Raw genomic sequence first — 72,089 nt, forward strand, 5'->3', positions numbered from 1 at the left:
CAGGTTTGGGCCCACAGTGATGAGACATGTTGGGCCTCACGGGATGGAGGTGGAGCTGGGCCTGTCCTCCCTGTGCCAATGACACCTCAAGTTATTGCCCATGAACGGCCTCTCTGGCTCCTGATCAGGCTGCTTAACCACCATGATCCCAGAGACTCAGGAGCAAATCTCAGAACCCAGCAGGTTTTGGCAGATATCCCTCCAGATTTAAGTGTTAAAATTTTGAAATTTGAAAATTGTGCGGCCACTACTGCAGCCACGCGACATCATATGTTATTCATAACCAGCAATAGAAAACAAATTATATACTGTTGCCTTTTCAGCAGATCTGAGTGTTGGGGTAAAATATCAAATAATAATGGTGGGTCTGGTGTCAAAATATTGAATGTGATCAAAGTAGAGAGAGAGAGTAATGTGGAAATCATCTGCCCCACAGGTAGGGGGAGGGTGTGGGATGGAGGTATAATAGGGTTGTGGTGGAGAATGGGCACTGGTGAAATTACGGGTGTTTCATTGTATGACCGAGACGTGGACCCAAAAGCTTTGTAACTGCTCTCACGGTGATTCAATAAATAAAATTATAAAAAATGGAAAAAAAAGTAAGGTGGAGTTCATGCACAATATAATCAGCTAATCAGTGGCTGAAAAAATAGCAGTACTCCTACATTAAAAAAAAAGGTTAGAAAGGACAGCGAAGTATATTTTCTCTTCCTCAAGGGATATATACAACATGAAGAAATCACACTCTTAAATCTGTACGCACCTAATGAGGGGAGAGCTAAATACTTAAAACAACTGCTAATAGATTTTAAGGAGGACATTGCTAGCAACATAATAGTAGTTGGAGACTTCAACATCGCCTTATCACCTCTGGATAGATAAACAAGAACAAAACTCAACAAGGAATCATTGGCTTTGAAAGAAGTAATAGAAGAGAAAGGGTTTATAGACCTATACAGGGCTTTACACCCCAAAAAGAAAGAATACACATTCTTCTCCAGTGCGCACGGAACATTTTCCAATATAGACCATGTGATAGGCCACAAAACATACCCAAATAGAATCAGGAAGATAGAAATAATATCAACCATCTATTCAAATCACGATGCACTGAGGATAGAAGTGAATCACCACAGACATGGAGAACGAAATCAAACACCTGGAAATTAAACAACTCAATGCCGACAATGAGTGGGTCAGGAAGGAAGTCAAGGACGAAATCAAAAGATATCTGGAAACAAATGAGAATGAAGACATGAGCTACCAGAACTTATGGGATGCAGGGGGAAATTTATAGCTCTGCAAGCATTTCTCAGGATGGAAGAAAGGATGCACATAAACAACTTGACTTCACAGCTTAAGACCTTAGAAAATGATCAACAGAAAGAGTCCAAATTAGGCAGAAGGAAAGAGACCATAAAACTTAGAGCAGAAATCAACGACATGGAAACCGAAGAAACAATCCAAAAGATCAATGAAACCAAAAGCTGGTTCTTTGAGAAAATAAACAAGATAGATAGACCACTAGCCACACTAATAGAGAAACAGAGAGAGAGAGAGCCCTAATAAACAAAATCATAAATGAGAAGGGGGATATCACAACAGAAACCAAAGAAATTCAAAAGATCATCATAGACTACTTTGAAAGTCTCTATGCCACAAAACAAGAGAACCTAGAAGAAATGGATAAATTCCTGGATTCCTATCATCTCCCAAAGCTGAATCAAGAAGATCTAGAGTATCTGAATAGACCTATTAACATCAAGGAAATTGAAACTGTAATCAAGTCTTCCCAAAAACAAAAGCCCAGGTCCAGATGTATTCACTAGCGAATTTTTCCAAACATTTAAAGAGGACCTACTGACAGTCCTTCTCAAGCTTTTCCAGGAAACTGAAAAAACAGAAACTCTCCCAAACAGTTTCTATGAAGCCCATATCTCTCTAATACCAAAAGGAAACAAAGACACCAAAAGAAAAGAAAACTACAGGCCGATATCCCTGATGAACACAGATGCGAAGATTCTCAACAAAATACTAGCAAATAGAATTTAACAGCTCAACAAAAAGATCATACACCATGACCAAGTGGGATTCATCACAGGGATGCAAGGATGGTTTAACATTCGGAAATCAATCAACATAATGCATCACATCAACAAAATCAAAGACTAAAACCATATGATCATATCAATAGATGCAGAGAGAGCATTTGACAAGATCCAGCACCCGTTTATTATGAAAACCCTTGCAAAAATGGGGATAGCGGGGACTTTCCTCAATATAGTTAAAGCCATCTACCACAAGCCTACAGCAAGCATCATCCTCAATGGGGAAAAACTGAAAATCTTCCCCCTAAGATCAGGGACGAGACAAGGATGTCCACTCTCTTCACTGCTCTTGAATATAGTACTGGAAGTACTTGCAATAGCGATTAGGTAAGAAAAAGATATTAAGGGCATCCAGGTAGGAAAGGAAAAAAATCAAGCTCTCATTATTCACAGATGATATGATGCTATACTTAGAGAACCCTAAAATCTCTACCAAAAAACTCCTAGAAACAATAGACTTGTATAGTAAAGTGGCACGCTATAAATTCAATACCCAAAAGTCCATGGCTTTCCTATATGCAAATAGTGAAACAGAAGAAAGTGACATTAAGAAAACAATCCCGTTCACCACTGTGCCCCAGAAAATCACCTAGGAATCAGCTTATCTAAGGAAGTAAAGGACCTGTACAAAGAAAACTACAAAACGCTACTTCAGGAAATAAAAGAGGACACGAGGAAATGGAAACATATTCCCTGTTCAAGTATGGGGAGAATTAACATTGTCAAAATATCAATACTTCCCAAAGCACTGTACAAATTCAATGCGATCCCTATTACAATACCCATGACATTCTTCAAAGAAATGGAACAAACACTCCTGAAATTTATATGGAACAATAAGCCCCAACGAACAGCTAAGGCAATTCTTGGGAAAAAGAAAATGGGAGGAATCAACCTCCCTAACTTCAAACTCTACTACAAAGCTGTAATAATTAAAACAGCATGGTACTGGAACAAAGGCAGTGCTGTAGACCAATGGAACAGGGTTAAATATACGGACATCTCCTCCCAAGCATATGACCATCTAATCTTTGATAAGGGGGCAAGACAAGTGAAGTGAAGCAGGAAAAGCCTCTTTACCAAATTGTGCTGGCAAAACTGGACGGCTACATGCAAAAAAGTGGCCTCAGATCTCTGCCTATCACCATGTACAAAAGTAAGATCAAAGTGGATTAAAGACCTCAACATCAGACTGGATTCCATAAGGTACATTGAAAAAAAATGTTGGAAAAACCCTCCATGACATTGAAGCTTATGGTATCTTCAAAGATGTCACACCACTGGCCAAGTAAGTGAAAACAGAAATAGAGAAATGGGACTATTTTAAACTAAGAAGCTTCTGCACTTCATAAGAAACAGTGACCAAAGTACAAAGACAGTCTACAGAATGGGAAAGGATATTTGCCCAATACACATCCGATAAGGGGTTGATATCAAGGATATATAAAGTACTGGTTGAACTCCATAAGAAGAAAACATCCAACCCCATCAAAAAATGGGGCAATGACATGAACAGAAACTTTCTCAATGAAGAAATCTGAATGGCAAAAAAAGCACGTGAGAAAATGCTCTAATCATTAATCATTAGGGAGATGCAGATAAAAACCACAATGAGATATCATCTCATACCACAGAGACTGGTCCACTTCCACAAGAACAAAAGCAACTCGTGCTGGTGCAGTTGTAGCGAGAAAGGGACCTTCCTTCACTGCTGGTGGGAATGCCGACTGGTTCAGCCCTTTTGGAAAACAGTATGGATGATTCTCAAAAAATTAGAACTTGAGCTCCCATTTGACCCAGCAATACCACTCCTGGGAATATATCCCAGAGAGGCAAAAAAGTATAGTCGAAGTGACATCTGCAATTGTTGGTTCATTGCAGCACTCTTTACAATAGCCAGAATCTGGAAAAAAACAGAGTGCCCGAGAACAGATGACTGGTTAAGGAAATTTTGGTACATTTACACAATGGGGTACTATGTTCTGGTTAGAAAAGATGAAGTCATAAAATTTACATACAAGTGGTACTACATGGAAAGTATCATGTTAAGTTATATGAATCAGAAAGAGAGGGATAGACATAGAAATGTTGCATTCATCTGGGGAACACAAAGCAACAAAATGGGAGACTAACACCCAGGAGTGGCTGAGATTAGTACCAGGAATTTTGCTTCATTGCTTGGAGGCCAGCTACATGATTGCCACTCAATGCCTCTTTTGCAAACCACAAGACCCAAAAGGAGAGAGAGAATTTAAAAAAAAATTTATTAGTGAGACACCATGAGGTACAGTTGTAGACTTACAAATTTTTATGTTTGTGTTTCAATTATACAAAGATCGAATACCCATCCCTCCACCAGTGCCCATTTCCCACCACCATGGATCCCAGTATCCCTCCCAACCCCCATGTCCCCCATCCCACCCTGCCTCTGTGGCAGGGCATACCCTTTTGTTCTCTCTCTCCTTTTGGGTGTTCTCACTAATAAAATTTTTTTAAAAAATAAATAAACAAATAAACTTTAAAAATAAAACATTTAGTTACACAAAAAAATTAATTAAAATTTTAAAAACTACAGTAAACTCCAAGTACAAGGTGCTTCTGAACATATATCCTGCCAGAAACCATAGATTATAAGCCCATAAAGCTACTTTGCTCATTACTTAATACCCTAAGAAAGGCTTGCATATGTGATTGATCCTGATATGCCATATGAGTTTTAAAAACAAATAAGAATTAGTGATGTAGTCAAGTTGTAGAGGCTTCTGAGTTCTTTCTCTGATGTGCACACATTTGTTCTCTCTCTATCTTATTCATTAAAGTAAGTTTAAAGTTTAGTTAATCAATCAGATGAGTTTCTCAAAAAATTGAATCAAAAATAAATAAATAAACAAACAAACAAATAAATAAATAAATTATGGGGTCTGGAGTGAGAGTACAGCGGGTAGGGCATTTGCCTTGCACGCGGCCAACCTAGGTTCAATTCCCAGCATCCTATATGGTCCCCTGAGCACCACCAGGAGTAACTCCTGAGTGCAAAGCCACGAGTAATCCCTGCGCATTGCTGGGTGTGACCCCCCCAAAAAAGGAAAAAAAAACAAAAATTGTGACCTCCTATCATTCAGGCCCAATTTAATTTCCCCTTACTCTAAGAAAGTTTTGTCATTGCAGTAATCTATACATTCCTGTGAGTGGAAGTTCTCCAAGAAGTTTTCTTGTTCCCTGTGTTAATCTGTGCTTTAAATCTAAGCCAGTCATATCTATTCAGTACATCATAAGCCTTAGGAGAGAAGTCTCATCTGTTTGTTTGCCATTTATAATACCTAGCATATAGCAAATAAATTTGAGTCAAACTAAGTTTTCTAGAAGGTAAATGCATTTAATTTATTGTAAGTAAATTTTCTAGTTACTGTTTCTCTTTCAAATTTGGTTGCACTTATTTATTTATTTTACTTTATTTATTTATTTATTTTGCTTTTTGGGTGACACCCGGCGATGCTCAGGGGTTACTCCTGGCTCTTCACTTAGACATTACTCCTGGCGGTGCTCGGGGGACCATATGGGATACTGGGAATTGAACCTAGGTCGGCCGCTTACAAGGTAAGCACCCTACCCGCTGTGCTATAGCTCCAGCCCCCTTGGCTGCACATTTTTTAAGTAACATAGTATCATTAAGTGACCTAGAAACAGGAAAAAGGAAAAAGCTAAAGCTCTAAAAAGAATTTAATTGAGTACTATTTGAGATTTTAGGGGAATGTTCTGTCCTCACTCCATTCCTAAAAAAATCTTAATAAATGAAAAATTAGCAATATTTTTAAAAATGTCAGTTTTAACTCTGAAAACTCAAAACACCAAATGATAATTAAATTATTAAATTATAAGACTTTATTGATTTGTTATCTAGATAAGACATATCTGTTCAAGCACACCTATAATACTCTAAAAGAAAAATGTGGGCCTGAGAAATAGTACAGTGGATAGGGTTCTTGCCTTGCATGTGGCCAATCAAAATTTGATCTCCAGCACCCCACATAATCTCTGGTACCCCATATGATTCCTGAAATTCCATATGGTCCCACTCCTGCCCGGAGTAAGCCGTTTGCATCACTGGGTGTGACACTCAAAACCTTGCACACACACACACACACACACACACACACACACACACACACACACAAATGATACTTAAAAAGATCCAGAAATACAAAAAAAAAAGGTTTGATTTTATAGTATGCTGGGGTTGCAGAGAATTATTCCTTCTGTTTAATCTTAATTATTCAATACACATAAAATAAACTAAAATACAGTACTTCTACTCCTACTGTCACTTACTGTACTCCTTAAATAGCTGTTTTAATAATACTGGTCTCAAAGGAAAGTCTTTGTTTTGACCAATCAAAAGTAGTCACATTTCAAAAGTCCTCTACAAAATTATTTCTGAATATTCTTAAAACTAATTAATTTCTAAGACTGAATGAATTTCTTGATAATGTAGGACGTCTGATATTCCCATAAATGTTTACTCCTTTTTAAAAAACACAACTTTGTCATTTTATTCAAATTCCACACATTACCCCATGCCTCAGGAGATCGTTTCTCAAGAATTGCTTTCCTGGAGCTTATCTCCTGCCAAAAATGAGTATAAATTTTAGTGTTTCTTAAATATATGGTTTGACATTGTATCATGAACACTTCTTGCAGTGTTGCTTTGGATGATTTTGTTTAAGCAAGGACCAGCCATTTGTAAATAGCCGTTAACTAATTTATCTCAGATAAGTTTATTATTTCAGCCACCAAGATTAAGAAGTAGATTTTCTTATGTGCCAAAAACGCTTTTTGTACTTTGAGAATTTTTTGGCTTATATTATTTGTGGTCTCTGCTCCTATGAAGTTTTGGCAATCCTTGTTTTAGAAGGAAAAAAAAACTCACAAGAAACCCACATCTGGATTCAATTGATTGGAACTTTAAACAATCTCCATTGCAATATGCAAATAATAGTCCTTCTCAGTGTAAACTTCATGGCTGATAAAACTGAGGTGTCTTATTCTCAGAAACTCCCCCCAAACTTTTTTCCATCTCCTTCCTTCCTCCTTTGATAGAAGACTTTTTCAGTAGGCAGATGTCTCATCTAGAATGCATTCTAATGCTTGCCTATATAGGCCCTAAAAGTGACAATGTTGCACTGCACAGCATGAACCAAATAAATGTAAGATTTTGTCAACAAATTTGCTTCACTGTAAAGTAAAATAACTTGCTCCAACCATTTCCATTCACAAATGAAGAACAGACTTGAATCATGGACACAACTCTCTAAACATACATTTTCCTCACTGAATTCCTCTGTTTTTTACTGACGCATGCTTTCTCTTCCAAGCACTCACCTGTTCAGAACATCAAAAAGTGTGCTTGGTTTTGCAAATCTAGAGGTCATTCATCTCTTTCTTTTAGCTCTTCGTGCATTCTATGTTTCACTTCAAAGACTTGCTTGCTTTTTGCGATCTCTCTTAAGATGTCTAAAACTTTGGGATTGTTTTAATACTAGAAAAGCAACCCAGAATACCAAAACTAAGGTTAAAACCCTTTTCTTATTTCTGGCATGCCAAAATTTCCCCAAATGCCTGGTAATCTGAGTCTATAGAGCCAGATGCTTCTATCCATAAATGAGAACTTGAGGACAGCTCATCAGCATGATTATGTCTTTAATTTTAGCTCTAGATACGAAAGAATACGCCTTACAGAAATATTCCTGTCGATGGTCTCTACATTGGATGCTAGTCCATTTGTGAATTCAGACTCAGATATATCATCCTATTAGTTTTGCTGACATTTATTCCCACCCCCACCCCCAATTTTAGTCCCAAGTGAATTTAACACAGGTGCAGACTCAGGCTTAACATAAGGGAACAATTTTCTGATTCATTCGTGTAAGACCCTGAGGGAAAGAAAGAACAAGATGTACCAAGGTAATATTGCATTGTTAAAAAAAATTAACTTATTTTTCTACAGAGGCAAGAATACCCATATTTAAATGTTTAGATGCACAAATCCGACCTCAAATACAATTATTATCTTAATCTCTCTTTAGTCACTGTAGGAAAGTATATTTTAAAACTATCTTTTTCTTGACTTTTGGGCCACACCCAGCAGTGTTTAGGGCTTACTCCTGGCTCCGTGCTCCAGAAACACTTCTGGCAGTGCTCAGGGGACCATATCCAGTGCCAGGGATGGAAGTAGGATAGGCTAAGTTCAAGGCAAGCAGGCACCTTAACCCCTATACTATCTCTCTGCACTGTAGCACTGCAGCACTGTCCTCCCATCAATTTGTTCGAGCAGGCACCAGTAACATCTCCATTGTGAGACTTGTTGTTACTGTTTTTGGCATATCGAATACACCATGGGAAGCTTGCCAGGCTCTGCCGTGCGGGCGGGATACTCCCGGTAGCTTGCCGGGGCTCTCCGAGAGGGACGAAGGAATCAAACCCCGGTCAGCTGCATGCAAGGCAAATGCCCTACCCGCTGTGCTATCACTCCAGCCCTCAAAAAGAAAACTCATTCTTAAAGAGTTTAAAGAAATACAGATACACAGATGATTATTTTGAACCTTCTTGGGGTAAAGGAAATCAGTCCATATTGCTGTTTCGATTCCAGTGGGAATGGGGATGCAGCAGAAAAAAAATAGAGTGATCATCTTCTCCCCTCACCCTCCACCCCAGGCAAAGTATCCTGCTAAAACCATTCTTATTGTGAGAGGAAATGGCATGTTGAAACACATTTATTCTTATTTTAAAAAAAAAAAAACTTCGAGTTTTATTAGCTTAGGGCTCCGCTAGTCTCCCAGCTGAACTGTATAGTTTATTCAATGCCTAGAAGCAGAATAGTGATAGAAACTAATTATCATTGTCCTTACATCACCGCTAGAAATTCTTCATTTGCCCTCAGGATCCACATTGCAGTGTCTGCTCAATGCTGTTAAATATGACAAGGTCAGTAACCCTGTTTGAGTAACAATGAATGCTAACAAACCAGGGCCTCACACACATTGTCATTGTTTAGCAGGGTCAGCTGAGTTAACTGAGAACATTATGCATATAGAGTGCCAAAAAGACCCCATCAACAGTCAAACATACAATGTTATCATATTAGCATAAGTAGTGGAGCAACAGATGACCCAGCTGTGAGCAAAGCAGATTTACCCAAACATTCTATACCCACAGTTGAGTTTTAAGAATTTATTCATGGCACAGGGAACACAGGACAAGGAAATGGGAGATATCTCACCTTTTTCACTTCCTCTCAGTTACTGAGAATAAGAGGAAAAATCAGACCGTATGAAACTGACAGAACCCTCATGGTCACAAGCCATGATTCTAAGGCAGAATATAGGAAAAACACATCACCAGCATGAATTTAAACGGAAACATTTTAAAGATGGCATGTATCCTACTGAATTTCAGTTTTTAGGTCTTTGGCATTTGGCAGACAGGTAAAGAAAACTGAATTTCATGGGCCAAAGCAATAGTACAGTGATTGCCTTGAATGCAGCAGACCCAGGTGCTGTTCCTGGTATCCCATATGGTTCCTTGAGCCTGCCAGGTGTAATTCCTGAGCACAGAGTCATGAAAAACCGTGAGCATTGCCCTGTGTGGCACAAAAACAAAAACACACACACAAAAAAGAAAACTCTATTTCAGCAAAGCTTGTTAACTCAGGTAATGTGTGCAGAAATTCAGAAGTCTATACAAGTTGAATAAAGTGAGAATTACAATGCATTCCTTAGTCTTACAACATCATTGATACTCTAATACAATCTCTCATCATTTTTCTTCTGAGAAACAGTTTAGATTTCCAATGGGAGTTTGTGGCACTTTTTACAATAAATTCAACCCATTTTTTCAATTTGAGAAATGGAATCACTTCTACTTAAGTCAATATTAACATCATTTAAAAACTTGACCAAATTGGCTTTTCCATTTATGCTATTAAATTTAATCCCTATCATCATGTACACACAAGAATAATTCATAAACAAAAGAATACTATTGGAGGATAGAACTATAACAATTGCCTAGAAAGACACCCAATCTTCTATAAACATAAAACAAATTTCTTTGGTGGGAGGAGAGGAAATAAGGATAAAAGAAACAGTGTCTAATGGAAAAGTACTACAAAGTATTGAAGATTGGCATATAAATAAGACAAAAAGTATGAGTGAAGGAATATGGCTTTTAAATCCATTTTAGTATAAATAGACATCTTAGAAAACAATTTATTTTTAATGCAAATTGTCCTAATGTTATAGTACAAATTTTCTTTACATATCATATTGGTTAAACTATGTCTTTTCAACCTTAATTTTTTTTGTATTAAATTGTAAATGTTTGTAATGGGCTTTTTAAATGCTTGATGCAGTGCTATTCTGCAACAAAACATTTCTTAGATGTGCAACATTATTTTAAAATAAATCCCTCAAGATGAACATAGTTGCAGGAGTCCCTTGAAATTTATGGCATTTAAGAATAGATGTGTTTCTTCAATGCGGAAGCTCTTCAAGGAAATTTTTGGCTGCTGATGCAAACTTTAGTAAGCAATGCACTTGTTTGGTTAAGACTTTTAGCCTTGACCTCCGGCTTTAAACCCTTGTCCTTTATTAATCACGTGTTTCCTGAATCAAAGAGAATATTTTTGGAGGGGGAAAATTGTTCTGGGACTGAAGGAGTGTTATATACCAAACAGACATGCCCAGATGACAAATAACCCCTGCATGATAGCCAGGGTTCATCCAGCTGGTCGGCCCCATATTTTGTGATTGATGGTGTTGATGTTCTAAATAGGCCTAAGATGTGCCAAGTATAAGAGCCATAACAAAGTCCTTCAGATTTATACTGCAGATAGAAGGAGGAAGCAAGACGGCATGTTCCCAGCACATGGCAATTCTAAGAATGGTGTCATGATTACAAGTAACCTTGCAGGGTTTGTCTGGTTTCTTTCGAACTTAAACAAAAACTATTTGCTGGTCAGGAATGAATAGGGTCACATAAGGTCTGTCTGAACCTTACGATTACTAAAATGTTTCTCTGTAACTGGACACCTTCTAAAGCTAGAATAACATTGGAATCCATTGTAGGGATCAATATACTGATTTTTTTTCTTTACCTTTTGAGCCTTCTGACAAAATAAGAATGGCTATTCGCTTTAAAAACAGAAAAGAAAGTGACATCGTGACATATATTGAAGCTATTAAATGTTCAAAGAAAAAAACCTTAAGGGTTATTTAATCTAACCCAACTCTCTTTGCATTCAAAAATGTGGTTATTTTAATCAAGAAGAGTCACAAAAATTCTGTTTTTTTTTTTTGCAAGACACTTATAAATAGCTCTTTGAAAGTAACAGGAAAAAGTAAAAAAAATTGTATGAGTTTAACAATAATAATAATAATACTGCTTTCAATTTTTAAATAAACATTAATTGTAAAATATACACAAGAAGCTGTTATTTTATGGGACTTTCGTTTGTTCATGAGTTCATATCCTTATGTTTATATAGCATTTTTTTGAGCTCTGCAGCACTGAAGAAGTAGACCATGGTAAATTAACCTTCATTTCTCATCTTCACTATAAAATTGTTTTTACTAAATTGATTCCATTGGGTTCTTCAAGTACAGTCCTGGGAAATTTGCCCCTGGAATTGATGAAGCATGTTGTATAGGAAAATGCAGACACTTTGAGAATTTCCAAGTCTTCATATAAGGAAATAGTTCTGATTTTCTAAAAATATATATTTGCCTTTATGATAAATACCCTGAAAACATGACTGAGGGCATTTCTTCTTTATATTGGTCACATAAGACTATGGGATCATGAGATAAAGCCGATAGAATTATGATCTGAAGATGCCAAATGGGGGGGTGAGGAAGCAGGGAAAGGAAGGACTTTGGGACAATGGTACTGGAAGAATCTTGGTACCTGGTGGTGGTCATGGACTAGAAATATTGCAAGTATAAAATAATAATATTGATGCTATTAAGAAAATAATAAATTTTTTTAAACTGTGGGATTGAGTTTGAAGCCCATCTTTCAAAATTAAATAGGATTAAAATGTTCAATTTTTTGTTTTGCATTTTTTTCTGTACCATTAACTGTTTTGTCTTCTCAGTGTATTATCTTGCTATGTATATCTTGTATCCTGAAGTTTTCTGCAAACAAATGAAGGATGTTAATTCATTAACTGTGTTAATATTTTCCCCATCATCTTTAAAAAATTTTAGAGAACTTTATAGCTGAAAAAAAGGCAAATTTTGTTGAATAGCAAATAACACTTTGGCTAAACTTAAAACTTATCAGATCCTGTAAAATTTATTTTATTAATACTGATATTAGATTTCTACTTTCCAATGACAATGGATTTAATAGTCAAGGAAGTCACTTATATTCTTCATTCTCTAATATTTATATTTAATGTACTACAAAAGAGTATGATGATACCTAGAAAACTAAATTTGGTAAGTCTATAAAAAAGTGGGGAAAATCATTATATTATTACATTTCTATGACACATAGTAACAGCATTTGCAGTGATATTAGCAAAAACATTCAAGGGACTAGTTAAGTTATAATTGTTTATTATTAAATTGGAAACCAACTGCTATGACAAAGCACATTTAAATTACCCAATTCTGAAACATATTTATCAGATATGTGTAGAATATCCTAACTTGCAAAGATCAATCTTTAATTTTTTTTTTGTTCTGGAGACTTACCCAGCAGTGGTTAGATTATTACTACTGGCTGTGTGATCAGAGATTTTTCCTAGCAGTGCTCGGGAAACCAGGCAGTGCCAGGAATCAAACCCAGGTCTTCCACATGTAAAGCATGTACTCTAACCCTTTGAGCTATCGCTGTGCCTCCCCAAATTCCACTTTTGATGAATTCTGGTTACTATTGCTAATATAATAATTTAGGACACCTTTAAACTTGCAAGTCAAGGAACAGCCTCTCATGGAAAACGTCAAGTTCTATGAACATTCTCCTCCTCTCTTAAAAAAATAAAACTGAATGTTTTATCTCGTAGTTTTGAAAATATAATGTTGCAGTACTCTTTTTTTTTGGTTTTTGGCACCTTGCTGTGTCTGTCATCATTTTATGTTTGAAAATGCTTTACATTTTCCCATTAGCCTTAACTGTGTCTTTTCAGGGTTTATATTTTCATGTCTCATATGTAGCTAAAAATACATAAAGTAAAGGATATATTAAGATTCTTATTCAGCTATTACATACCAACTATGTAGTAGAGCAAAAAGTAAAGTCTGTGATCACGTGATTCAAAATGATTGTCTGCAACCATAGGCTCAGGTTTGGCAATGATGATCAGTTACATCTTGCAAAGTGAAGATAAGTGATGTAACCAATAGCAGAATTTTACTACAGGCTCTAATCTGACTTGGTAAATCATCTCCAGAAAATTTTAATACAGATAAAAGTGAAAATAAAACCCCAAAGAAACCTGTGCTATCTTTAAGCTTTAAAAATTATCTTCCTAAAAGCAAGATGGTGGGTTTTGTCATGATATGAAACAGTGACCTATGGTTCCACTCTATACAGTTCAAAACTTTTCTATGTCTATATATTAGAATTTTGACTGTGGCCAGAATTTTGAGTTTGAACAGTTAAGAGACTTATTTTCAGCCGCATGGCTCTGTTATAAAACACTAAGGAATGAAAATTATATATATATATGATATATATGTTGTGTAATGTAGTTATGAAAAAATTCTTTTCAAATGAGATTCAAAAGAATTCAAAAATTCTTTTCAAGTGAGATTCTGGTCAGTCCTGTGTTTCTCTCTCCATGGCAAGGTGATAAAATTTTTAGCTAGGTTTACACTAAGGGGCTGCTTTGAGAAATGAAATCTATTTCTCTTTCCCTCTGGATTCTGCTGATTTCTTTCCTAACACAGTTGCTGGGTTTCATCACTCATTGAAGTTGCAGTTGCTCCATCCTGAAGAAGGAGTTACTTATTAATAGTATTCTTAAGTACTTTTATTTCTTCCCAGCTTCCTCAGAAAAATTCTCTCCAGGAGCATACTGGGAATGCTTACTTTATTTGTTCCCTTGAGTTTGTTCTGAGTACTACTCTAACCATTTCCCGAGGTGTTATTCCTCTGCAAAATAGACAAGTTCCTAATTTTTTTGTATTTTGAGGAGTGGGAATAGGAGAGCAGTTTTGTAGAATAAAATTAAATTCCATCCATACACATATGATCCCACTCCCCTATCATTTAAAATGAACACTGTCATGATCCACCCTCTTTAAAATACTAAATATGCATGGTGTAGCTAATTAGAGAACTCACCAATATTCCATATTAAAAATTATTTGTCAATGTTGATGAATCTACCCACTTAAGAGTTTCACAAAGACACCCATGACACCACAATCCTCTAGTTCTTACCCTTGACTCAGGCCTCCTCCTCTGTTCCTTTTATTTGTTTTCACTTCCATTATAGTGAGTGTACACTGCTTCCTGGAGCACTTTACTCAGAGGCTCTCAACTACTATTTCAAAGGGCTGAAACTTCTATTCTGCCAGAAATGGTTAATACATGAGTATTAACGTCCCATTTTTTTATACAGTAATTGAAAGGTTGCCTGCTGTGCACGAGACTCTGCAGCCTGGAACCCTACTAGACACAGCATTTGCCAACCACCTGCTGGGAGCAACTTCGCGCTGAGCGCTGAGATAGAAAGTGAACTCCCTCACCTAGCAGAATTTCCAGGCTCTGATTTCTGCGATTCAGGCATGCACTTTTTAAAGGCTCTTCATCCAACTGCAAATCTTCCCTTCACTCATCCACTTGTTTGGATTTAAGAGATAGCACTTGCCACAAAGAGACATATTCCCTAATAGCATTTTATTCTTTTCTGTCAACCACCCTCTCTTTAATTCCCTGCATGGGGTGAGCTTACTTGAAGTCCCCTGACTACATACCCCAAGCCCATATCCTTGAAGCTTTGTGTCCCTCTCACCATTATCACTCCAGAGAGATTTTCTTTGTAATCTTGGTCAGCTCTACAGACTCGTCCTTTGTAATGGTCTTTATTAATATCTTTTCCTTTCTATAGCATCCTGTAGGGTTTTCAAAACCTTTTGATTTTTTACCTTTTCTTCTGTGATTTTCTTATGGTTCCATTTTGCACTTGTTTAGATACTTCCAATATGACTGACACATCTGTCAAGATCAATTTTTTTACCCACCTTCTGCTCAGTTTCTAGGATTAATTTCAGCTTTTTTCCTGGTTTATTCCTCTTTTCTTCACTTTTCCTACAGTCTAGACTACTCGTCGATTAGTGTCGCTTTCTCAGCATGGTTTTCAAAGCCATCATTTGGCTTAAGAACTCTAGCAAAAGTCTCTCTTTTTTTTGCATCTGACATTTAACAGCCTTAAGGAATTTATAAGGGGGCTCTCTTTTTGACAGTGAATAAACTTCTCTTTTCCTTTAAAGGAAATATCCTAATACTTTCCATGTTATTTCTTGACTTTTAAAAATTGATTTATACTAACAAGTCAATATATTTGGCGCCTATTTTAACTATATTACTCTGTGTCTCTTTTCATCAGACTTTAAAAAATTCCATTGGTGTTGAGCTCATATATATTCTTTCTCCAGACTGGAATTTTTGTCAATAAAGGTCTATTTGTTGAAATAAGTAGTATATGTATGCATTGTAAATAAACCTAAACATTCTTTGTATTGTATGCATTGAAAACATCCAACCCTAAATGTGCTTCTTCTAATTTTGCCAATTATATTGGAGTGCTATAGGGATTTTTTTCACATTATATAGAAAACAATTGTTTTTAAATATTGATTTTTTTCTAAAACTGAAGTCCATTATTGATTAATGAAGGTAATTGGAATCTCTTGTTTAACATCTTTATATCACTATATCACTTTATCACTGTATCACTGTCATCCCATTGTTCATAGATTTCCTCGAGCAGGACCATTTGTCCTAGCCCTGAGATTTTAGCAAGTGCCACATTGGAGGCTCTTTCAGGGTCAGGGGAATGAGACCCATCATTGTTACTGGGTTCTGGCATATCAAATATGCCACGGGGAGCTTGCCAGACTCTGTCATGTGGGCAGGATACTCTCAGTAGCCTGCCAGGTTCTCTGAGAGCGAGAACTAGACAATAAGAAGTCGGGAGCTTGGTTTTATAGTCTCTGGGTCTTGGCCATTAATGGAATTACACGGTGCCGGGGGCAGTTGGTGGATGTAATGCCTAGCTACTGGAAGATGTGGAGGGATCACGCTCTGACGAGTCTCAGCATGAAGGCACCGGCAGAGGAACTCAGGTGTACTGAACCTGGGGCTGAGATCTCCAAAGCTGCTCAGATCAGGACTGGGCCTCCTCCATCCAGATTCTCCAACTTCTAGTAGCTAGGCATTACATGCACCAACTGCCCCTGGCGCTCTGTAATCCCATCAACGGCCAAGACCCAGAGACTATAAAACCAAGCTCCCAGAAGAGAACAACGCAGTCTCCTGCTCCCACGCCTCACTGGGGCCCCTTAGAGGGGGGTGGGTTGAGTTTCCCTCCCCGCCCCCCAGCAGAGCCCCGGCAGCTGGAGACCTCCAGAACCAGCCACAGCCATGCTTAAGATAACTCTCCACATGCTCAGACGAGCCTCACACATAAAGGAACCGGCAGAGGAACCCAGGTGTGCCGGACCTGGGGCTGAGATTTCCAAGGCTGCTCACATCCCTCCACCAGTGCCCATTCTCTACCACCACTAATCCCAGTTTCCCCCCACTCCCCATCCCCCCATCCCACCCTGCCTTTGTGGCAGGGCACTCCCTTTTTTTCTCTCTCTTCTTTGTCAAAAAGCATCGTGTTTTGTAAACCACAGCATGATGCTCTTTGACAAAGGTATTTTTTAACATGCTACTTCTTTGCAAGGGGGCAGGTATCTGAATATTCAACCCTCCATAGAACTTTGGTACTGAAGAATTCATACTTCCCTTTACAACTAACAATAAAAGAATCGTATGCCTACTAAGAGGGAAACAAAATAAGATAGTTTTAGTAAATGATTTCTTAATCAGCTCTATGGTCACATGGGTTGGCATATGAGATCAAGCTGGAAGTATCATTTTTACCAAACCCTGTTCAGTCAACTTAATCGCTCTGTCTCTCTACTGTCTCTTTTCTTAGGGCCTCAGAGAGTTAGTTTGGATAACAATTTTTTAAATATTATCTGTTTTTTCAGTACACAAGGAAAATAGATAAAACAATGAAAGTGGGAACATATAGAATATAGAAAAGTTAAAAGAAGATGAGTATAAATCAAATATAGTTATGAATTCCAACTAATAATCTAAAGAAGTTCAATGATTAAGTAAATGGTATAATCTATAAACCCTCATTTTTAAATAAAAGTTTTAATAAATAAATTTTTAAATAAAAGTTTTAAATAAAATTTAAATAAATAATAAATAAATTAAAAAAGTTTTAAATAAAAGTTTTAATAAAACTTAATTTTTCATAAAACCACTAAGATAATTCTTTTTTTTACTGGGGGGGAGTGGTGTCAGGGAACAGGCATCCAGTGGTGCTCTGGGCTTATTCCTGGCCCTGTGCTGAAGGATCACCCCTGGAGGGGCTCAGAGGAACATATGTGGTGCCGGGTTCAAACTAGGGTCAACCATGTGCAAGACAAGAGTCCTTTCTACTATGCAATCTCCAGCCCCAAATTCTTTCTCTATCAAGAGAACATTTTTAGAAAGAAGTTACAAATATTCTCTGCCAAACAATAGAATTTATAATGATATGAAATTCAAATTATTTTGTTGACTTTGATAAGCCAATCCTAATCTTTTATTGTTACCCGGAAAAATATGATTCATGAAAACTTGTATAGTTTGAATAACATTGAATTTTAAATTCCTGGTAATGCTGTTAACAATGATACTGAAGACTATATCACCTGGATTAGTAAAGGAATTGATACAGATCTCCAAACAAATGCAACTTTAAGCCACACTTGAAATAGTCTGGGTGTGGCTCAGTGGTAGGGCACTTGACTCACACAAGTGAGGCCCTGGGTTCAGTTCTGGCACCATCAATAAAGAACACAAAAGCAATCAAGTGAAAAGGAACCCGAATGAAACTTTTTAAACAAGAAAAATGACTAAAATACCAGAACACCAAAACATATTTATCAGAATGACTAAAATAAAAAAGTGGAGAAGCACCAAATTCTAACAGCAAAATGAAGAAATTCATAATCATTCATTACTGCTGATTAAATAAGTAAATATAACATCTATTCTAGAAAGCAGTTTGGCAATTTCTTTGTTTGCTTGGGGAGCAGGGAGGAGAATACACACCCTGAGTTTCTCCTAGCTCTGTTCAGTGATCACTCTTGGCAGGACTCAGGGGACCATATGAAGTGCCAGCAATCAAACTCAGGGTAGCCATGTGCAAGACAAGTACTACCAACTGTCCAGCTCTGCCCTGGCAGTTTCTTTTAAAACCAGATAATGCATGCATAATGCTACCCATCAGTGGTACTTATCTCAGAGAGATAAAAACTTTAAAAAATCAGAAATATTCATAAAAGCTTCGCTTATAATATATAAAAACTGAAAAACAATCTAGATTTCCTTAGTAGGTAAAAAGTTAAGCAAATTATGGCATTTATATATTATAGAATACTACTCAGTAGAGAAAAGAAACAAGTGGTTGATATACACAATAGCCTGGATGAATGTATATGGACTTGTATAAATTGAAAAGAATAAATCCTAAAAGATACACAGATGATAATTCTATTTATATGACATTAAAAAACAAAAAATCATGAAATATAAAACAGCTTAATATTTGTGATGGTTAAGGAGAAGGTAGTAACGAAAAAGAAGGAAGTGCTACATAGAATACAGTAAGAGATTCTGTGATGATAGAAAGGCTCTCTTGACTATTTTAGTATCAATATTCTGGTGGCTTACTGTACAATGATTTTTCTAGATATTAACATTGAAAGATAGTAAGTTAAGAGACTATGAGATTCTTCTGTATATTTCATAAAACTGTGTATCAATATACAATTATCTCCAGGTTAAAATGATTCTAAAACACTTTTGCTCTGTGAAAGGTAAGAGAATGAAAAGATATGCTGGAGACTGGAAGAAAAATAGGTTCAAAATATATTTGTCAAAGATTTGTGTCCAAAATGTGTAATGAATTCTCAAAGCTCAAAACAATAAAACAAGTAACTTAGTTGTTTGTTTGTTTTTTTAAAGATTGGCGTAAAACTTAGTCACTTCACCAGGATATACAAATAGCATGTAATTGCACAAAAAGAAGTTTAACATTTTATAAGTGCATAAGGAAGTGCAAATTAGGAAATTATGGAGATTCAAGTGCAAACCATAATGAAACACCATTATTTACCTATTAGAATGACTAAAATTTAAAGAAATACCAATGTTAGAAAGTGCTGATAAGGATGCAAAGCCACTAGAACTTTCATAAAGTATCAGTATCTTTTATGGAATATAAGCTGGTATATTTCTTTGGAATTAAAAGTGCAATAGTCATTAGATATAGCGATTTTACTATTTGAACATTTATCCCAGATAAATAAAAATGCATGTTCAATCAAAATCTTTATAGTAATCTTATAGTAGCAATATTCATAATCACTCCAAACTGGAAACAATTTTTGGGTCTACTGGGTGAATGGATAAATACATTGTGGTATAACCATAAAGCAGATACATCACTAAAATTATTATTTTTAAATGAATCCATTTTCATTATAAATTAATTATATAAGAATTTATACATTAATACAACACATTGTAAATTCATCATAATTGATTAAAATTTAATAAAATGGAATTGCTTGCTGACACAAGCAGAAACAGATCACAAAAACATTGTGTTAACATCTTTAAATGTATACTCCCAGGACAGGAGTTAGGGCATTTGCCTCGCATTCAGCTGATCCTGGTTCGATCCCTAGGATTTGCTCTGGTCCCCAAGCACTGCCAGAAGTAATTCCTGAGTACAGAGGCAGGAGTAAGCCCTGAGCGTTGCCGGGTGTGGCCCCCAAAAGACACAACAAAACAAAAGTGTGCTCCCAATGGCTCAACTTTATTCACTGAGTCTCCTGCCCCCACACCTGGCTGTCCTTGCTGGGGCCCCTGGAGGGGGGTGGGTTGAGTTTCCCTCCCCAGCCCGAGCAGAGCTCCGGCAGCCGAACACCTCCAGAACCAGACACAACCATGCTGAGACCACTCTCCACACGCATGAAGGTACCGGCAGAGGAACAAAGGCATGCGGGTTCCGGGGCTGAGATCTCCAAGCCTGCTCGGATCAGGGCTGAGCATCCTCCACCCAGATCCTCCATATTCAAGTAGGCAGGGGTCACACCCACCAACTGCCCCCCTGGCGTCGTGTAATCCCATCAACAGCCAAGACCCAGAGACTATAAAACCCAGCTCCCAGAAGCGCGGCCGCATTCACGGCCACACGATATCTTTTTATTCTTATTTTGGACAACCTGGCAGGCTACCGAATGTAACCTGCCCACACGGCAGAGTCTGGCAAACTCCCCGTGGTGTACCCAATATGTGAAATATCAGTAACAATGGTGGGTATCATTCTCCTAACCCTGAAAGGGCCTTGAATATGGCACTTTTTAAAATCTCAGGGCTATGACGAAGGAGACGTAACTGGGGCCTGTTCAAGGCAATTGACGAACAATGGGATGATCGTGATTGTGATCAAATATAAAAGGAAAAGTATATTTCCACAACATTATCGCATTTTATAGACTCCCACTGACACCTTGGTCCTGGATTTTAACATGAACCTGACCTACATTATTACAATTAATTTCATAACTGGTCTCCCTTCTGCCTCTCATTTACCACACATTCTATTCTCAGCAGAGTGATCCTTTCTAAACTTTAAGTCCAATGAAATAACTTTTCAGCTCAAAAGCCTTCACTATTGACTACCTATGGTCCCCTCACAATAAAAACTCAAGCCTTTCCTATGACTTAGATAATGATCAACTCCTTCAGGAACCTCTTTGAATCCTCTATGAAACTTAAGGCTTCTGGAAAATCTATTCGTCCTAACTCACTGTTCTCCAGCTATACTTTCTTGCTGCTCCCTTAACAGTACTAGCTCTTTGCGTTGACCGTTCCCTCTTACTGGAACATCTTTCCCCACAAATAACCAAGATGCTCTCTCTTTCACTTCATCCAATTCTTTGCCACGTGTCATCATTTACTTGGGGTCCACACAACTACTCTAATTGAAGTATCTCCCTTGAGTTCCTCTTCTATGTAACTTAAAATTTTCTCCACAGCACTTATCATCTTCTTATATACAATATTTTTTCTGTCTACATTAATTTTCTGTCACCACAAATCCTATGTGTGCATACACACAGGTGTTAGCTCTGAGGTCAGAGTTGTATCTTTTGCTCACTAATAAATCTTTAATAACCACATACAGAAGATTCTTTTTATTTGTGGAATGAAGAAAAAGGAGAGAAGAAAAGAGGGACTGAAGGAAAGAAAAGTTAATTCACTATTAGTCAAATGAGGAGAAAGGTAAGACAAAGAAAGCATCACTAGAAGAGTTGTTAACTGCAAAGGCCTGTCAAATAATGCTTTGGATACTCAAGGATGTCCTGAGACCACAGTGGACAGGAAAAATCAGCTCTCAATGCAATACTAAGGGATTTTTATTTCATCCTTAAATTAAATGCATTAGTGTGACTGAAAACATAATAATGTTTATGTTTTATAAAGATTTTGCAGTTCCAGTGTGTAGAGTGAATTGGGTGAGGGCAGTAAGGATGTTTGCAGGTTAATTGTGATCTGGAAATTAGTTATTTAAGCAGAAGAGAAAATGACCTCAGCTCAGACTGTAGTTATAACTATGTGATGGATCTGGGGAGTATCATGCTGAGTGAAACTAGTCAGAGGGAAAGAGACAGATACAGAATGACCTCTCTCTCATATGTGGGATATAAAGAAACATAATAAGCACTGCAGCACTGTCCTCCCATTGTTCATCAATTTGCTCGAGAGGACCCAGTAATGTCTCCATTGTGACACTTGTTGTTACTGTGTTTGGCATATCGAGTACATCACGGGTAGCTTGCCAGGCTTTGCCGTGCAGGCGAAATACTCTCAGTAGCTTGCCAGGCTCTCCAAGAGGGTGGAGGAATCAAACCCGGCTTGGCCAGGCTGGTGGCTTGCAAGGCAAACACCCTACCACTGTGCTATTACTCCAGCCCAAAGAAACATAGAAGGGAATAATAAATGACCAACTTCTCTTAATAAATAGAAATGAACGTGAGAACTGGACATCAGAAGGAAGCTTGCCACTGGAGACAGGCGACTGGGACAGTACAGGGAAGGGAACACAGGTGGAGAGAGGTGATCATTCCGGAAGGGGGGGACTGTTGAAATGTGGAAAAGTGTTTATTTGGGGTGGCACCCAGTGGTGCATTAGGCTTACTCATGGCTCTTCAATCAGGGATCACCACTGGAGATACCCAGGGAGCCATATAAGATGCCCGGGGTCAAACCTAGATGATCCGTGTGCCAGGCAAATTCCCTTCCTGCTGTGCTGTCACTCTGGCCCCAAGGTTGTAATGTCTTATGCATGGAAACTTATCACTAACAATCTTGTAAGTAACACTGCCTAGAAGAAAAAAATATATACAGTATGACTGTCATCAGGCAGACTGGAGGGTGATGGTGGAAGTATAACTGGGACTATTCTTGAAGAGAAGTGGACACTGGTGAAAGAATTGGCGTTGAAATATTGTATACCTGAAAGTCATGAATAACTTTGTAAACCAGTATCTCAATTGAAAAAGAGAGAGAGAAGTACAGCTATGTCAACAGCACAGGGGGCACATTTCAGAAAGACTTAGCAGAATCCACAGAACTTTAAATGTGAGATGGGTAATAAATTAAGGATATCCCTCCCAATTTAACTATCTACCAGATTCTTTCTTGAGCCATTAGAAAGGATGGCATAGATGAATGATTTAACGTAATAGGATTGTCTTATTTAGCCTCTGTGGAAAGCAGTATGGAAGATTCTCAAAAAAAGTGAGAATATAGTTACTATATAGTCCAGAGATTCCACTTCTTGGCATCTGGCAGAAAAACATATCTTTATAGATATATTTATATCTATCTATATGTATATATGAATGCCCACCTATGATCTCTGTGACTTTATCCAATAGCCAGGATACAGAATTAACTCAAATGTTCAATAACAGATAAATAGATAAAAGAACTCTGGTATATCACAAGAAATACGAAGCATGTGTAAGAAAAGATGAAATCATGCAGTTTGCTGCAATGTCACTGAAACTGGAAGGTATTATGCTAAGCGACATAGGGAAAAGAATAAATACTGGATGATCTCACTTATCTGCTGTATATAGAGAAACAAAACAAAGGAATACACCGTATCAAATTATATCAATCCGATGGCCTTGAATGGAAAATTAAGAAAATAGACCACATAGAAAATAGAGCAGTTGGAAGTTAATGTGTGTTGGTGGGGGTTGGAAAACGGTGAAGGGGGAACTAGGCATGACAGGAGCATTGGTGGAGGGTCTCGGGCACACTGGTAGTGGTGAAGTGTGTAGCTATGTACATCAATACCATAAACACAAACATTACTGTATTGTGTAACATACTGTCTAAACTCAGTCCTAAAAGAAAAAAAGAGAAGGAAATTTTTAAAAAGAACAGGTTGGGGAGATAGTTCAATGGATTTAACAGAACCTTTGAATGTGGGAAGTAGGTCCATTCAATATCTGGCACTGCACAGTCAGGAGTAAACCCTGAACACCACTAGGTGTGACCCACAGGGCAATACAGAAAAAATTAGTTAAGGGATGGGTTATGTCTATAAGTAGAGTTCTTGTAATGTCATGAACTGAGTTTTGGCATCTCAAAATCTTCATCTATTGGTGTTGTTATGTCCTGAATACTCCTTTTGTTCATCCTGCTCACTCACACTTCTGCAAGTTTCAGTCCACAAATCCCAACTTCTTGTACAGATATTATTTTTTAAAAAAATATTCAAAGAACTGGTAGCTGATCAAAAAAGACAAGATGTAGGAACTGATACTGCAGTTATTGTACAATTTATGGAGATGGGAATTGATCCTACTTAAAGCACAGGCATATTTTCATATCAGCAGGAGTTTTCTGTCACAGAAATATGTTATTGTAATGTAAGTGGCCCACAAAGCTCAAACTGTTATAATGAGTTTACACAGGACTCACTGGAGTTATAAAAATAATAATACTCGCTTTGCACTGTCAATGCAAAATGTAAATACAGTGATTCTATATGTCCCCTCAATATGTGACCTTGAAAAAGTTTTCAATCCACTTTTGCTGCTATCCATTCATCAAAAAGAACAATATAAAGCTTTAAAAAAAGAATGGAATTCTCTTTTTCTTTCTTCATACTGCAGCCACCATAAATATTATACATATTTTTCAGATGGGAAAGCAAGGTTCACAGGGAAGACAGCTTTACACAGTCATGAGTATAAACCCACCTGCCACTGTTCAACTAGCAACATAAAAAGCAACCATTTGTTTAGGGCCAGAATAAGGCTCAAGTTGCAGAGAACGTCTCTAACACGTGCCAGGTCCCAGATTCAATTCCTGAAACCACATGGAGCTTCAGACACTTACATGTGTCTCTCTAAAAGTCTCAACATTTGGGGGTAAGGTGCTGCCAGAAGGTCAGTCTGTACCTCGGGTGGAGTGCATCAGCAGCCCAAATTGCTGATGTGCTTTCACCTGGACCTCAACAACTTGGAACAAAGTTTACCAAGAAACTAAATGACTTCCCTCCCTCCCTCCCTCCCTCCCTCCCTCCCTCCCTCCTTCTTTCCTTCCTTCCTTCCTTCCTTCCTTCCTTCCTTCCTTCCTTCCTTCCTTCCTTCCTTCCTTCCTTTCTTGAAGTGCTCAGAGGACCATTTGGGGTTCCAGGGATCAAGCCCAAGTAGGCTGTGTATAAGTTGAGCACCCCACCTGCTCTACAAGCTTTCCAGCCCCTAAGTAACATTTCTTTTGGTCTTTTTCAACTAAAATATATTTATGGAATTTCAGCCCAGCAGAATTTCTTTTTCTGTGCAAAATGTGAAAAATGTGTTTTGTTTGAATTTCACTATGTAAGATTAAACTTTTACAAAAAAAAAATAAGGCAATTTAATCAACTTAACCAGTGCCTGAATAAATGACAGTATTCCTACATTTAAAAAAATAAGAAAGCAAGGGGCCATGCAGACAATACAGGGTTCCATCTGGTTGGGTCCCCAGAAGCACATGGCCTCACAAACTTCACAGGTATCACCTTGGAAACCCATAAATGCCATCAGGCTCTAGTGAGCTTCCTCACCACAACCCTAAGTAACATCACATCCTTGGACTCAAGCACTAAACTACTGGCCTGCTTGGCCAGGCACAAATGGGAGTGGCTCATAGAATCTCCCAGGAGGTTACCCCTAAATGAAGTAAATGATGCATTTCTGTAGATAATTCTATGAATGTAATTATTTAAAACAATACTAAGTATGAAAAAGGTTATAGAGCTTTATTGGGCTAGATAGTGCCATAATTGTCTTTCAAATGAGTAGTATATGCTACACTTTAAGAGATAAATCTGACGCAGATACATATAATTAAGAGCAACATAATGACAGAAACCAAAACCATAAATTCAGGAAGTTTGGAGAACACCTTGTAGGCAAATACTCAAAACTCTATACTTAAGGATATCATATTCAATCTACAAGAAAATCAAAGATATAGAGAAAGTCTTGAAGGAAACCAGAGGGAACAATTATATCAAGAGCCTTATCTCTGGAGAAAAAAATCATTTTTGAATTCCTCAGAAATTTTGCAAACAAGTAAGAGCTAAACCACTAACCTATATTTCTGTAGCCATTGAAATTATCCTTCAAAAGTAAACATGCGGGGCTGGAGCCATAGCACAGCAGGTAGAGCGTTTGCCTTGTACTCAGCCAACCCAGGTTTAATTCCCAGCATCCCATATGGTTCCCCGAACACCACCAGGAGTAATTCCTGAGTGCAGAGTCAGGAGTAACCCCTGTGCATCACCGGGTGTGACCAAAAAAGAAAAAAAAAAGTAAACATGCTCCATTTCCTTCTAGTACCAGTGCTAATGATAAGAAATATCTTGGTAGGCCCTTGTTCTTTTGTAACTGCCCCATCTGTCTCTCTCCATATTCACTTTACCTTTGATACTCAGTGTCTCAATGAGAGAGATATAGGTAAGTATTCCTTTATTTTGCCAAAACTCTCCAACTGACAAACTTTTAAGAAATCTTTCCATTTTATTGCACAAATCATTCTTAAATTCATTATATTTAGAGTCTAAGTTTCACAAAAACAGGAGTCTCATCCCTTTGAAATATATTTTTTTAAAAAAAGCCACCACCTTTACAGTTTGCTTCACTTTCCTGTGTTCCAAAAATTTCCTGAATCACCTTGCCCAAAGGAGATATCTTCCCCACTCTCTTTATATAATGAAGTTATGAATGTAACCCATTTTTAGCTATAATTTTATTGTCATCTCATGATGGATATAGGATGATGTACCTGAGTGTCATGCTAATTCATCAATTTGAATATTATATCATTGATAGTATAGAACTATATACTTGAATCATCACACTAATTATTAGTCTCAATATTTTATTTTGCAGAACACAGTCTATGTTTAAATATAGACTATTTAAAACATTTATAAATTGGAGGGGACTATACCAGACAGAATGAAAATTTTAAGATGTTTACATAATTTAGCCTCATTAGCACACCGATTTTCTAAGGTAATTTGTTTGATTATGATGGTTTCCTTTACAGAATTTGAAACATCACCAAAGATAGCCAGTTATGAAATAAACAATGTATAAAACACTATGGCAGAGTGAAAACTTACAAAAGATCTGTACTCAAGGACTCATTGAGGCATCAAAGATGCAAACCAACCAGTAAAAACAATCAGAAGATTGTCAAACCTACTAATATTGAGGCTGGTGAGAGGAAAAGTGTCCAGGACACTGAAGGAAGAATATCCTTACACAAGAAGGGGCATTTGACTTCAGTAAGACTTGAGCAGGAGAAATTCAGTCATGAACAACAGCTTTGTAACTGTGTATCTCATGGCAATTTAATTTTTTTTTAAAAAAAAGGCTTGGGAAGAAAATTAATGAGTAGGAAATTTCAGACAGAGAAAGACTAGTGATGATACAAGCATGAAGACTGGGCCTAGAAAGGAGAGCTATTCAATACTGTCTGCTAGAACTCAGACTACCCGGAGATAGAACTGACCAGGAAGGCAGAAGATTGCTGCAGTGTCAGAAGTACTACCCCTAGTGAAAACAGTTAAAGTAAACTCCTGACAGCACAGACTAGTTCTGATGGAAGAGTAGTGACCTTATTATAGCTTCCAACCCGATTGATTCTACTTACTTAGCTGACAACTATGTTTTTTTACTCTAAATTGGTTTCTACCTTGATGATTGGCTTCAGGAACTCTCTGAGTGTAGCTAGTGAAAAAACAAGTTTAAAATCAGTATCAACTTACATAAGAACAAATCCCTAATTAGAGAACTACCATTTGATAAGCATATTTAACATAATGACATATATCTTATCACAGACGTTTGCAGCTCCAGAAAATACAGAATTTAACTTCACTGTACAACTGTTGAATAATGAAAATCGCTCCAATTGCCTTGGCACTTTCCAATAAATGTGCTTGTGCTACATTACTTATAGGCAGGTACATCTCCTAATTTAATGTACTTTTAAGTTTAATTTAAATGTTTCAGAATGAAAAAATTGAACACTTGAAAAATTTATTTTTCTTCTCTGTTGTTTCTCACTGGAAAATTGAGATCTTCTAAGCTACATGTTTATCTCACTACGAAATGGTAATTTTTGGAATAAGCACTCTACGGATGGGGCAGGAAATAGAGATAAGCACAGTCCCAACATTTCTGTAGTTCTATATGTTTTTATTTTTTCTAAACCAATACATAATAAGGCATAAAGTAATATTCTCTGGTCCTTTACACACAACAACAATACAACAATGCACAATGCAGCAATGAGGTGGGGGCGGGGGAGAGAGAGAGAGAGAGAGAGAGAGAGAGAGAGAGCAAATATCACTAAAATACTTTCAATTAGAATCAGTGAAAATAAAGTCCTGAGTTAACCAGTGAGTTTTAAAAAATAATAAAAAATACTTACCAAGGTGTCATGACCTCATCTTATTGTTGAGTTCGGCTTTTCCATTCAAAATTCCTATTTTCTGTTTATAACTTACTCCAAAATGTTCCTTTGACCTTCGAGTTTGATATTTTTCTTGCTTCATCTCAATCCAAAGGCGAATTTATTTGCAATTTGAACTAAATCTCTTCAGTTATTTCAGTTACTTGAGTGTGAAGAAAATACCTGCTTTGTCCTTTTAGAAATTGTTCAGATTTTTTCCATGTCCAAATAGCTTAAAAATGACTTTGTTTTGAAGCTGCAGAATTGGCATGACTGTCCTGAAGATCCAATTCAAAAGAAGCTGGTTAAGAAATTTGGATTAAAGAACCAGAAATGATGAGGCTCCATAACAGGTAATTGCAGGAGATGAATGCATACACCATCACACCATCCCTTACTAGCTGTTCTGTACATGCATCTACAGTAGGCAGTAAGTAAAAATAACTCAGAGAAAGGCCAAAGCCTATCCAAAATCAATGCAAAATGCTAAAATGCTACTCACATAGAATAACAACCTATTTCCCTAGACTAAATTACAAATTTTTTTGCATTTAAAATACATGCATCTCTGAAGGTTTCTTTTTTGTCCAGGAATAATTTATCAAACTTGTAATGAATTTTGTGCTAATTCATTGATTCTACTATTTATTTTGCTTTTGGTGTTCAGGGCTACTCCTGCCTCTGTGCTCTGTTATTCCCAGTGGTGTTGTGTGCAGAGGCATGCTGGGGGCAATGCAGTGGGGCAAGGGGCTTGGGGGATTAACACAGGTCTCCAAAATGTGCTCAGCTTATTGAACTATCTTTCCAATCCTCAATAACAATCTTTAACACCTTTTTTTATGTCAGTCTTGATGCTGGTTTCTGTGTCAGGCTTCTAGACCTTGAAGATATATGTCTCTCATTATATCTCTCATTATAATTTCAGAATATTGAACATAAGCTAATTCAAAGAACTTGGAAAACATTGTCCTTGAAACCTAGACTCAAAATTTCTTGATGTCTTGATTTGGACTTTCTATGCATATTAAAGTGATTTTTTAAAAAACTTCCAATAATGTCATTTGAATGAAGTGAGCTTTGCAACGAACACATTACAGTGTGTGCGCTCGTGATGTAGGTGACCCTCCACACAGATGGTATTGATTTTCATTTCCTGTGAAGCTGAATCAACATGTTATGGCAAATGACTATATAACTTAATGTATTAAATAAAATATACCATTGGTCTCTACTAGGGAATAGAAGGTCTTACTTGACTGTGGTGTCCTTGTGCTCTAAAACCACAACAGGCATATTTAACTGTTATTGAAAATCAAGCTTAGTTATTAAAAATGAACCAAAGAAAAATTTCTCTGTGTCTTAAAATTTTTTCCTTTGATTAACTTATATGTTAGTTTTATATCATAGTAGAAGTAAGGCAAACAGCTCGAGCTCTATGATGGGATCAACATCACAAGATGTCCACAAGAATATGGAAGAGGGGGCTGGAGCGATAGCACAGCGGGTAGGGTGTTTGCCTTGCACGCAGTCAATATGGCCAACACAGGTTCAATTCCCAGCATCCCATAGGGTCCCCTGAGCACTGCCAGGAGCAATTCCTGAGTGCATGAGCCAGGAGTAACCCCTGAGCATCACCAGGTGTGACCCAAAAGGCAAAAAAAAAAAGAATATGGAAGAATCTATCGTATAAATCAACAAGCTAAGGCATCAGAACCAGATTCCAGGATAGATGAAGAGGAACTTTTTCCTTCCTATACTCCTCAGCCACCGCTCCTTGGTCCAGCTCTTCCACAGATGTCCTCACTTCTTGTCTCATTCTCTGAAATCTCTCTCTGCCACACCTCAATGGTATCACTCATCTTAGGTTCAGTTTCCTCCCTTATTAAAAGGGTGGCAGTTATGTTTATCCCAGCAATTGATGATTTTCATACAGAATAGGATTAGATCATTTGTTTGAAAACAGAAATGATAAAAAAAAAAAGCAGTAGCATTGCCCAGCATGCTTTCAATAGTACTATTTTTCTTAACTCTATTATCCAGAATTTTAAACATCCATTTCCAAATATCTGCTCCCTCTACAAACCCCACTGGTGATTCTCAAGGGTTACTTCTCACTCTTTACTCAGGAATCACTCTTGGTGGGCTCGGGGTACCATATCGAATATGGACAATTGAACCTCGGTTGACCACATGCAAGGCAAGTACCCTATCTGCTATACTATCTCTCTTTCCCCAAGTAGTTTGTTATTGAAAGAAGCACATATATGTAATATTTTACAAAGGTAAACAAGGAAATTAAGAACAGCATATCTTGATAATTATTTGTCTGAAAAACAAGAGTTGGGGAAATTGGAAAGGGAACCACAACATAGGGAAATTCCAAATTATTCTTATATTCTATTTTATAACCTGGGTGAAAGATATATTGCTATTCAGTTTATTTTTACTGTACATTTACACTATATATACTCATCTATGTATATTATAGATTAAATGATGTGTGTGTGTGTGCGTGTGGTTTCAAGGATTGAATCCAGGGTCTTGCATATGTAAGGCAGATAATCTACCACTGTGTTACATCCCTGTCCTATTTTAGAAGCTAATGGTCACCCCAAAATAGGATTATAAATACAGTGAGAACTTTAAATCTTTGATGTACACCCAAGTAGCTGATTCAACATAGAGATTTATTGATGTTATTACAAATTTCATCTAAACATGGCAATAAAAGGCAGGTATAAGTGAAATAGAATGATGAGAGTTTAATGATACATTAACATTGGGATTTTGGGATGTCTCACTAAATCCAGTTATCATCTCTTTCAGAAGCTGAACTATGATTGCCAAATAGAAATGGATCAAGGAAATCAGTGGAATGGAGGTGGGGGGGGGGGGAAGGGAGGGAAGAACTTTAGAAGGATTAGCCAAAGATCTTGCACCACTTCCTATTATTCAGAAGTCAAGAACTCCTTGAGCTTCACCCTATCAATTGCCCAAGTTGGTTCATTGTTGAAAGAGGTGGGGCAGAACAGCCAAGGGCAATGAAAGACCAGTTTGAAGGGAAATGGTCCATAGTACCTTTAAAAATAACTTTGGTCAAACTTGTACAGTGTCAAAGTCAAAGGAAACTTAGCTCCAGAGTAGTAGATATTCCAACTAATCCTTCTTCTTTTGATCTCAATGTTCCTTATGGTTTAGGGGCAGCACTTGTGAGAGAAGTGAAAACAAAATAAGTGTATATCTCAAGATTATTACGTGTTGTCTAACAAAAGAATGAAGATAAATTTTAAAACATTCATCTTCCTGCCAACAATGCAATGATCACAGGCTCACCCTGTCAACCAATCTCTATAGTTCTATTACAATGTTTATTAATTGCACACAACTGCTAGCAATTCATGATAGTGATTTTTTTAAAAAAAGATCTAGTATCAGTGTGGAAACATATGCTTTCAAACTTCATTTAAAGTCAAACTCTCATAACTTGATTCCCAGTAGCTTCATTCAACATAATTTCTTTCAGGACCTGGGCCAGCAATCACACTAATTTGCATGACCACCACTGTTTAGGGAGGCTCTTAGTTCTCAATGAAAGATATACCAGACGTTTGTGCATAAACCAACAGCATTTATTCTGGTAGGCCTGAAGCAAGGGTAGACACTGCTGACTATAGATATCAAGCTGCCCTACTAAAAGAAAACTAATTTTAAAAACTTTCCAAAAAGGAAACTAAAAAGCTCATGGAATAAAGAATCAGATAGACCTTATTCAATGCAAGAGTATGTGAGTATAAATTTTTATGGAGTCTTTAAATTGAGATAGCAATATTTTTTTTATTAGTGAAGCACCATGAGGTACAGTTGTAGACTTACAAATTTTTGTGCTTGGGTTTCAATTATACAACGATCAAATACCCATCCCTCCACCAGTGCCCATTTTCTACCACCACTGATCCCAGTATCCCTCTCACCTCCCACACCCCCCCCCCCCATCCCACCCTGCCTCTGTGGCAGGGCATTCCCTTTTGTTCTCTCTCTCCTTTTGGGTGCTGTGGTTTGCAAAAGAGGCATTGAGTGACAATCATGTTCAGTCTATAGTCTACTTTCAGCATGCATCTCCCATCCTGGGAGGATCCTCCCAACACCTTTTATTCGGTGCTCCCTTCTCTATCTGAGCTCCCTTTTCCCTTAGGATATGCGGCTGACCTCCAAGCCATGGAGTGAATCTCCTGGTACTTATCTCGGCTATTCTTGGGTGTTAGTCTCCTATTTTGTTATTTATGTTTCCCAGATGAATGCAATCTTTGAGATCACTGTCATCCTGTTGGTCATCAATTGCCTCGAGCAGGCCCGTCTCCTTCATCCTAGCCCTGAGATTTTAAAAAGTGCCACATTCGAGGCTCTTTCAGGATCAAGAGAATGAGACCCATCGTTGTTATTGGTGTTTGGTATATTGAATACAGGAGTTTGTCAGACTCTTGTTCCAGGAGCAGGGTTTTATAGTCTCTGGGTCTTGGCTGTTGATGGGATTACATGGTGCCAGGGGCAGTTGGTGGGTGTGACACCTGGAAGATGGGGGATCTGGGTGGAAGAGGCCCCAGACCCAATCCAAGCAGGCTTGGAGATCTACGCCCCAGGTCCCGCACACCTGGGTTTCTCTGCCGGTCCCTTCATGCGTGAGGCTCGTCCAATTTTGTGGAGAGTGGCTGGAACCAGAGGTTCTTTGAGATAGCAATATTTTTGACTGTAATTGATCACCACCGTTCCCAGCCTGATACCATTATTCTAAAGGTATTTCTCATTGATTTAAATTGATGAGCCTCAAGAGAATAAGGTACCTGTGCTGGAACAATTTACAATATAAGAAATTGTGTAATCTCCTGGTGGTTAGGAAAAGTCCGCGGCTATTCGGTGGCCTTGGGCCGCTCCCTCACCCCTGATGGCCTATGCCATGAGCAGATGAAGGAGGAAACGAGGGCCAGGCTAGTTGGTGATCAGTTGTTGTTTATTCCATTCTCCCCACACACCTGTTCCAGTCTCACTAAGCTCCCCATTCTAGTCTCACATGCCCCTCATTCCCATCTTCTCCTGTCCCTCCTGCTGGTCTCTCTATGCTCCCACTCACACCCTGTTCTCCTTCTAGTCTCTCTCCAACTCCCCACATTGGGGGTAGCCACCACACCTCATCCATAGCACAATCAACATATGAAAGCCCTTCTTCTGCTCAAGGGCAAAATAGCACTTAGGGGTGTTTCCTCCTCTCCTTAGTCTAATAACGTAATTAACATCTTAATTAACATGTTAACTCTACTTCTTAATATCAGTTATTTTGTACAGTAAGAGATACATTAAGTTTGTAGAGTGGTTCACCTGGGGACATCTCACTATAGATTTCAGACTACAGTGCTCAGGCCAGATTAATCTTTTCTATCCCTAGCAGGGTCCTAATCCAGCTGTTACTTTTTGGATCATGACAGAATTTGCCCATGACCATTCTCTTATCTTATAGTTAATTATTATGCCTTTTTGGCCTGGCCCTACTCGCTGTGCTTCACAATATAGGAAAAGAAAAAATTGAGACAACTGAAAGACAATGTGAGAGTCAACCAATGAGTCACAGTCTAAACAACTTAAAATATTGGATATGTTAAAATAATTACCATTCATATCTTAAGTCAGTTCATCCCTAAGGATCAAAGAGCTATAAAATCTATTTTTATTTAACATGCTTAAGCTTCATAGGGAAGAAAGCAGAAACTACATAATTTTACAATATTAGATCTTCCTTTGTGAGTATAACTATAATTATAATAAAAAATACTACTCAACTCTCACAATAGCCAAAATTTGAAAAAAAAAACCCGAGTGCCCGAGAACATATGACTGGTTAAAGAAACTTTGGTACATCTACACAATGGAATACTATGCAACTGTTAGAAAAGATGAAGTCATGAAATTTACATACAAGTGGTTCTACGTGGAAAATATGCTAAGTGAAATGAGCCACAAAGAGAGGGACGGACATAGAACGACTGCACTCATCTGGGTGCAGTAACGGAATGGGAGTCAAACACCCAAGAATAGTTGAGAAAAATATCAGGAGGTCTGCTCCATGGCTTGGAAGCCAGCAGCACATGCTGGGGGAAAAGGCAGCTCAGTTAGAAAAGGGAACACCAAGTAAAGGATGCTTGGAGGCATGCTGAAAGTAGACTATAGACCGAACACAATGGCCACTCTATACCTCTATTGCAAACTAAAACACCCTAAAGGAAAGAGTGAGCAAAAGGGCTATGCCCTGCCACAGAGGTGGGGTGGGGTGGGGGGGATGGGGTGTGGGGCTGGGAGGGCTACTGGGAACATTGGTGGAACAATGGGCACTGGTGGAGGGATGGGTACTCAAACATTGTATAACTGAAACCCAAGCACGAAAGTTTGTAAGTCTACAACTGTATCTCATGGTGTTCCACTAATAGAAAAAAAAAATACTACTCATCTCTCTGCTGCATCAGTGAGCCTGGATAATGGAGGTGGAAGCAGAAATCTTATATATTTTGGGTTTTTTTAATTTTATTTATTTATTTTTCTTCTTATATTTATTTATTGAATCACTGTGGGAAAAGCTACAAAGCTTTCAGGTGTAAGTCTCGGACATACAATGATCAAACACCTTTCCCTTCACCAGTACTCATTTTTCACCACCAAGAACCCCCATATAACCCCTCTCCTCCCAATGCCTGTGAAGCAGATGATTTCTACTCAACTCTTCTCTACATTGATTACATTCATTATTTTGACAAAAGATGCACCATTGTTATTTAGAATTTCCCCCCCAACAATCAGAATTGCTGAAAAGGCATTGTGAAATACTTTGTTTTCTATAGCTGGTATGAGAATCATATAATGTCATATAATGATTTTGGATTTCTGCAAAGAGCCAGATAATTAGGAGATTGGTTTCTGTACATCTGGTGTTATGGATGCGCTGGAGAGTCACTCATGGGGGCGCCTCGGTAGGGCGTGAAGGATGAGCCGGTACAAACCCCTTCCCATGAGTCTGCAGTTGCCCCATCACCACTGGCTCATACCTGGCTTTCCTCTAAGCTCTGAGGCAGCGGCCACCTTGCTGCTGGGGATGGAGGGGGGAAACGGCAGAAGGGAGCAACACGCTTTCCCTCCCTGGGAGGCATGGTGTCATAGTTTAACGCATGGACCATTCACTTTTCTGCCACAAGCTGTTATATTTTGGTTTTAACTTGTTTGTTTTTGGCCATACCCTGAATAATGGGATAAGAAAAGATAAAAAAAAATTGTTTTGATTTTGGGCCACACTTGAGATAAAAAAAAATTTATTTTGGTCTTAGGGCCACACCTGGTGGTGCCCAGTGCTTACTCCTTGCTCTGTGCTCAAGGATCACTCCTGGTGTATCTTGGGTAAGGCATTTGTCTTGCACATGGCCTACCTGGGTTCGATTCCTCCATCCCTCTCAGAGAGCCCAGCAAGCTACCGAGAGCATCCTGCCTGCATGGCAGAGCCTGGCAAGTTCCCTGTGGCATATTCAATATGCCAAAAACAGTAACAACAAGTCTCACAATGGAGACGTTACTGGTGCCTGCTCGAGCAAATCAAAGAACAATGGGAGGACAGAGCTATAGTGCAGTGCTTTCTTATACCTGAATAATATTCTATTGTGTTTATATAGCACAATTTCTATATCCATTCCTTTGTTCTTGATCACTTCAATTGTTTCTAGATCTGTGAATAGTACTGCAATGAACACAGAAGTTCAAATATATTTTCAAATAAATGTTTTTGTATTCTCGGGGTAGATGCCAAGAAGTAAAATCAGTAAGTCATATAGAAGCTTAGTTCTGAATTTTTTGAGAAGTCTCCATATTGTTTTTTATAGAGGCTGAACTAGATAGCATGCCCACCAACAGTGAATGAGAGAGCATTATCTGAATAAGAAGTTATCAAAATTTTAACTTTCTCTAGTTTTATCTTATCATTAGATTTAATTTAACGGTTACTAAGAGACACTCTCCTTAATGAAATTCAAGGAATCTGTTGAAGGTTTCTCTATAAATTTTGAAGAAGTAGAGATATTCCTTCACCTCATGCTTTCAGAGCAGAGCAAATATTATGTTTCATCAAAAACAGAATGAACTGCCACCTCAGAGCTTATTGGAAAGCCAGGTATGAGCTGGTGGTGACGGGCAACTGCAACCTCATGGGAAGGGGGGGCATTACGGCTCGACCTTCACGCTCTACCCAAGTCACGAGTTGCCCCTCACGAGCGGCTCTCCAGCACAGCCATGGCTCCAGAGCCACAGAAACCAATCTCATAATTATCTGGCTTTTGGCAGAAATACCTCCTGACTTAATAAGTAAAATATCAGAAATCCAAAATCTCATGGCCACTATGGCGACCGCGTGACATCATATGGTTCTCATAACCAGCTATAGAAAAAAAAATTATTTCACAATGCCTTTTCAGCAGTTCTGATTGTTGGGTGGAAACTCTAAACAAAAGATGGTGCATCTTTTGTCGAAATAATGAATGTAATCAAAGTAGATAGAGAGTAAAGTGGAAATCATTTGCCTCACAGGAAGGGTGGGGGGTATATTGGGGTTCTTGTTGGTGAAAAATAACTACTTGTGAAGGGAAAGTTGTTTGATCATTGTATGACTGAGACTTAAACCTGAAAGCTTTGTAAATTTTCCCACAGTGATTCGATTAAAAAAAAACAGAATGAAGTTGTTCAATCAACAATTTTCAAACCATAGATTCTGAAGAACTAGGATGCTAAAAGACATAATTAGGGTGTCCTTTTAAAAAAGTAATTTAAAATGGTCACAAGCAACACAAATGGAGAGTTGGACCACAGGACAGAAACTGGTGGGGGTGGGGTGGAAGGGATTTGATGGGTGTGGAACTAGAGGGGCATCTGGATCCTTGGTGAAGGGACATGGGAACTACCACTAAGAGTATTGTAAGTCACAGTACCTCAATAAGGATTTTTTTGAAAAGCACTGGGCCTGGAGAGACAGTACTGTAGGTAGGGCTTGGATTGGGCAAAGCTGACCCAGGTTTGATCCCGGGACCCCCTATGGTATCCCAACCCCCATCAGAAGTGATCCTTGAGTCAGAGCCAGGAGTAAGACCTGAGCAGCACTGGGTGTTGCCCAAAACAAAACAAAAGCACTGTAGTTATATTAAAAAAAAAAAACTTAATTACAACAGTTTCTGTTTTCTCCTAGATTCTTCACTCCCACCCCCGAAATGGAATCAGAAAGAAAAAAAGCAAGAACTACCATCACAGAGTCTAAGGCAGGAGGATGCTACAACATGGAAATGTTTAATGGGTTAGGCCAAGACTCCACAGCATACTTTCCCAGCAGAAAATGGTACTTACATCAAACTTGCTTTCAAAACTAATTGGGGGACAGGGTAAAGATAATGAAAGGTTTGAGTCTATTTTGTGTTGGCCATTTCTCAAATGCTATATGTTTTTCTATATAGTCTCTGAAATTGTAAGGTCACTTTCAATTCCAAATTGCTCTTCCTCTGGGTTCAGAAAAGTGGTCTTGCTACATTCAAAGTCCTTGGCTGAGCACTGAGAAGATCGACAATCATCATAAAATATTACTTAAAACAGTTGAGATCTGGCAAATGCAATTACATTTTTGCCTTTTGAATGGTTTCTCTGAATTTTATTTCTGAGGGTATTTCAAGGAAAATCTAATTTTTATTTCTCTGATTAATTTGCACTTCATTTTTCATAATATTTTCTAAGAGCTACTTTATAGCCAAAAAAAGAAATGAGTCTTTTAATATTTTGAGTCTGTGAATGAATAAGCCACATTTTCTACAAGATGAGTGGACTAAAATAAATTAAATGGTGACTTGTTTCCAAACTCAAAGCTCTTATAAAATTGATACTTGGAAAACTCTTTTTATTCATCTATATGTTTCGGGATCATCTAGAATGTACAAATTCCTATACTATATATAGGATCAGTATAGAAAAAAATGAACAAAAACACGTCTTAGCCTTCACAGAACTTATTACATACTGGGGAGAGCTAATAATACAAAACCAAAATGAAGTGTTTCAAATATAAAGGAACAGGGATTTTTAAACTAACATAGGGGTGGATAAGTATTAAACTGTATCACAATTAGGAGAGCCAAAGGCAATTTCATAGAGGAAAACTCATTTGATTAGAGCCTCTAAGGATGTTCGGGGTTTAAATAGTTTAATGGGAGCACAGACAGCAAGAGGCATTGCAGACAGAGAGCAACATGAACTAAAACCTGAAGGTATGAAACTGTATTTTATGTTATGGGAAGTATCAGTAGACTGGTATAGCAGAAATAAAAAGATACTGGCAAGAGAAAAGCACAATGATTTTTAAAAAAACTGACAGAGGATATATCTTAGTAGAATAGCACATATTTCTCATATATGAGGCCGTGGGTTTGGTCATCCTCATCTCTCTCTCTCTCTCTCTCTCTCTCTCTCTCTCTCTCTCTCTCCATACACAAGCATGTATATAGATACATATGTATATATACACACATATATACCAGTACAGATTATAAAATATTTTGCTTAGAATGTAGAAGCCTTGATTCACATGATTAGGCATGTTTTAGAAGGTATTGGGAGAGAATTAAGAGAGACTAAGAAAATAGAATTGACTGGATCAATTAGAAGTCTTCAGCAAAACCCAGACAAGAAATAATGAGGGCCTGACCTAACATAGTAGTAATCATGATGGGAAGAGGTCAGGGGCAAGAAATAGTCTGAGATTAAAATAATCAGTATAAACTGAGTCTTTTGATGTATTCTCAAAAGGATGCAGTGGAAGGCAGGAGCACAGGTCCAGGGGGACTCAGAGTCTCTCTGTGCTTATTATATAAAACAGAAGTCAACAGAGATTACAAAAATTGAAGAAAAACTTTAATTTAAAAGTCGACTTAAAACATTTGAGCTCCAGATGCCCTAAAGATATCAATGGAGAAATAGTGAAAATGCAGGTGGCAAGCACAGATCTATCCAGAGGGGGAAGACCAATATTAGAAGCCACAGACTTGAGCAGGGCATATCAAATCATATGGGCATGAGTACTAGGTTAATTTTGGTGTCTCCCTTTCTATAAATAAATAAATAGCCTTTAAGTATCTTGTATTTCTTTGCTAGAGCTGCCATAACAAAGGGCCATGGACTACACAGCTTAAACCATATGAACCTAATTTTTCATGATTCTGGAGGCTAAAAATTGGAGATCAACCAGCAGAGTGCTGTCTTTGGACAACTCTCTCAGTTTGTGATGGCTGTATTCTTCTTGCTCACACGCACTGTACATGTCTGTGTCCTAAATATCTATTTTATTATAGTTAAGGTAAGTTATTTATAATGTTAACATTTTATGGTTTTGATATTCAGAATTATTGCATCTCTACCACCACCGAAGTGGCCAAGACCCTCTGTTACTGTCCTTTATGTCACTTCTAGTTCACATTTTCTTTTCCCACACTACTTGGTACTCTCAGTTCTGTGATCTAAAGCTAAAGGTTTTTCATCATTCAGTATTGTCTATTATTTGGTTTTATTCTCTATATACCACAGATGAGCTAACTCATCCAGTATTTTTCCTTCTCCCTCTTTTTCTCCCTTAACATAGTACCTTCAGTTCCATCTAAACTTCAGTTAATTGAAAGATTGTATCTTTTCTTATAATGGCACAGTATTCTGTTGTGTATATGTACCACGATTCTTTATTCAGTCATTCATCACAAAACATTTGGTTGTTTCCATATTCTGGCTATAGTGTTAAGTAATATAGAGAATATAGGTCTGTGTATATCTTTTCAAATTAATATTTCTGTATTTTGGTGGTAGGTGCTAAGAAGTTAAGTCAATGGTTCATAAAAAAAGCTTTATTTTTACTTTTTGAGAAGTCTCCATATTATTTTCCACAGAGGCTAGATAGTATGCCCACCAATAAAGACTTTTTTAAAATTTCATCCCCACCAATACTGATTTCCAGTCTTGTTTGATATATTCCATTCTCACTGATAAAGACGTTATCTCATTGTTGTTTTGGTTTTTTATTTTGGGGCCACATCCAGCAATGCTCAGGGATTGCTCTTGACTCTGCACTCAGGAATCACTCCTGGCAGAGCTCAGGGGACCATATGCAATGCCAGGGATCAAACAAGGTTGGCACATACAAGGCAATCATGCTACCAGCTGTACTATCACTTCAGTCCCTCTCATTGTTTTGATTTGTATTTCTGTGATGAGGAGTAATGATGAATGCCTTTTCATGTGCCTACTGGCTACTTGTCTATCCTCTTCCAGGAAATACCCATTCATCTTCTCTCTGCATTTTTGAATAGGGTTATTTTTCTAATTTTTTTAAAATTAAAAACTGTGATGTACAAAGGACTGTAATTTCATATTTGAGTTTTAGATATATGACATTGCAGTATTGATCCCACCACCAGTGTTAATTTCCCTTCACCAGTGTATCCAGATTCCTTCCCATTTTTCCCCGCTCTGCCCCTCCAGCCTGTGCTCTTGACAGGCGCCTTTCTAAGTTTGATTGTTAAAGTTTGGGTGTCTTGATATCAGTGTTGTTGAGTCTGTGGTTTGGATATTTGACTCTATCATTCCTTGACATCACTTTTTTTAATTGCTATTCAGCTTTGTGAGTGCTTCATAGATCTTGGATATTAACGTTTATCGTAAGTATAGTGTGCAAATTCTTTTAGACCATTCAATAGGATGTCTTTTAATTTTATCGTAAATTTATTTTGCTACGTAAAGCTTTTTAAATTTAATACATTCATACCATTAAAGAAACCTTGAGTTGATATCTTGAATAGAGTCTCAATATGTTTCATAAATTCTGGTGTAGTCTTGAGGCTCTTAATTCACTTTGAATTAGCTTTTGTGCATGATGTGAGCTATGGATACATTCAATTTCATTTTTTTCATGTAGATCAAATTTCTCATTTTTATGATGATACCAGTAACATTAGATTATACTATTCCATAATAACCTTAATTTAGTTTAATCACAATTTTACAGGCCCTATATCCAAAGATAATACTAGAATGTGCTAGAGGTTAGGACTTCAGCTTTTGGATTTGGGGGAGGGTTAACAAAAATTTGATCCATCCTTTTAAAGTCAGTATTTGTTGAGATGAGAAATAGAGCATTGTTTGAATAAAGGAAAGGAGGAAAACCACAGGTGACAAGTGAATCATTCAGCTTCTCTTTGGCTTGTACAACTTAAAGTCCACACACACACACACACCCAGACATGCCAGTTTAAAATCAACTATTGGTAATTGAGCATGCTAGATTGTTTGAAGGAATTCACAAACTGAATCTGACATGGACACGAAATAACATAAAGATCACAATAGCCTATCAGATATTCAGACATACTACAGTGCCTATAAAGATTCATCTGCCTAGCTGAGAATTTGATATTTGAGAAAGATTGCATCACACATCAGTGAGGAAGTAATAGGTCTTGAGGAAGGTTGATGGCCAAACTGGCTTATTTGGGGGACAAAAATAAATCTGTATGATATACAGAGAAGAATTCTAGATGATTTATAAAACTTACCTGCGGAAGGTAATACTATATAGTTAGTAGAAGAAAATATTGGCTCTTTTCAGTCAGCACGGATTGATGGGCATTTCTCTAGTCATCCGGATTAGCCCTGTTTTAAACTATCATTAGACTTTGAGTGTGCCCTGATTGCTGATGGGTCTCTGACAGAGGCAGTGATTGGTACCAGGTATGGGGTATGACAAATAGATCCTGGACATGAGATTCTGGGATTGGATTTCAAGAGTGCACAGAGTGCCAAAGGGGTAGTAAACACTGGTAATTCATGGCACACAGTAGCATAATGATCTCTCAGATTATCACCAGTGGTGGCACTGAGTGAAGGTACAGATCCAGGCACTGGCCGATAAAGAGGAAGTAGCACTTAATTGCCATGATGACAAATGGTAATTTCTGAGATGATGAGGTAGAATGAATGGCTTCTTCTGGCTCTTCTGGAAAATGTACTTAAAGAAAAAGATAAGGACAAGCCTTGATATTCTAATCCTAGACATGCATAGAGAACCAGACAAGCGGGTTTATAGATTTCCTTTTCTATAGCTACAGGGCAGACATGTCAAAATTTGATCCAGACTTGATTACAAGAGTTAGGGAATTGTTGTTTATTTAATATACCAAGTCTCCTTTGCTAAGATGGAAGATTGGTTGGGAAGGAGTAGGTGCCTGATGATTAGGATAGGATATTTCGACAAACATAGGCAAGGCAAAACATGCTCAATTTCCAACATTTTGTTTTAAACTGGCATGTGAGGACTTTAAGTTGTACAAGCCAAAGACAAGCTGAATGACTCACTTGTCATCTGTGGTTTTCCTCCTTTCCTTTCTCCAAACAATGCTCTATTTCTCATCTCAGCAAATACCAACTGAACATGTATGAATCAAATGATCCTCCCCCAAATCTATATGCTGAAGCCAGCATAACCTCCTTTAAAACCCCAGATCTCTGGGGACTGGAGTATTAGTAAAGTGGGTTTTGCACATAGTCGACCTGGGTTTGTTTCCCAGCATCCCATATGGTCCCCTGAGCACAGCCAGGAGTAATTCCTGAGTGCAGAGCCAGGAGTAAACTCAGTGCTTTGGGCAAGGTGTGACCAAAGAGAATAAATAAATAAATAAATAAATAAAACCCCAGATATTTTTAAAAAATTTTTATTAGTGAGACATCATGAGGTACAGTTGTAGACTTACAAATTTTTGTTTTTGGAAAACCCCAGATATTTCTGAATTACTTTTATAGTAATCTTGGGTGAATTTCAAAAGAACATCACCCTGATCATTACCTAGTTTCATCTTACTAATTAATCTTATGAAGATGAAAAAGTTGATTTCTTTAAGAGATGTAGGCTAACAAGGGAAAATATAAGCAACAGTTAGGGTGGTTTTCCTGAAAACCTTGGTCATGAAAACAAGTCAAATGAGATTCTATCAATGCCTACAATGGATGTTATTTATAAATCTGTTATTCCTTAAAGCTGGAAAGATAGTACAGTGGGTAGGGTGCTTGCTTGATCCAGGTTTGATCTCCAGAACCCCTTGTTCCCCCACCTCCAAAGTTTCCTTTGTCAGGAGTAATCACTGTGTGCAGAGCCAGGAGTATCCCCTGAATATCACTGGATGTGACCCCAAAACTAAATATATAAATAAATACGTTGTATCTGAAGCTTGTTTTAAAATATTATTAAAAACATACGTCTTGATTTGTCAAAAAATGCACTGGGTTGAAAATTTTCCCCCAGATTATTTTCTGATAAAAATACCTCTGGGTCTTCAGATGATGTTGTTTTTGTCTTATTCTTTCTTTCCACTCCCTTCGCTCCTCTTCCATGGGTTAACTCTTGTTTGAACCTCTTGTCCCACTCTTCTACTAGGACACATTCCTTGACTCCTTCTTAGTTCCCACACCATTTTCAGCACTCAGTAGTTAAATCTTCTGGGAGTCCCCAGTCATGTTCTATTTCTGTCTAAAATGAGTACACCAAAGTAAATTTGCTTCTCTTTCTCTCAGGATATCCACTTTGTGTGACTATAGCAATGCAACAAGTCTGCCTCTTTCCACTTGCCTGTGTTTACTTACTGAGTGAAAAAATAAATAAATACAGAAGAACTTACTCAAGACCTATACCTGAAGTTGGAGCTAAAGTCTGTCTAACTCTCCAAACACCATATAGGCATTCCACTGCCCCATACCTCTTGGTAACCTACAAAATAATTCCAAATAAAAATAAAAATAGGCCTGACATATAATTGTCAAGTTTCTTTTATGCAAAGAAATGTATCTTTTTTATGTATATAGTCATCACCATGTAGACAGAGTTTAGTACCTTTGGGCTTAGAATAAGAAAAAATAGATTAGAAAGAAAAGGTGCTATTAAAATAGAAGTAATAAAATGGTTATAATACAATTATTGCCATGAAAGAAAATCCACATGTATTTCATAGTGTTCCTTTGTTGTAAAAGAAATTACTCTAATTTCTACTTTATTCATTTCAACTTAAATTTTTAGACCTGTTTTCAGGAATAAGGTGACATTTCATACTTGATTCCTTTTGGTACAGGTAAATATTGTTTTTATTTTATGTTTGAACTTGTTAATTGTGGTAGCCAGAAGGCAAAAGAACATAATAATTATTTCTCTCTCAACCTGGCACAATTTACTTTTCTTGCTCTTTTTATTTCTTAAACTATAAATTAAATTCTAGCCCAATTAGTTTTTCTGTGCCTAACTGCAAAGATGGCCAGACTTCATAGTAATCACATCTGAGATGATTTTTAGTTTTGTTTTTTTCTGTAACATATGGGCAATTTTCATTATTTCAGCCCAACAGTGACCTTTGGAATGAATGCCGGAATCATTTTCCCTTCCCTTCCTGGTGCTCCCAGGAGACTCAGAAGCACAAACATCTGAGGGACCTCTGGGCATCTTCACATCTGTTGGCAAAGAAGATGAAGGACACTGAGTGGTAGATTTCAACAACAGGTGTTGAGCTTGGGGAAGTTTGTTGGTTTTTGAAGAATGGGCAGAAACAGAACTTAATTCTTAGTTTCCAGGTTTTTGGGAACACTGAAAAAATAAAGTTAATTTGTTATACAAATGTCATGTTGAGAAGCCAAGTAAGCAATTACTAAGTGAAATTAAGATAGCTTTGTTTTATTTTTACCAGACTCCTACGTCTTGATTTGTCAAAAAATGCATTGGGTTGAAAATTCCCCCCCAAATTATTTTCTGACAAAATACCTCTCGGTCTTCCTATATTTCATAACAATGTTAATCTAGCACTACTCAGTTTTTCAGTCTGGGCTTATTCCTCCTAGATGCATCTTCAATCCATAAAATATTTGTTTGAGGGATGACTTGTTATGCCTTGTTTTCAACACTGTTGAAATTCTTTGAGAGTAATTAGCCCAGTGGAAGTTACTCACGAGGAACAATACAAGAGTGTGAAATCCCATCTATATTATCTACCTTACAAAAGTCTCTGGAATCTTTGCTTTTCTCTGCACACTGGTAGTAAAGACTCTAAATTACAGAAACAATAGAAGCACTGTGTTTAACCCAAAATATCACTGAGATCCCATTTTAGGAAAATCTGTTTCTTTCAAATTTTCTCAGAGAAGTACAGTGTTGCTTGGTGCGCAGTTATCTGCCAGTATAAATGGTATAAATGGATGATTACTTAAATACGGCTTCTTTTAGAAGAGAGCTAGAGGACTTTACAAAAGCATCAAGCTGTGCCTGCCATAGAGGTGAGCCTCTTGCAAGTAAATAATTTGACTTGAAAGATTGTTAGAAACTTTTCTTATCTCCTTATCTAGGCGATAATTGCTATATTTCTAATCTTCTTTCTTAAGATCAGTTGGAATTTGATTCCTTCTCTTAGAGTATCTTAGGAGGCAGGAATTATTTAATGGGACTAGAGAGGCAGGTGAAAGTATCAAAGATAATGGCCATCTTTATCTAAACACAAGGATTACCTTTGCTATCCTTGCAGCACAGAGCTGACCACAATCACAACCCACCTCTGAGGCTTTGCAATAAATGATTTAAATATCCCATAAGCTTGTAATTTTGGACCAATGCATATTTCAGAAGTTCAAGTTCAGAAAGGTTTCTGTATTTTAGTCCTAATGATCTTGAAAAAGTAGCTTCCAATGCAAATATTCTGCTGTGTGTGAAATCACTGAGCTAACTCATTCACTGCACAGCACTGAGTCCTCTTACCCAGAAGTTCTTTCTCTGACTCACCTCCAATGCCTATGGACTAAAAATTACGCATATACTAATACATTCCTGCTCCACTTTAACTATTTGAGTGGTTATAGACAGCAAATTCTCCAATTTACATCAGAATTTTAGTAGAAAAAAATGCTTAGGAGCTATTACAGAACTTTGTAATTCAACTTTTTTTCACTTGCTTAAAATTTCCTTTTAATAGGGAAAAAAGGGTCAAAAAATTTTCCATGTATTCTATTCCTTTTAGGTGGGGTTTAGTGAACACTGCCAGCCACCAAGCAGACCATTTCTCTCTTAGAGAGGAAAACCAGTTATGAATGCATATGGCATAGCAAAAATCTATCTCTGCTGGAGAAAAAAAATTCAAAGCAAGTGTCTGGGTGATAAGCCTGTGACTTCACTTTCCAAAGACAAACATCATACCATAGATACAAAGGCAAACTATCCAAGAATCATAATTGTCTTTCCCAGTTAGCCTCCAGACAAAAACCATGCATTTGAAAATTGCTTGCCAAATATTTTTGTGACTTTGCTCCACCATTGGTCTGTAAGGCAAGTCAGGGGTGCTTTCTCTTTTTTTCAGAGGTAGAAAGTGAAAGATACCAAGAACAATGACCAGACAGACTCTCACAGGATAGTCTTTTCCTACATTAGTTCAGTGTTGGCATCAATTCTCTCCTTTTTCCTCACCTGGCTGAGTCAAATGGGCTGCACTTTCTTGTCCATTCACTATTGTTGAATTTTTAATAAAAGTGAATCTGTTGCAACTGAAGGTGTAATGCCAAACCTTTTGACAGATATGACACCAAAGAAATAATAAAGAACAATTAATTATGTGAGAAAATACCAAAACTTCTATAGGATGGTGATATCACTGGTAAATAATGTATCTGGTCTCAAGAATTATATACCATGCTAATTTTATATTTTGTTTTTAACATAGTAATTAATTTTTAGTCATCTGTTAATAAAAGTAATTTTCCCCTCAATTCTCACATCACCAAGAACTGGAACTATAATGTATATGGTCAACCCATTTTGATCCCTGAGACCTACCAGGAATGATCCTTGAGTACAGAGTGAGGAGTAAGCCCTGAGGACTGATGGGTGTAGACCCCACACAAACAAACAAAAAAATTAACATCACCAATTCAGCAATTTTTTAAAAATATTTAATTGGCTGGAGCGATAGCACAGCGGGTAGGGCGTTTGCCTTGCATGCAGCTGACACAGCCAACCTGAGTTCTATTCCTCTGCTCCTCTTAGAGAGCCTGGCAAGCTACCGAGAGTATCTTGCCCTCATGGCAAAAGCTTGGCAAGCTACCCGTGTTGTATTGGATATGCCAAACACGGTAACAAGTCTCACAATGTTACTGGGCCTGCTCGAGCAAAACCGATGAACAACGGGAGGACAGTGACAGTGACAGTGATTAAATTGAATCACCATAAGATATAGTTACAGAGCTTCCATGATTGAGTTTCAGTCACACAATGATCAAACACCCATCCCCCAGTGTGCATTTTCCACCACCAATGTTCCCAGTATCCTTCCCGCCACCCCTGTCCCATCCCACCCTCTGCCTCTGTGGCACACACCTTCCTTCTTTCTCTCTGCTTTTAGGCATTATGATTTGCAATACAGATACTGAGAGGCCAATATGTCTGTTGCTTTATCTACTTTCAGCACACATCTCCCATCCTGACTGATCCCTCCAACCATCTTTGATTTAGTAGTCCCTTCTCCATCCCAACTGCCTAGCGAAAAGAAATTTTAAATAGAGGACACTATGACAGTATTTTCAAAAGATGGCCACCCGAATATCTCTGATCTTACAAGATCAAAAATCATGCCAATTTAAGGAGTATAATCTACTTACTCTCTTTTCTGTAACCAAATTTAAAAATGACTTCTAAGTCTATGTCATTAAAAATGTTATACTTTTATCTTGCTTGATGAAACACTAATATTGAACACTGAGTCACAATATAAGCATTCAGGCTGCCCTGATGCTTGAAAAAAGCCCAAACCTGCCATCCAGAGAGACCACAGGAAGAAACCCTAACTAAAGATTATACGTGGGCCAGAGGGATAGTACAGCGGGTTAGGATGTTTACCTTGCATGCGACTGACCCAGGTTCAATCCCTGGCATCCCATATGGTTCCTTGAGCACTGCCAGGAGTGACTCCTGAGTGAAGAGCCAGGAGTAATCCCTTAGCATTGCCAGGTGTGACCGAATAAGCAAAATAAATGAATAAAATAAAGTAGTGACTATTTAGAAAAAATTATAGGAGCCTCAATTAAAAAAAATAAATACATTTAAAAATTATTTGTGGAGTTGTCAGAGAAAGATGAAAGAAAGGAAGAAAGAACAAAAGAATGAAAGAAAGAAAGAAAGAAAGAAAGAAAGAAAGAAAGAAAGAAAGAAGATGAAAGGGGAGACAGAGAGGATGTCTAAGCAGTCACCAACTGCTCCAGACCACTGTTTCATTGACTAGTACTACTTTTTTTAAAATTTTTATTAGTGAGACACCATGAGGTACAGTTGTAGACTTACAAATTTTTGTGCTTGGGTTTCAATTATACAATGATCAAATACCCATCCCTCCACCAGTGCCCATTTCCCACCACCATGGATCCCAGGGTCCCTCCCACCCCCCATCTCCCCCATTCCACCCTGCCTCTGTGGCAGGGCATTCCCTTTTGTTCTCTCTCTCCTTTTGGGTGTTGTGGTTTGCAAAAGGGCAATGAGTGGCAATCATGTTCGGTCTATAGTCTACTTTCAGCATGCTTCTCCCATCCTGGGAGGATCTTCCCAACATCCTTTATTTCATGCTCCCTTCTCTATCTGAGCTGCCTTTTCTCCTAGCATGTGTGGCTGGCCTCCAAGCCATGGAGCAAGATTCCTGGTACTAATCTCGGCCATTCTTGGGTGTTAGTCTCCTATTTTGTTACTTTATGTTCCCCCAGATGAATGCAATCTTTCTTAGTCTATCCCTCTCTTTCTGAGTCATTTCGCTTAACACGATACATTCCATGTAGTACCACTTGTATGTAAATTTCATGACTTTGTCTTTTCTAACAGCTACATAGTACTCCACTGTGCAAATGTACCAAAGTTTCTTTAACCAGTCATCTGTTCTCAGGTACTCAGTTTTTTTCCAGATTCTGGCTATTGACTAGTACTACTTTTCTATGTGAAAGTACCCAAGCCATGTAACTGAGTCTTAGAGGCTCATGAAAGCAGCACTGCACTGTAACACTGTCCTCCCATTGTTCATCAATTTGCTCAAGCAGGCACCAGTAACATCTCCATTATGAGACTTGTTGTTACTGTTTTTGGCATATTGGATATGCCACGGATAGCTTGTCAGGCTCTGTCGTGTGGGCAGGATACTCTCGGTAGCTTGCCGGGCTCTCCGAGAGGGACAGAAGAATCAAACCCGGGTGTTATTGTTCCAACCCCACTCAAGAAAGTATGCAATAATAATATGATTGTTATTATTTTAAGTCAGTAACTCATGGGGTGATTTGTTCTAACCCAAACAGATACTCCTCTATTGCAGAGAAGAAGATGTCTATGAATTGATTTCTTTGAGACTTCTCTAAGCACTGGTGAGCAGGTGATTGGAAGGATAATGGACAGAACACTGTTATATGCACTTCCTTTTCACTATTTAACTTGAATTGTTTTCAAAGTTAAACTAGAAGACAATATAGCTTAATAACCTATATATACAGAAACAGATTTCATTAGCATATAGTCATCTAACAAGCAAGCATCATTTTCAAGTTAGAAAATACCTTTTTATACTGGATCGAGAACAAATTTAAAGCATAGTATGTATATTTACTCTGTTCTTAGAAATAGTTTCTTTCTGTGTAGAACAAAATAGAATAATATCATCTCATTAATTAACAATAAGCTTGCAAATGTTTTTCTTATTGCTTGATCTCATTTATTTTGAGCTGTAGTTATTTTTATGTAAAGTTCAATGTACTGAAACAGCTGTATCTTTTTCTTTATAAAAAGTGTACATCCTTGACACAGCAGCTATGTGTCTCTTGTTGATGTGTCCATATTGGTGCTAACTAGATCATTTCTACAGTTGTAGATCCTGTCTTCTCACTAATTTGGTAAAGTGAATATTTGGGATTCCTTCTTTCTCTTTGCAAGGGAAAGAGGCATGATGCAAAACCTGTGTGTATGAGAGAGAAAATAATGGTAAGTTGATTTTGGCAAAACACATCTGCAAAGAATTTGTTCTAATGTTAGATATTCTTCTGTTCCAGTGATCATGCCATTGAATGCTATATGTTAGGGTGGTCCAGGTTTGTGGTGAATAAAATCACCATCAGTGACTATTGCATTTGTATTTTTTATTAAGGCAAGAAACTGTTCTACTACATTAACCATCAGCCATGTCCTTATAAAGGGTGGATGAAAATTATCTACTTGACTATAATATTTATTCATTTGGTCTTCTGGGCCAAACCCAGAAATGCTTAATACCCACACCTGGCTCTATGCTTGGGTGTCATGCCTGGAGTATACGAAGAGGACCATATATGGTGCTGGGATGCAAACCAGTGTCAAGGTCTATAGCCATGAGGTGAGCAACTTTCTAAACCTTTGGATTATTTTTTAAATTCAAGCCAGCAACTCCAGGGTTCATAAATTTAATGTTTTTCTTAATCATAAGAAAACAAAAACTTGACTATGAATTATTCCCTGATAACCCCAAAGAGCTCCAGGAGTAGGAAGTAATTGTTTTGTAGAAAGGTAGAATTCTACAAAACTGCTTCAAAACCTGACAGAGATTTTTTAGATACTTGTTAGATACTTGTTATTATGGCCATTTTTAGATCATTATTCTGATTGTTGCTGTTCTCTCAAAGAAAAAACACTTCAATGATTCTTGAGTTTCCCTATGCTATGCACACATATTCTATAACACTTGATTGGTTTGTATCTTTTCAATGCTCATTCATTTGTATGGATTTAACATGTGTTTTGGAGGGAGGTGAGCAATTAATGCATAACTTCTATACTGACCAGGGCCTTGTTACTTTTCTCTTTTGTAAACTATTGTCAGTAAAAGCTACCCACATTCAATCTGCCTAACAGTTTTGTCAGGACTTGAAAACATTATGACTCTAAGATACGCTATTAGTTTAATATCTGATCTCATTAAGCTATGTGGCTTTCTAAGCATGATATAAACAAAGTAGATTTATTAACAACTTACTTGAGTCATACGATCCAATTTATTTTTATAGCAGCTATTAAATGAGGATGTCTGTCTTCCATACACGTGTACTTTACTCTTTGTAGTCTCTTCTATGTTCATGAAAACAATTTCTGCTTTAAAGGACATTAAAGAAAGGAGCTATTAAATAAAAGATCTTTTACTCCCACATTTACAAGTCTGAAAGATTTTCTTATCCAGGAAACTGAATTTATTAAAGATATTTATTAATTTGCTTGAGATTACATGAAAAATAATACAAAATTGTATTACAGCTATATGAAATAAATCATAGATACATATTTACTGCAAATCTCTACTTAAGTAAATAACACTTTTATAATGTCAATATTAATTGACCTTGAGATTTTGGTTGCTAATTTTTTCTTTTTTTTTCTTCACCAAACAAACTGAAACCCAAATCTTCCCTTTATGCAATCAGTTTTGACTTGAATTTTCCATAGCAAACCACTCCTGAGTTGTTGTTTTTATGCCACCTAACTTTTCATTAACAGAATTTAAACTGGAGTTAGTTCTATGCTGTGCAAAAAGAATATTAGGAACACAAAATATATCTGTATCTGCTTCATTTTATTACTTTTATTTGAAGAATAGCTAAGGGTAAAAAAGATGTTTTCAAAAGTGATAGTACAGGCCAAAGAGATAGATCAATAGACAGGAGTGTATGTTTTGCTTGTAGGAGGCTGAGGATAGATCTCCAGCACAGCATGGTTCCCCCAATCACTGTCAGGAGCGACCTCCCAGCACATGTCAGGAGTAGACCCTGAGCACTGTCACGTGTGACCCCACACCTAAAATAAATAAAGTGTTAACCATCTGGACACTGGGTTTACTTGGTGACTTAGACAGGAAAAAAAATTTAAATACGTTGTAAGACCAGGCAGATAATGCAAAGTGCAGATAATAGGCCCAGAGATTAGTCTTAGTTGCTGAGACTAGCTCCTCAACCCTCTGAGCAGAGTCTGAAAATATTTCAAGTCCCAACAAATAGTATTAAAATATGTTATAAAATTTAATCATATATATAATATAGAATTATATGTTAAAAAAATTCTCGTAGACTGATTTCAGACCAGTCAAGTATCATAAATTACTGAATTTAGCTTCCATAGAATGCTGTGCAAGCAGGGTAGATCTGTTCAGTACTAGGCAAACACCAAAAGCACATAAGAATTACCAATATTCAATGTAATGACACTACAGAGCATTCGATAAGGAACAGTTGGCATATTTCATCATGCAATAAAAAAGCAAACAATTCCCAGGTAAAGCTATAAAACATGTTCCTTACCTCTCCCCCCAAAGATATTTAATAACAATTAAATTGTGAATTTTTTTAAGTCACTGATCATAATAGTTGGAAATGATCACTCTCTGGACAAGAACTGAGTGCTGAAAGGTGGTAAGATGATATACATGACGACCTTTCAGTACCTGTATTGCAAACTATAGCCTAAAAGGAAAAACAGTAAGATAGAGTGAAAGAGAGACAGAGAGAAGAGAAGGGAAAGAAGAGAAAATGGGAGGGGGGAGAGAGAGAGACAGACAGAGAGAGAAATGTCTGTCATAGAGGAAAGGCAGGCCGTGGCAGGTGGGGTGGCAGGAGGGAAACTGGGGATATACATGGTTGTGGGAAATGTATACTGGTGAGGGGAAGGGTATGACTGAAACCCAATCATGATCAACTTTGTATCACTTGGTGAGTCAATAAAAAAGTCATTATTCTGGGGCTGGAGCAATAGCACAGCTGGTAGGGCTGGGGCTGGAGCAATAGCACAGTGGGTAGGGCGTTTGCCTTGCACGCGGCCGACCCAAGTTCGATTCCCAGCATCCCATATGGTCCCCCAAGCACGGCAAGGAGTAATTCCTGAGTGCGTGAACCAGGAGTAATCCCGGTGCATCGCTGGGTGTGACCCAAAAAGCAAAAAAAAAGTCATTTTTCAACAACTAATTTAATTTAGAGTAATATGAAATTTGTTCTATAAATTTAAATTTTGTTCTACACAGAATAAAATCCACCAAATACTTTTTCACTTTACAATTAGAAAATCATAGGTCATGACCATTGAACTTTATGTTTTGGATGTTCATTTTATTTATTTATCTATTTATTAAGCATTGGGGTCACACACAGTAGTACTCTAGGCTTACTACTGACTGTGCTTAGGGATCACTCCTGACTTGGTTCAAGGAACCAACCATAACCATAGGTGGGGCCTGAAACAGAACCCAAGTGGGCCACATGCAAGGTCGGTGCCTTACCTCTTACACTATCTCTCCATTGTTCATCTACACTTTCTATGTTGCTATATAAAAAATCCCCTTTAATAATTTTATCCCTGGTGTTATAATAAATAAAACATACCTCTTATTGAATGAGATAAAAGTCTTGAGACGAACAGTTTATTTCCCATTGTCTCCATGTTTCCAAAATGAACTTTCTTTTTTTTCCTAGTAGTACAGATTTTATGCTAAGTTCTTTCAAAAATTGATCCACCCCACAAAGGTTTCCTAAGTTACTGCCTGCTGTCCATTTCAAATCCTGGGATTTGCATAGAAAAGTTAGAAAAATCTGTTTTTCTAACTTTTTAGTAGGGGGGGCTGGGGGGCCATCAGAAATTTTAAAATAAGGTCACACTCTTCAGAAATGATTACTAAAAGTCTTTCAGGCCTAAACCATACATGGGGCTCATTTTCTTTCTCATTTCTCAAAGCAAAAGAAGCTATGTTAACGATCTCTCCACCTTATTAATTTTGCAATTAACCATACTGATTGCAGGAGGATTTCCATTGCAAAAAAAATAGTTTTAAGAACTTAAAAGTAGGACAAGTATTCAGGTAACTACAGGATTTTTTTTAGCAGACATTAAAATACAAGGACTCATCTGTCCCTTTTCTCTGCCAGCCTGAAAATTCTGTTCACATTTGAAAGGGCAGGAGAGGCGTGGCAAGGCAGTGTACCTTCACTGAGAGCAATCAGGACCCTTCTGTGCCATGGTTAAAACATCTAAAATGATGGTGATCTTTGGTAGCTTTGCAGCTAATTAGAATAAAACATTGTCTTGACAAAGTACAGCCACATAATTACATAAAGCACTACCTCAAACAGGAGAATCAATCATTCTCCTTAGGAGCCTCGAAGCTTTCAGACAGTGGTGGTGAAGCTCTGCCAGAGCTTCCTCCTACTGTCACATTCATATTCCGGTCCCTCCCTCCTGCACTCTTCCACAAAGCACAGGATGAAGTGTTTCCATTGTCCAGCAAGTGTGATGAAGTGCTCATACATTTTTTTCTTATATTTATTTATTGAATCACTGTGGGAAAAGTTACAAAGCTTTAAGGTATAAGTCTCGACATACAATGATCAAACACCTTTCCCTTCACCAGTACTCATTTTTCACCACCAAGAACCCCCCTATAATCCCCTCCCACCCCTCCCAATACCTGTGAGGCAGATGATTTCTACTTAACTCTTCTCTATATTGATTACATTCATTATTTCAACAAAAGATGCACCATCATTATTTAGAATTTCCCCTCCAACAATCAGAATTGCTGAAAAGGCATTGTGAAATACTTTGTTTTCTATAGCTGGTTATGAGAATCATATAATGATTTTGGATTTCTGCAAAGAGCCAGATAATTACGAGATTGGTTTCTGTGCACCTGGTGTTATGGCTGTGCCAGAGAGCCACTCGAGGGGGGCAACTCATGACCTTGGTAGGGCGTGAAGGATGAGCCGATACTGTCCCCCTTCCCATGAGACTGCAGTTGCCTCATCACCGTCGGCTCATACCTGGCTTTCCAATAAGCTTTGAGGTGGCAGCCACCCTGCTGCCGGGGGGTGGGGGGGGGATGTGGAAGGGATCAACACCCTTTCCCTCCTGGGGAACGCATGGTCCATTCGCTTTTCTGCCACAAGCTGCTGGACACTGGATTAAGTCCTTTTGCCTCCGGAGTAATGGCCATGCTGGAGGGCCGCTTGTGGGAGGCAACTCATGACCTCAGTAGTGCATGAGGGACGAGCCAGTACTGCCCCCCTTCCCATGAGACAGCAGTTGCCCCATCATCGCCAGATCATACCTGGCTTTCCTATAAGCTCTGAGGCGGTGGCCACCTTGTATGCGGTCCATATGCATTTCTGCCAAAAGCCACTGGGTTTCGAGATTTGTTTCTGAGTCTCTGGGATCATGGCTGTTAATCAGCTTGATCAGGAGCCATAGAGGCCATTTGTAGGCAGTGACTTGAGTTCTCGTTGGGATGGGGAGAAAAAGGCCGGTTCCACCCCCATCTGGTGAGGCCCCACGTGTCTCGTCACTGCAGGCCCAAACCTGAATGTCCAGTGGCCTCTGGAGGATGGCGGTCACCAGTCCACCAGGGGGAACAAGCCCAGGCACGAAACCTATTCCCACTTAGAGTGGCCCAGCGCCAGTAACCTACCGCAGGAACAAGACACATTTCTGCCAAAAGCCTTTGGGTTCCGAGATTCATTTCTGAGTCTCTGGGATCATGGCCATTAACCAGTTTCATCAGGAACCAGAGAGGCCATGCTTCCAATTATATAGCTGAGCCGGAGGTGGTTTGTGGGTGTGTCTCCCACATACCTAACTTTTGACTGTTTACTTTCTTTCTTTTTTTTTTTTTTTTGCTTTTTGGGTCACACCTGGCGATGCACAGGGGTTACTCCTGGCTCTGTACTCAGGAGTTACTTCTGGCGGTGCTCAGGGGACCATATGGGATGCTAGGGATCGAACCCAGGTCGGCCACGTACAAGGCAAATGCCCTACCCGCTGTGCTATATCTCCAGCCCTTGGCCATTTACTTTCTTGGTAAACTTTGCCACAAGTTTTTGGGATATGGTCAAAGGCACAGCAGCAATTTTGGGGTAACTGAAAGTCTGACAGTGCCATCAGGCTGCTGATGCACTCGCCTCACAGGTACAGATTGACCTGTTGGCAGTACCATACCCCTAGCTCATACGTTTTCATGCTAGAGACTAGGATTGCTGAACAAGTTCACAAAATAAAAAAATAACTCCATCTCAAAGGAGGATTTTTTTTTGTACTTGCATGTATTAGTCCAGCATGCTGTTAGCTCCCACAACAAATTGGGTTAAAGGGATGAATTAACATTCCTCGGATGCTCATTTTAATTAAATAAAGAGAATACCTACCACGATGGTAGAACGCAGAATTTCTCAAACTGACCTGATGGAACCCTAGTACTTCCATGCTTAACATATACATGTCGCACTGTAGCAATGTCCTCCTATTGTTCATTTATTTGCTCAAGCGGGCCCAGTAACATCTCCATTGTGAGTCTTGTTGTTATAACATATACATGAGTGAATCAAAGTGTGTGGGGGGGAGGGGATCTACATTAAATAGTATAGATAATTGGGCTCAGCCTAGGTAAACCCGCCAAATAAGAAACTCCAGGGATCGAGACATTTATTTTTTAATGCTTCTGGGACAAGGTCTTGCTCTACCACTTAATTGGGTGTGACCTGAAACAAGACACTTCATCTCTGAATCTGATTCATTCATTACTCGGATGATTTATACGCCTACTGTTTCAGCATTGTGCTACTGTGGAGTATGTACTGAGAGCAAGACAAGGCAGTCTGTGTCTACCTAGAGCCTCTGGTCTTTATTGATAATAAATTTTACCAAAGTCTAAGGTTTATGTGCAAGTCAAATGAGTTAAAATGTAAAAAATTCATCACCAAAGTCTTTACGCAGAATTCACTTATTTATTGATTTCCCATTTAAGCTGCAACAAAAGAGGTTCACTCCCAATACTTCTCAATTTATCTCTCTCCCCTAAGGGTCACCCCATTTAGTTGAAATGTGACTAAACTCTACTACTGGACAGAAAAATCAAGTCAGTGAGTTATCTATGTAATAGAAAATTGGTTTTTTTAAAAACCTGCATTAAGTTTCTGTTACTCAGAATTCTACATTTCAACTAAAGTGTGAAATTAGTAATTATCTCGATCAACATTAAGCATGATGCTTTTTATTTGTAGAGTGCACTCAACATGCATTTCATCTGCTCTTAACATCTTTTTTAACGTAGTTGGAATTGATATTATTATCCCATTTTATAACTGCTCAGAGTTGTAGATTTTAAAAAAATTAGGTAACATAGTTTTAATAATATTAATAATTTTAGTTATGATATAAAATGTATTACATCACCACCAATATGCCTACAACCCTTCATTGATGACTCTCTTTCTCAAAAAAAATTTTAGTTTGGATCAGACACTTATAGTAGTGCTGATATTTATGGTTTGGGTGTATACCATTACCTCACCTTCACACCAGCAAAGTGCCCAAGACGCTCCTCCATTGGCTTATGTTACTTCCAATGCACCTCATTACTTCCCCTATTTACTTTCCCAGTTCTGTAATCCAATGCCAAGGTTGGTTATCAGTTAATAGTTGATAGTACATTTGTTTTGTTTCTCTTTCCACAGATGAGTGAGATCATCTGGTATTTCTTCTTCTGGCTTATTTCACTCAATGTGAAACCTCTAGTTCCATCCAAGTTGTAACAAACTGCATAATTTCATTTTTTCTTGTGCCTGGCCTGACAGGATGAGCACCATATTTGTTAGAAATGGGAGCTTGTCAGAAATGCTGAATCTCAGCCTTCATACTATCCAGTAAAATCGTAATTTGCATTTTAATCAGTCTCACTAGGGGATTTGTATTCATGTTAACATTCTAGAAACACCAGTCTAGGAAAAATAACAGGTTTAATCATTTAATAGCCCTTGAATTTCTTGAAGTGCTAAACTAAACTTGTGACTAATACATTGTATAATACCATCTAATAAATAATTATCTTTCATGAGCAACCTGTGTATGGATGAAAGAATGAGTGTATAAATACTACAATGATTTTGTAGAGTCTTTGTGTTTTCTTGCTAACGTTCTAAGCATCAGGATAGTCAGTCATTTACTCACTGTTAAATCCTTCATGATAGTTCCTGGTTGGAGAGCTTGATAGTACAAAATTTAATCTCCATAATGTGAATTCATTTACTACGTTACTTCCTTAAAACCTGGATGTAAGTTGCCAAGAGATAGTAGAATGGTTAGGGTTTCTGCTGAGCATACACTGGACCATGTTTGACTGCCAGTACCACTTGGTCCCCTTGAGTATTGCTAGACACAGCTCTGGAGATCCCTGAGCATTGCTGGATGTGACCCTAGAAGCCCCCAGCATCACTGGAGTGGCCTGGGTAAGCATCACTGAGCTCAGTCAGCTTTACATCATTAAACTGCAGGTATGGTTAGCTGAAAAAATGAGTACAGCCCAGAGCCTCCTGAGCATCAATTGGGAAAACAACCCCTGCCCCCAGAGAAACTTGCATGTAAAGTGAATATCTTTTCATAGCCACTAGCAAGGCTTGAAAGTCAGAGGCTAAAGGAACACTGAGACACAAGAATCATTTACTGAGCCAAGATAGTATTTTTTTGTACCTCCACTCTTCAAGGTGCAAGAATAGACCCAAACAGGATTTGGGAGGCTTTAGCAGCTTCTTTCTAGCATTTTATAGACTTTGATGAAAATTATATTGCCATTGAGAAACTAGCATTCAGTTGAGAGACAGTACAATGCTTACCTTGCACACAACTAATCCCAGTTCAATTCCTGGCACCATGGCCCCCAGTTTCTGCCAGGAGTGATCCCTGAGCAGAGGGACAGGAGTAAGCCCTGAATAGCACTGGGAGTGAACCAAAAGCAAGCAGGAAGGAAGGAATGCAAGGAGGGAGGGAGGGAGGAACATTCTAGAACCAGGGGAATGGCTCAAAGTGATATAGCACATGTTTACATACAATAGCCCCAGGAGAGATCCCTGGCATCACCTGACTTCGTAACCACCTTGGCAGGAATGACCACAAGCACCACCTATTATGGCAAGAAAAGAAATGAAAATAAAATAAGCCAGGAGATAATATAGCAGTTGGGGTGCATGCTAGGCATGGGTTAAATCCCCAATGCCACATGATCTCCTAAATATCACTGGATGTAGCCCCGAGGCCCCTAAGCATCACCAGGATAGCACTGGTAGTCCCTGACCTCACAGGGTCCTCTTACCGAATAGCTGTCTCAGGTGGTTGAGTATTGCTCAGAGTGACTCCCGGGCCCCCCTGAGTGCTGCTTGGGAGCCTCCCTCCCCCCATAAAATGAAACAAAAGAAATATATTCACGTTCTAAATTTGGAATCATTATAAGTTTGGGGGCTTTGGAGTTGGGATTGTTCATTTGTGTTGGGTTTGAGTATATTTTTGGTTTGGGATCTATAGCTATCAGTGCTTGAAATCACTCACAGCAATGCTTGGGGGCCTACAGCTCATGCATGCAAAGTATGATATAAGGTCTGATAGTTGAATTACACCACAAAGCAAAATATCAGGTTCCTTGGTTATTTAGAGCAAAGGGGGGAAAGAGGCAGTCCCTATGCTCTGTGGTCAGGATATAGGAGAGCAGACAGATTTCCGTAGGAAATATGTTCTTGAGCAGTGGGCCTGCAGCTGAGAGGAAGTCTAGATGAAGCCAAGACCTAGGACTGAGAGTTGAATGTAATTGTCAGGGAGGAGGCTCAGTGACCACAGTATATATTTTTTGAGGGAACCATGAAATTGTAGGGATCTTGGTTTAGGTCCGGGTCCACAGATTAAAGACCTGGAAGTGCAATTTTACTTTTGCATAAACCTCCCTCCACTATTGCAGTGCCCCTGTGACAACCCTTTTGTCTGTGAAGACTGGCCTGGTGACTAGAATTAACAGGTGCTAACAGAAGTCAAAGAAAAAGCAGGAAAGTCAGGGTGACATTACATTTGCAGTCACTGTGCACTTTCTAGAATGTAAATTCTATCAATCCCCACACCTACAAGAAGGTTCTCTGAAATGTTGATGTCTGGTGATATTATGGTGAAGCTTCAAACACAGGAAAGTGTTCAAAGACATACTGGGGGGTAATGGCTAATAAGTAGCTGGACTTTCTCTGCTCCAGAGATTACAACATGTGTGATAGCAGACCTGTGGTTTCATTTTCTGTTACTGGCCATCATTTACAATCAGTGGCAGGATTCTTTCACTAGAAAGTACTCATTCCCTTGGAAACAAGCATGGATATAGAAAAGACAAGTAGGAAAATCTATACTGACTCCTGTGGGTTGCCTTACAGAAAAACTTGCCTTTTTGGATGTAGAATTTATGTGTCTTGGTTTAATTGTGTTATGTGACTACAAACAAACTGAGTAAATTTCTATTTCACATCCTTCTCTATACATCCCACGAAAAGAATCAATTCTGGACATTTTATGTATGTGTGTATTATTCTGGATTTTTTTCAGTTTACCATTCATATTTTTTTAAATTTTTATTAGTGAAACATCATGAGGTACAGTTGTAGACTTACAAGCTTTTGTGCTTGGGTTTCAGTTATACAATGATCAAGTACCCATCCCTCCAACAGTGCCCATTCTCCACCACCAATGATCCCAGTATCCCTCCCACCCAACCCCCATATCCCCCATCCCATCCAGCCTCTGTGGCAGGGCATTCCCTTTTGTTCTCTCTCTCCTTTTGGGTGCTGAGGTTTGTAAAATAGGCATTGAGTGCAATCATGTTCAGTCTATAGTCTCCTTTCAGCATGCATCTCCCATCCTGGGAGGATCCTCCCAACAGCCTTTACTTGGTGTTCCCTTCTCTATCTGAGCTGCCTTTTCCCTTAGCATGTATAGCTGGTCCTCAAGCCTTCTTGAAGTACCAATGAACCTCCTGGTACTTATCTCTACTATTCTTGGATGTTAGTCTCCTTTTTTGTTACTTTATATTCCCCAGATGAATGCAACCTTTCTATGTCTGTCCCTCTCTTTCTGACTCATTTCACTTTTTAGCATGATACTTTCCATGTAGTACCACTTGTATGTAAATTTCATGACTTCATCTTTTCTAACAGCTGACTAGTTTTCCATTGTGTCACGATCACGATCACTACCATCCTATTGTTCATCAATTGCCTCGAGCAGGCACCAGTAGCGTCTCCTTCTTCCTAGCCCTGTGATTTTAAAAGAGCCATATTCAATGGTCTTTCAGGGCTAGGAGAACGAGGCCTATCATTGTTACTGGTATTTGGCACATTGAGTACGACATGGGAAGTTTGCCAGATTCTGCCATGAGGGCAGGATATTTTCGGTAGCCTGCCATGTTCTCCAAAGTAAAAACAAAATAATAAGATGTCATGCGGCCACAAATGCAGCTGCGTGCTTCCAGGAGCTGGGTTTTATAGTCTCTGGGTCTCGGCCGTTGTTGGGACCACCTGGGGCTGGCAGCAGCTGGTGGATGTAATGCCTACCTACTGGGCGGAAAAGGCCCAGTCCCGATCCGAGCAGGCTTGGAGATCTCAGCCCCAGGACCCGCATGCCTGGATTCCTCTGCCGGTTCCTTCATGCATAAGGCTTGTCCAGACGTGTGGAGAGTGGTCTCAGCTTCGCTGTGGCTGGTTCTGGAGGTCTTCGGCTGCCAGGACTCTGCTCAGGGCAGGGAGGGAAACTCAACCCGCCTCCCTCCAAGGGGTCCCGGTGAGGACAGCCAGGCGCGGGGGGCAGGAGACTCTACCATTGTGTAGATGTACCAAAATTTCTTTAACCAGTCATCTGCTCTTGGGCACTCGGTTTTTTTTTCCAAATGTTGTCTATTGTGAACAGTGCAGCAATGATCATTCATAATTTTTATCCAATGGACTATTTCATGGGCTAGAGCAATAGCAGAGCGGTAGAGCATTTGCCTTGCATACGACTGACCTGGCAGACTCGAGTTCGATTCCTCCACCCCTCTCAGAGAGTCCAGCAAGCTACCAAGAATATCTTGCCCGCTCAGCAAAGCCTGGCAAGCTACCCGTGATGTATTCGATATGCTAAACACAGTAACAACAAGTCTCACGATGGAAATGTTACTGGACCCGCTCAAGCAAATTGATGAACAATGGGAGGACAGTGCTAGAGACAGTGTACTATTTCTTTCACAGCATTTGGGAAGAACCAGACAAACCAAATAATTTCCCAGCCTTTACCTAGCCTTCCACCCAATTTCATGCTGGGCAGCATTTTTATATTGAAAAACTGTATGTATTTATCCGAAGAAATCAGCACTTAAACAAGACCATCTTTAAATTAATTCTTTTCAAGTCTGGTTTTTTGAAAAAGGAAATGGGAAAAGTTAACCCTGAAGATTCCAGTGAATGAAATTTCTGGAGGTGACAGGGAAATATTCAATTATGCTCCTATTCTTCTCAACAAAGACATATCTCCCATGTAACAGTGGCCATTTACCCTCGTCCCTTCATCTGAGTACTGATTTTTGGTATTACCAGTATACACAGAGATAAGCAGTGAGATTTCATCTAAACTGCTAAAATGATAAGTTACTTCTAGCTGCTTAAATGATAAGTTACTTTGTTCACCTGCAGTCAATATGAAAAAATAGAAAGAACAACTTTAAAATAGTGCTCACCCATCCCTCAGTTGAATCAAAAACTTCTCATGACCAATAGTCAGACAAAAACAATTCTGAATATTTAAAACTATAAGCAACTTAAAGAGCACAACTGTACCATGTAATGAAAGTTACTTATTCCCTGAAAAGACTTAAAACATCTCAACACTTAGTATAATCCTAAATGCCATGAGTTCTGTGTCTACTGTTCCTTCATAAAGTCAATGTTTAAACCATTTTGCTCTAAACTGACTGAATTACACAAAAGTGTCAAGAAATTACCACTATTACTCATGCTAGCTTTCCTTGGAATATCATGTTGCTCAAAAATTATTATCTATGAGAGTTGGTTATTTTATTTTGGAGGCTACACCTGGAAGTGCTCAGGACTTATTGTTCCTGGCTCTGCACTCAGGGATCACTCCAGATGAGGCTCAGGGGAACATGTGGGGTGCTGGGAGTTCAATCCATGTTGGTCACACTCATAAGTGTCTTTCTTGCTGTACTGTCTTTCCAACCCCTATGAATTAAATTTTTTATACCAAAAGTGAAAAGGAGACCTAGACATCTGTGTGCTGACTTAGTGATCACCTTCCCTATTGATGACTCAGAAGCTTTCTGATAATATTGAGCTATAATTTTCCATGAGACTATAATTTGTATGTTTTATAAAATACTCACCAGTTTTATAATCATCTTAAAATCTAATAAATGCTTTTAAAATGATTTCAATTGTCTAGCTAAGTGTTAATTCCTGGTCATATACTAAAGCAAAATATTGCTATTTCAGCTTTATGTTATCAAAAAATCAGTGCACCGACCATGTAAAAAAAATAATAGTAATTAATGGCAATTTAAATGTGTCATTTGTTCCTATGATTTTCTTAAGTCTATCATATCAAGACATTAGGTACATTAAGACAATTGATATTTAGACTTTTTTCTTTCAGAGATGTGAAAACTGTCCTGACCCTATGTGATGAAGTTTTGTATTTTCCTGCATATGTGAAATTTTTAGTGACTTATGGTTTATTTTTTGGCTGTTCTGTGGTAAAATCAAACAATTAAAAAAAATAAATGAGGATCTGGAGCGATAGCACAGCGGGTAGGGCGTTTACCTTGCATGCGGCCGACCCGGGTTCGATTCCCAGCATCCCATATGGTCCCCTGAGCACCACCAGGAGAAATTCCTGAGTGCATGAGCCAGGAGTAACCCCTGTGCAAAGCCGGGTGTGACCCAAAAAGCAAAAATAAATAAATAAATAAATAAATGAAATGAAATTGCACTCATCCATAGTTCTCATAAAAAAAAACTATCTGAAACACCAGTGACAATAACATACTTTCAGTTCTAATTATGCCCTTCTATATGTCGAGATAAACAGATCAGAATTGTACATCAGCAGACTACTTAAGCTTCACCACACAGATAATTAACCTCTAGTAGTACAAGAACTTTCGTGTTCCTTTTCTTGAATTTTGCCTTAGGTATTAACCACCCAAAAAGTAACAGGCTGCTTTTAAAACATCTCTGGCAAGCAGCTGAGTAGCATTTCACATGACCTAACAAGAACTTCACTAACATCACTCCCTCAAAATTAAAAGCTAGTTTGGATGGCTGCTGTCGTTGGGTGCTTGAGGCCATTTGGAGAGGGAAGGATTCTAAAGTTAATTAGCAATGCACACAGTGAGGAAGCAGAGGCTGGCATGGTTTCCCTTCAAAGGTTAGGCTAGAACTAGTTCTCAAGAGTCTGCGTTACAGTTTATGAAAGAAAGAGCTAGCATCCCGATTTGAGTTTGCTTATCTTAGTCTCAACAAAGAGCATTCAAACTGTCATTGAAATTAGATAGAAGGTGGCGGAAATAAGATTTCCTGTCTTTAAAATAATAGAAATATGCATATCATGATCCTAATTTCACTCCTAAATATGAAAGACTACTTAAAAGAGGCTATATGAACAATGAGTAAAAAACAATTGGCACTTTTTAATGGTCTACAATAAAGTATATCGTAATGAAAGCGTTCTTGTATTCCTTTCCCCCTTTGTGAGTACCTTTAACTGATAGAAGCTCTAAGAAGACTCTGCTCAGTACGGGGTTGGTAAATAGCTTAATCATAATTACATTAGCTCCCTCTTAAATGTGAAATGACTTTAAAGGGGGATCCAACTACTCAGGAGTGACAAGAGCAAGACACAGACATACAGAGAAGATCGGGAACACCAGGAGAGGAAATTGGAGGTAGCATGAGTTAGGTTTGTAAGGCTGTCTCATATGAGCTCTTAGTATAATGCCAAGCCTCATAGTAATGTTTACATACTTCATTTTAATTCTTATACTCATAAAATATTCTATTACTATCCCAATTTCTTATTGGAAGACACTGGGTTTAAAGATATATGGTGGTCAGAGTCAACCAAGATTTGCCTGGTTGCCAAACCTGTGATGTCCTAAGAGAACATCATTTTCTTGTAGTCCTAAAGAAATGAAGTAGCATTTTCTTTTTCTTTCTTTCTTTTTTTTTTTGAAGTAGCATTTTCTAAGGCAATCAAACCCTCTCTGAGTTAGTGTTGATTATACCTAGTATGAAATTGAGAATAATACTGGTAAGTGAAGGGGAACAATTTTTAGTTAATAGAATTCATACTTGGGTCTCAGAACATCAAGGCAGATAAATGAAGACAAATATTCTGTGACATTTTTCCAACATCTTCAAAAAACACTGATTATTTCTTCCTTCCTTCAAGATTACCATTGTCTAACCAGTGAAGTTACTACGTTAGAGAGGATTGTATACATTGAGAAAATAAGAACTAAAACAAGGCTATAAGACATTTATGAGCTGCCCTGTTGATACTCAAAAAGACACCGGGATTCCCAGAAAATGACTACTTAAAGAGAAACAGGGCTAGATAAATTCCAAGGGGCTTAAGGAGCTTGCCTTGCATGTGACTGGTCCCATTTTGATCCCCAGCATCACATATGGTCCCCTGAACACAGTAAGGAGTGACTCCTGACATCAGAACCATGATTAAGACCTGAGCCGTGTCAGGTGATGCCCAAAAGTCCACACCAGAAAAGAAAAGACAAAGAAGTAGGCAGGCAGGTTATAGTATATTTCTCATTGCTCCCCAGCCTCCATGACACTTCATTTCTTGTATCACGGAAGGTGATAAATTCAGGGTTGAGAGCAAACACTTGCTGGAAACTTCTAGTTATATTGGACACCTACATTAGTTTTTATTGTGTATTCTTTGGTGGGCAGGGGGCTGGAAGTGTATTGGGGACATGCCTGGAAGTGCCTAGCTTTACTCCATACTCTGTGTTCAGTGATCACCCTTGGTGATGCTCAGGAGATGATATACAGTGCTGGGGATCAAGTGGGATCAGTCATATGTAAGACAAGGCACTTTAACTCCTGTACAATCTCCTCAGTCCCTTGGTTATCTACTTTGTTAAGTACACAATGCAAGAAATATTAAGGTCTTTCTTCTTTTTTCTTAATTTTTATTAGTGAGACACCATGAGGTACAGTTGTAGACTTACAAATTTTGTCCTTGGGTTTCAATTATACAATGATCAAATACCCATCTCTCCACCAGTGCCCATTTCCCACCACCATGGATCCCAGTATCCCTCCCACCCCCCATACCCCCCATTCCACCCTTCCTCTGTGGAGGGCATTCCCTCTGTTCACTCTCTCTTAAGGTCTTTCTTGACCTTAAATTTCTCTCTCTTTCTCTTTCTCTCTCTCTGTCTCTCTCTGCCTTTCCTCTCTCTTTCTTTATATATATATGTTTACATATATATACATTTTGTGAAATTTTTTTATATATATTTTGTAAAAATTTCACAAAATACCTCAGTTTATAGTTCAATTCCCTTCTCAGTGCTCTCACCAACCTGACGGGAGGATTCTTTCTGTCCTTTATCAATATGACAAGAGGAGAATTTGCTTGTATTGGTATCTTTACTTTGAAGTGAAGTGAAACCCCACCGCTTTTATTTTGTTGGTAAAAATCCCTAAGAATCCTCCTATCTTTGACCCCATATGGAGTCCTATAATCTAGTCTCACTTGGGGCACCAGAACCTTTTAGGCCATCACTGCTGAAATTGGTACTGGAAAGGAAAATAATATCTCTTGGAAAAGTCAGAGAGACTAACAGGAAATTGTGTGAGGAGAATATTAGAAAGAAAAAAGATGAGAGGATTTTTTTGTGTTTTATTTTTACTCTCAGTTTTAAAGTTAACTCTTTGCTGTTTACAATACTTTAGTTTTCTTTGCTTTGACTTGTGTTTTTGTAAACTAGCTTTTCAACAAAACTATTGAAGAGCATTGAAAAAATAATTGCTTTTCAAGAGTTCCTTGGAGTTCATATTTCATATATTAGATAGCATCCAGGAGGTTTTTTGCATTGATGTGTAGGGAATGTATAATAAAAAAAGTGTTAGATTTTACATGGAGAACAGCATTGAGCTAACAAAATCCACTTATACAAATTGGAAGGAGAGTGTTTCATTTTATTTATCTATTGTACAGATCTATTGTACAGATAGCACAGCGGGTAGGGCGTTTGCCTTACAAGCGGCCAACATGGCCGACCCGAGTTCGATTCCTCCGCCCCTCTCGGAGAGCCCGGCAAGCTACCGAGAGTATTGGATATGCCAGACACAGTAACAACAAAGTCTCCAATGGAGACGTTACTGGGCCCGTTCGAGCAAATCGACAATCAACGGGAGGGCCTTTACCTTTACCTTACCTTTATTGTACAGATATTCTTTATGCTTATTTCTAAGTTAAGCCGATGTATACAGTACCTAATTTATACAATAGTTAAAATAGAGATAATTTATTTGAAACTAAGAGGAGAAAAGATAAAAATAATTTTTTAATAAAGTGCTACTATTAAATTCTAATTTGAAGTTAAGCTGTTGAGAATAAGAACAAAATAAGGGAAAGAAAATGGGTGGCATCATTCCTATTATCATGATTACCAAGAGAAGCAAATATTTGTCTGGAAACAAATGCTAGTAGAAATTGTGTGAGGATACTAGAAAAATATATACTCAGATTTTTATAGTAAGTAAAGTAAGTAAAGGCCCTCCCGTTGATCGTCGATTTGCTCGAGCGGGCCCAGTAACGTCTCCATTGGAGACTTTGTTGTTACTGTGTCTGGCATATCGAATACTCTCGGTAGCTTGCCGGGCTCTCCGAGAGGGGCAGAGGAATCGAACTCGGGTCGGCCATGTTGGCTGCGTGCAAGGCAGACGCCCTACCCGCTGTGCTATCGCTCCAGCTCTCCACTCGAGCAGATTTTTATATAAAGAATTATTTTGAAAGCCTCTTAGTAACTTTGAATAATTTTTAATTTATATTATACTATAGAGGGGAACATGGGTGATAGCTCAAATGGATATAGCACATGCATTGAATGGATGAAGCCCCAAATTTGATTCCTGGCACCCATGCCCCACTGCGAAACCAGGTGTGTAAGTACTGGGCCCCAACACTCTCGGTTCTGATCAGGACCACCTCACTGAAACTTTGAACCTTTATCACTGGATAGAATGTTTCTGGAACTCACCCCAACTTTCTCAAGCTTTGCTGGGGAGGCCCCTATTGCTCAGAAAAGAAATTAAATTGTGGGGCTAGAGTGATAGCACAGCGGGTAAGGCATTTGCCATGCACGCGGCCAACCCCAGTTTGATTCCCAGAATCCCATATGGTCCTCTGAGCACTGCCAGGAGTAATTCCTGAGTGCAGAGCCAGAAGTAACTCCTGTGATTCACCGGATGTGACCCAAAAAGAAAAAAAAGACATTAAGTTGTAGAAAAGCTTGAAGTTTCCAATGAAATAAAGTTTCATTGGAAACAATGTTTCACACCTTTTTCAGAGATGTGATGTGTTCTGTAAATTAGTTTTTAATAGATTCTAAAGAACAAAATCAACATATTGACTCCCAGCAAAGATCTGACATAGCAAAATTTATATTTGTCCTGAAAATCAAAGGAAGTCTTCAAGGGTATCTAGCATTAACAGTCTCTCTATTTCTGTCTGGATTTAGTTCAGGAAATAAAAGCCACTCTAGACATATTCCAGCAGAAAATAGAAATCCAAAGAAAACAAGGATTATGTAATCATTGTATACCTTAAAACAGCACAGATCAGAGATTGCCATGAATTTCTTTTTAGAAGCCAGCTATGAAATAGCTTAGAAAATTACTGCTACTATTAATGTATCTATGCTATGAGTGTGGTGTCTCCACTTTGTGAAGTCTCTGAGTCTTCAGAGCAAGCTGGAGTCATGAACTTTATTTTAAGGTAAAAAGGTAAAGGTAAAGGCCCTCCCGTTGTTCGTCGATTTGCTCGAGTGGGCCCAGTAACGTCTCCATTGGAGACTTTGTTGTTACTGTGTTTGGCATATCGAATACTTCACGGGGAGCTTGCCAGGCTCTGCTGTGCGGGCGAGATACTCTCGGTAGCTTGCCGGGCTTAATTTCCAAATTTTTCCCAAATACATATAATATATTCAAAATCCTAACAACAAATGAATCTGAACAATGCAAATTTTATCCAGTATACAGGAGACAGACAGAAAGCAACATATCAATAGATACTAAGTGTAAGTTACTGGATTCACTCTCTGAAGGACCAAAAAATAAAGACCTCACAAGAAATGTACCCATTTATTTATTTCTAAGAATAACTGACTCTGGTTTAATACATTCTTGTAATTCTCTTACACAAGAATAAGCTTTTTGAAGTCAATGAATACGTCCTTCATATCTTTGAGTCCATGCAGCAAACCACATTTAAAAAATTATGTGGTTTTTAACAAACCACATTAAAAATTTAACTTTTGAAGTTGAGTTGCCCCCCATGAGTGGCTCTCCGGCATGGCCATGGCACCAGAGACACACAGACCTAATACAGAGCCCGACAGCTTGCAGCAGAAATGTGAATGGACTGTGCGTTAAACTACGGTGCCATGGCCCCCCGGGAGGGAAAGAGTGTCTGTCTCTTCCGCCTTCCCCTCCCCCCCCCCCCCGCCCCTTGCAGCATGGTGACTGCCACCTCAGAGTTTATTAGAAAGCCAGGTAGGAGCCAGCGGTGAGGAGGCAACTGCAGCCTCATGGGATGGGAGGTGGAACCAACTCATCCTTCACACCCAACAGAGGCCACAAGTTGCCCCCCACCAGTGGCTCTCTGGCACGGCCATGGCACCAGGCACACAGAAAACAATCTCATAATTATCTGGCTCTTAGCAGAAATTCCTCCATACTTAATTAGTAAAATACTATAAATCCAAAATTGCGCGACATCGTATGGTTTTTATAACCAGCAATAGAAAACAAATTATTTCACAATAATAATTTTCAGCAGTTCTGATTGTTGGTGGGAGAAATTTTAAATAATAATGGTGCATCTTTTGTCAAAATAATGAATTTAATAAAAGTAGAGAGAGAGTTAAATAGAAATCATCTGCCTCACAGGAGTGGTGGGGAGTATATTGGAGTTCTTGGTGGTGAAAAATAATTACTGGTGAAGGGAAGGGTGTTTGATCATTGTATGACCGAGACTTGAACCTGAAAGCTTTGTAACTTTTCTCACAGTGATTCAATAAATAAATTTTTTAAAAAAGAAATAAAAGAGGACACAGGAAATGGAAACACAGCCCCTGCTCATGGGTTGGGAGAATCAACTTTGTCAAAATGACAATACTCCCCAAAGTATTATATAGATCCAATGCTATCTCTATAAGGATAACCATGTAATTTTTCAAATAAATAGATTATACACTAAAAAAAGTTAAAACAAATAAAAATTTGACTCTCTACTACATACTAGACCTTTTATCTTCAACAAATTACTTAATGTCTCTAGACCTCAGTTCATCAATAAATTGGGATGATACCCTCTATCTTATGAAGTTGTTGAGAGAATTAAATACTTTCAAATGTGATATATTAGAGTTGGAAATTAACCAGTGAATATGCTTTTGTGTGATGAGTATGTTATACATCTTATTTAGCATGGAGAGCACATAAATAGGATTTTAGCTTATTCTCTGTGTCAATCACTGTGCAAGGTGGAGAGGACACAGCTATGATGTCAGCCACTTCATAGCTGTACAGAGAACTCACAGGGATTCATGCTCTGATGGCGAAAGGACAGGCTCTTCCAAGAATATCCTGCAAGTATATGCCTGATGTGGACCTGGGGTCTCCAGAAACACATGAGAAACATAAAGGATGAGAAAGCATAGGCCTATGAGAAACATTATGTGATGCAACATGTGTATGTTTGTGTGTTTGCATGAACACACATGCCTGTGCTGTGAAATCTATTCTAGTTATGAGGTGAAACTGAGGTTGCTCACCAGAAGTTTTCATTCCCCTATTGATCAACTAGAACATTTGAATGCAACTTCTTTTCTCCCCACATAATTTTCTAACCTAGCTCCCCCTCTGTTCAGAGCTCCTCCTGCTCAAAACAAATTACCTTGACAGGAGAGAATTATCCAATAGTGCCCAATTTCATTAAAAAGAAAAACTTGTTAACTCCCAAATCAAATGCACGTGGTTATTTTTAATATTCACTGAAATACACTTGCAACCAAACATCTTTGCAAGAAAAAAACGTATTTCTTTCCCACCCCACTCTGGTTTGTCTAATTCACAAAAGTATTTGAAGTGATAATAACTGTTGCTACTTTTAGGTTGGAATTTATCCCTGATGATAGAAATTTGTATCATGTCATCATTATTTAACATACTAATCAATGAGGTTTATTTTGGTCTGGATTTTGAACCAGAATCCTAACGTGTCTGAATGAAAAGGCAAGTTGGAAATTAACCAGTGGGGTATTCTGGGAACTATCATGGGCCTCAGCACCTCCTTCCACCCCCTCCTCTATTTCCTGGACA

This window comes from Sorex fumeus, unplaced genomic scaffold (genome assembly GCF_029834395.1).
Source record: "Sorex fumeus unplaced genomic scaffold, SorFum_2.1 ptg000037l, whole genome shotgun sequence".
NCBI lineage: Eukaryota > Metazoa > Chordata > Mammalia > Eulipotyphla > Soricidae > Sorex > Sorex fumeus.